This window comes from Uloborus diversus, chromosome 5 (genome assembly GCF_026930045.1).
Source record: "Uloborus diversus isolate 005 chromosome 5, Udiv.v.3.1, whole genome shotgun sequence".
Taxonomy (NCBI): Eukaryota; Metazoa; Arthropoda; class Arachnida; order Araneae; family Uloboridae; genus Uloborus; species Uloborus diversus.
In genome coordinates this window covers 53,920,680-53,983,196 of record NC_072735.1, presented here as the reverse complement: position 1 = coordinate 53,983,196, position 62,517 = coordinate 53,920,680, and the positions used below count along the sequence as shown (strand labels likewise).

The following is a 62,517-nucleotide window of genomic DNA, read 5'->3' as shown; positions in this document are numbered from 1 at the left end:
CATAGCGGATGCAAAGAGATCGCAATTCTCAAAGTGAAGGCATCAAAAGTATAAAAACGGCTTGTAAAAGAAATATTGTTTATAAAATTATTTTAAAATTGCATTTTAGGGTCCTATGATAAACATTTCATTAATATCTGTGGACACAGTTGACGCAAAAAAAAAAAAAAAAAAAAAAAAAAAAACATCTATTCAGCATTTTACTTTTTGACTCATAACAGAAAATGGAATTTTGCTTTAAAAACTTGAAATGAGAGTTCCAACAAAAATAAAGAGACTTTTCATTTATTTGCATCCTAATAAAGCGAAGTTAGCTTGAAAAAAGAACAAAATATGATTCTCATATCGGATGTTAAAAGATTGCATTTTTCAAAATGCAGACATCTAAAGAAAAAAAAAAAACGGTAATTAAAAGAGTTTATTTAAAGTTAATCATCCTTGTTAACATCGAAAAATCAAAACCCATATAATTTTCTTCCAAAATAACAATTAAACATCGCACCGCACCGCAAAAACGCAAATATTGACAAGCTGGTAAAATGATAAGAATATTTTCTAATCAAGTCATTATAAAGGTTTAACGCCAGACGCTGCTAAGTGGTGATAATTTTGAAGTTGGTAACCCTATCTGAAGAGATCATATTTTTTCCCCACCCTTACTATCTATCCCTTTGCAGTTCTAAGTTCATTTCGCAGATATTGCTTTAGCCTTGGCTAATGGGCGGTAACTTGCTGAATATATTATTATTGTTTATTAAATCATGAGCGGGGGGGGGGGAGGGGGAGAGAAAAGTGCTTTCCAATGCCTTTTCAGAAAAGTTTACAACAACACAGCTGCTAATTAGCTGTGATAAAACAAACAACCATTATATTTATTTGGTAGTAGCAATTACTTATCACTTGCAGGAACATGGCAAGAGTGCCGATTTTTTTTTTTCCTCAAAATTAGCTGATTTAGTATAAGCTGATCCCTCTAATTTGACTTCAATAAAGGCTCCAAAAATTATCGGTTGGTTTATACACAGAAATATGCGTTATTTTGTTTTTGCTCTTTCAATAAACAATTTGTGAAAGATCCGATCTTGTTTATCAGTATTTTGTGAAGGGTCTGTTTTGTTTGATCGGGATTTTGTGAAGGGTCCGTTTTGTTTGATCGGGATTTTGTGAAAGGTCCGTTTTGTTTGATCGGGATTTTGTGAAAGGTCCGTTTTGGTTGATCGGATTTTTGTGAAGGGTCCGTTAACGGACCCAAATATCCTCTGACCAGACCCCTGACAAACATCAACAGTGACTACCATGCCCCCCCCCTAAACCGTCGGCAATAGTATCTGTCCACATTGTGTTCAAACACTTTATGAATAAAATATAAACTATTTCAGTAGTAATTTCAATTCATTAATTATTTTTGAAAATAAGTATCTAAAACACTACTTCTCTCTCTCGCTCTCTCTCTTTTCATTGCTTATAAAAATAATTTGCAACATTTATTTAACTTATACATATTAGGTGCCTTATTCCTAGCCGAGTTGGTGCTTTTTATTGACACCCAAGCAGTTTCAGAACTTTTTTGTACCCATAGGATCATTCAGGAAAGGGAAGGGTGAGGGGGGGGGGGTAATTCTTCAGCATGACCCACTGAACATATTACCCTTATGACCCCTTTCCAATTTGTGTTCATATTTTTAGTTTACGAGATAGGGATTAAAAAATCCTAGAAATTTCGGGAAATGAACCCAAATTTTCTGCTGTTTATTTTTATTCATGAAAAATCGGTAATTTTGAAATTTCCGGTTCAAAATTATGTATTCAGAAATTTATAATTTGTTTTTTTTTTTGTGCTTTTTTTTTAATAATTATATTATGTTCAGTAGGTATTCCATATAAAAATACTAAATTGGATAATGGAGACTGTAAGATAATTTAATTTCATTGAGTACACATCAAAGTAAAAACTAAAAGGTCGAATTTCTGTCAAAAAATTGACTTAACAACAGTACAAAAATCACATATCTCAAAATTGACATTTGAACAATGGTTTGACTAATTTAGATAATTTTTGGCATTGTCGGGGCCACATGTTAGCCTAGTGCGAAACTAGGGGCCGGGCCTGGCCGGGACCAGATCTATAAATTTTGGGCCCTACTGCAACAAAATATGCAGGGCCCCTCCCAGATTTTAAGAGTATATTTGCAACCTCTATAAGTCTTAGTGCTAGTTTTATTCAAATTCTTGAGCCATTGAACCCCTTTGCACTGCAGGGGTCTATGGGTAGACAGATTCGGGCCTGTACCTGGTTTGGGATTGGATTAGTATAAGTGTTATGGGGAAGTGGGCCCGGCAATTAAACTGGCAAGTGGCCGATCTGAGCTTTCAGCCCCCCTGGGTGCTTGAACAAAGAAAACTACAGGCAGTTAAGAAATGCTCTTTTTTAGTTGGAAAAGTTTTATGTATATTTCCCTCAAGAAGAAAAGAAATACATTTTAAAACATTTATTATACCTTTTATAATGCACATCATTTGGGTAATTAGGGGTGACACTGTCCCCCCCCCCCCCCCCCCCGTGTTTCAGAAACATAATGATATTAAGCATTTTTGTATCCTTTTTGTTGTTGTTTCCTTATAAATGTATTGAACATAAACCCTTTGTCTCTTCCCAGGGCCGTCCGAAGAGCTGTCAGATCCCGGGGCGAAAGTTTCCTGGCGTCCCCTACCCCCTTTACGCAAAAAAAAAAAAATCAATTTAGTTATGACATCATTGCATAATATGCGTGAATGTGTCATATTTGATTTTTTTACGTATTAGTGAACAGAAAAATCAGCAATCATATGCATAATACAAACTAACACATAAGCAATGAACCTGTTTCTAATGTATGTGAAACATTAATGCCCCAAAAACTTTTCGAAAAATGGAAATATTAAAAATCCAAATATTTATCTTGTAAAATGTTATTCCACTAGACAAAAAGCAAACAATTAAAACTGAATTGGTTATTCATATTGATCAAACTAAGAACACGAACAAATAATTTGCGGATTATAAATGGAAAATGTATTAATCGAAATAAATTACATTCGAAATTTAATTTTGATCTGGACTCATCCAATGATTCTTTTCAAGAGTTTTTTGGTTTTACTTGTACCAACTTAATACCAGCTTTCATATATGTTAAAAACAAAGATGTTATTCTTTTGCATCAAATATTTGTAAATTTTAGGGAGAAGCCCACAAATACTCAACAACATCGTAAATCGCGCAGAGTTTCGTTTTTGGAGCTCTAATTTCGAAAAATCACTGGCCCTAATGTTAAAAATATGGCCCTACAAATTGCGTTTTAAGACTTGAGTATAAGAAAATATTCGTGCTAGGCTCCCCGTGCTGCCTTTCTTTAATATCACAAGCAATGAGTTTTTAAATGACACATATAAAAAAAATTTAAGCGGAAAAGCCCCAGAATGTAAAAAATTGCTTACATTATTTGACCATAATTTTCAGCAATTTTCCTGGGAAAATGCTCCAGATCCTCCTATTTATAAAGTCTTCAAAGTTTGTCTAAAATTTCATTTTTGAAAATTCAATTTCGAAAACTTGCAGGGGGAGAAGGAATTGATTTCAATCTATTTTAAAAAATAATGGATCAGAAACAGTCTCTGAGCTCCCTCCCTTACCCTAACATGGCCTATAATCGCGTTTTTAAGGCTAAAATTGCGTTTTTAAAATTAAAAGTCTTGAAATGTTGACCGCACACCTCTTGACCTTTTTCCTATCGGATCAAAAAAATAATTTTTTTTTTGCTGTTTTTTGTTTTTTCAATGTGCCCCTTAAATCTTTTTTCTGGTTACGTTCCTGCAGCAGGGGTAGAATTCAAGCAAATTTGGTGAGAACTAGACAAAGGAGAATAGCCTTTTGTTTAATTCTAATATTTTCAGAAATTGTATCTGCCTCAATGATACAAATTAAACGAATATTTTGGAGACTTAAAGAGAGGAATATTTTCGTGTCGTAGGAAAAAATAGAGAATCATTGCAATGATTCTCTATTTTGTATATCTATGATACACAAAATGAGAGGGCGCCGTAAGGCGCCCCTAATTTTATACAATTGGGGCATTTTATACAATGAGGGGCGCCGCACCTCACAGCACCCCTCATTTCCTTTGAATGTCTTCGTGTTCCGTCAAAAAGAGGGGCGCCTTACGGCGCCCCCTCATTTCTTAGTGCCCGGGGCGATTGCCCCGCTCGCCCCCCCGTTCGGACGGCCCTGCCTCTTCCCCTGTAAGATTTTGAAATGAGTATCCTGGTTTTTCATGTTTTCTTAGAAAACACTAATGAAACTATATTTTAATTGAAAAGAATTTTTTTTTTTTTTTCAATTTTGCTTGGACCTCTCTTTTTCTCTCCCCCCCTCCCCCCTCATCCCTGAAAAACTTTTTTCTCCTTTACTTCAAAATTTTTGCAAATTCAACATTTCTAGTAATGAGCCTGTTCAAAACCAGAACCTTGATCCATCCTTAGTTAAGATAAAGAAGGGCTGCAGCTTCGCTGGAGATAATCAGCAGATAATCCGAACATTTTAAAACAATAATTGTTGCATTTGTTTGATTTTAAGCTGATTTAATTTTTTTTCTTCACTCATGTTGTAGCATTATTTTGACTTCATAAAAAGTTACTACATTTTGTAGCTTTGATGTAACTGAAAGCTTCTTGAATCCATTTAAATTTTTAGATATTGATGTATTGAAGACACCTATAGTTATTGCTGACGTGCAGGATGCAACATCTATATCAAATATGTGCAAGAGGGCAAAACTTATATTGAACACTGTTGGACCAGTAAGTTTTAGAAATTGTTTATTAATAATTTTATTCTCCACGGTATTTCACATTAGGCTTTTCTTTCTGATTGAGAAACATTTTTTTATAATTCACATACATGAAGTGAAAAAGCGGGCGCTTGAAACAAGCACGAGAACTGACACCACTGGTCTGTTGTACTATCTGCACTCCTGTTTGTGAAAATTGAGACACCACGAAGGACTTATGCAAGTGAGCTGAAAATTGCAGGAGATGTAAAGTAGGGCATGATATGCAAATGATTAGAATTGTAGACCGGTAGCACATGCATATGCTGAACAGTGCCCCTCTGAATGGCGGATCGAACCGAATACAAAATAGACGACTGTAGCGAGGCGTGTATGATTATCGGTGGTTATATGCTAGAGTAAACGTTAACTGAATCTTTACTATGCCTCTTCGACGAAAGAAAGTGAAATTTGAGCACATTTCGGAGTTTGAACTGGGCAGAACATCGCCCTTCGTGAAGTTGGATTGTCTTATCGTGCAGTAGCCGCTCGTGTGCAGCGTAACAGCAGCACAATCATGCGTGTTTGGAAACAGTGGATGGACAAGGGTCAGACAGCTCAGAAATCCAGGAGTGGACCCCGAAATGTGACGTCAGCTCGCGATGACAGACACCTGATGCGTGTGGCGATGACAGACCGCACAGCTTCTTCTAGACGATTGGCAGCACAGTGGTCAACAGCTACAGGTGTTTCATTGTGTGCTTCATCGATTCGAAGATGTCTGCTGCAGCGTGGGCTGCCCGCAAGGATTCCTTTATACAGGATTTCTCTCATGCAAAACCCTCACCGTCTGCGACTACGATGAGCCAATGTGCATAGGAGCTGGCATGCTGATTGGCAGCAGGTCGTCTTTTCTGACGAATCCTGCTTCAATTTGTGGCACCATGATGGCAGAATTCGTGTCAGGCGCTATGCCGGTAAATGGCACATTCCGGAGTGCATTATCGAACGCCACAGTGGACGAACACCTGGATGGGTGCCATAGCATATCATGGACGATCACAATTGCTACAAATTGTGGACAATTTGAACAGTACCCGATACATAAACGAAGTAGCTATTCCTTTCCTGCAAGGATTGCCAGGGGCTGTATTCCAGCAGGATAAGGCACGTCCACATGTCGCCAGGACTGTCTAATCTTGATTCGCAGCAGGTACAGCTACCTCTTTGGCCTGCATATTGCACTGATATGTCACCGATTGAACATGTGTGGGATTTCGTTAGGCGGCGTCTCGCTCGTGATCCTCATCCTGTTGCTTCGACAGATGAACTTTGGTTGCTCATACAAACAATATGGCAAGTAGATATTCAAACTTTGTTTCACTCCATGCCGAGTATTGTAGCAGCTCTTATTGAGGTGCTTGGTGGCCACACAAAATACTAATTTCTATCTCTTTTTATTGTTTGTTTAGTTTGAAAATGTAATCATTTATTTGTACCATTACCACTCAACTGTATTAAATTTCATTCAACTATGATGCTTCCTTCATAGTGTTGCAATTTTTACAAACAGGAGTGTAATTTTTGCAATGAAACATTTTCAAAATTATTTGAGTAATGTAACTTTAAAGCCTCAATAAACATAATTAGGAGTTAGTTACATTGAATATTGATCATTTCTTAATGTACGCACTTTCAAATGAGCTCAAAAAAAGTTTGCTGTTTGGAAATGTATGTTAGTAAAATTTTGGTTAACTGCTTTGGTATAAAGCTGATAGTTAGTATGTCCTTATGATCAGAATGCATTACAATTCATAGTTTGCAATTTTCACAAACAGAAGTGTATAATTCACATATAAATATCGAGTCATCAGTAACAGGTACTCGGTTCAACTAGTCTGCTTATCAACTAGTTATAAAGGCCCTGCTTTCTTTTATTGAAATTAATAATCAAATAATATCTTTGCAAAATTAATAATCAAAAAGTAGAACAAACTTGATCTCACAAGTCATAGTACACTTCAATCTACACATTAGTAAATAATCCAGTTTTTCGTAAAGTTAATGTTTAGTATTATATCATTCAACATCTACAATAGCTTTTAAATGTCTGGGAATAGATTTCTTTAGTTTTTTTTTTTTTTTTTTGCAATTTCTGAATGACTGTTCAACCACACTTCGAGCTAACTGTTTCTAGTTAGCTTTTTGCTTTAATATCATAGCTTTTGTAATCTAATCTCCAGACATCTCCAAATATATTGCATTGGGTTTAAAATTTGTGATTGAGGAGATACTTTAAAAATTTGTGGACAATTTTTGAGGCATCAGACGCAAACCTTGAAAACTATATGCTTCTTATTGTCATCTTGATAAAAAGCAAAGTTATTTCCAATACCAAAATCCAGGGTTCGCCGATATATATCAGTCGAAATATATCATGGTATATATCACGATATATATCCAATATTTATTTTGAAAATATCATGATATTTTAATATTTTTGATATTTATTTTTTGAACTATGATATTTTCAATGTAAAAATTATATCAATCATAGTAATATTGTTCATTTACTATTTAAAATAACCAAAAAGTTATGTACTATATTTTTATGATGCATTAATACGTCATTAATATAACAAAGTATTATAATATTCCTTTTTTATTTCATTTTCATAAAAGTATTAGTAATGTAACAATTTTAATTCATATTACAAGTGCCTAATTAACTATTAAACATTAGTCAGAAAAAAAGAAAGTGACTTACGAGTGTGCACTGACTAATGCCAATTTTTTATGTCTGAATCATGTAACTGTGTGAAAGTAGCTAACAGAAGAAAAATGAGTAAAACATCTAATGCTAAATTAACTCAATTACAATTGATTTGAATTTTAAATGAAATATTAAATATAAATAATGAAGGAAACCGTAATTTTAAGTCTACATATAGTAAAAACAATATAAGAAATTAAATAGTGATTTGAGGATACATTTACTATTTTGAAGACTTTATTTTGTGCGGATTGAAAATATCGGATATATATCAAAATATCGAATATTTTCAATATTTTCGAACCTTGCCAAAATCTTTAATCTTTAGTTTAAGCATGATTCATTATTTCATCAATAAATTCCAAAATACCAGGTCGTGATGCTGATATACAACCTCACACAAGAACACCTTCACCGCCTTGATTAACTGATCCAAGTAAGTTCTTATAATTAAACTAGGGGGCTATCACCCCCTGCTCGCTTAGGCTCGCAAACCAGGGTTGGCCGGATTGGACCCAATAAGTTTTTTGAAAAAACCCATTTAAAAAAACCCATTATTTAACCCACTTTTGGGTTTTTTTAAATGTTCTAAGAAGTTTTTAAAAAAAATAATTAATTTAAATACTTTTACAATTCAAACTTCTATTTTATTTGTTCTTCGCCACAGACAATGTACATTTTAAATAAATATACTTAACTTTTTTCTTTAACTTGTTAAATAAATAACCCAAATTATCTTGACTATGTCCTGTCACCTCTGATTTTATCAATATTTGTAGATTGTACATAGGAAACTACTCTAGTCAAAAGGCTTTCGTGTGAAATATTTTCTGGAAACCAACACGTCACAAATCTCGATTAAACAAGGTATATTTTTTAGAAATTAACAGGTTTTACAAATGGACGGACGGAAAACAGAATAGGATGTACAGTATTTTCATTATCTTACGAAAAAGTTTAATATTTGTTACTCTGTATACAGAAATAGAAAAACAGGCAACATAAAATTCAAAGAAATGTCTTGATTAAGCTGGAATTCAGTAAATAGGGATTTAAACTATTTGAGGTTCTACAGAAGTTTTGCATAACAAAATGAAATATAATAAAGTAAAATGCAAAAAAAAAAAAAAAAAATGTAATTAAAAACGAACAATAGATTTTATTACTCAAGAAGTAGCTTTGCCTTAACTGTTGGTAATCATGGAAACTAAAAAATCTGAAACTTCACCGTTCTTGGGTTTCGTCATCTTTCATACTTTTCTTCAAAAAACGTTGAATTTTAACTAGTTTTCCAGCTTTTTTTACCCCAAGACAATTTTTGCGCTTTGTCCATATACTTACGCTACAATATGCTACAAGTACCCTACATTTTCACTAAAAAAATACAAAAAAAAACCCCACATTTCTTTTAAAAAACCCACTTTTAGTTGGTTTTTTTTGGGTTTTATTTAAAAAAACCCAAAAAACCCTGGGTCCATGGGCTTTTTTAAAAAAACCCGGGTTTTTGCCAACCCTGTCGCAAACCCCCTCCAGGGTTTAGTTCCCAAGCATGGTGCTCCATCGACCCACTGAAGGGATGAACGGCTGAGTCAATCATGCCAGACCCGTAGATCAAACCCGGGTCTGCAGCGTGGAAGTGCTACCACTGAGCCACTGTGCTTTATTTCTGGGTCTTCAGATACAACAGAGACATAATCATATGATCTGACTCTTGAATGACTTATGTAAGACATGTCCATGACTGAAAAATGGTTTTGTCAAATCTAAACAAATTTTATCAAAAGTTTGACCCTGTGCAAGGATACCCATATAGAGGGTCAAGAAGGGGGGGGGGCGGTTCAAGCCCCTCCCCCCTTATAAATTAGAACTTTCTTGCTTTTAGTACTTTTTCTTTGCAAAAATGTAAAAACATCTCTTCTCCAGCCATTAATGAATAATTTATTAAAAATGTCAAACTTTAATAACTAATCTGTACTGAAATCGATGTCTATGGGGAAAATATCCTGCTTAACCATAGGGAAAATATCTGAGCCCCCCCCCCCTGTACATAGGCGCACATGACCCTGTGCATTATTTCTAGTCATTGAGAAGGCTAATCTAATGGAAAATTGTTTATGTTTGAATTTAAAAGGCACGTTACTATCAGATGAAATAAATTGGTGTTTGAGGATAAGTATCAGTGTTATTATTAGCATTTTTCTTTAATACAATAATATTTTTCTCCAGTTTTATTACTATCAGTGTTAGTTCAACTCTTTTCTCCAGTTAAGTGCATGATCATTGCGGAAATATGTTTGGAAACACTTACAGACCTCACTCAATTTGCAATTCATGGTTCAAGGCGTGCATTTGCCTGCCTAAGCCTTTCGGCAGCATTTCTGACCAACCTACCTTCAGATCTTTCATCTAAAGACTCCCAAGCCCACTGCTCTCTTCTTTGTGAATTATATTCAAGTGATCTAAAACATTCATTCCAAAATGAAAATCCTACCGCTAGAGTTTAAAAGCTAGAACTTGAACTACTTCCAATGCTAGAAGCAAATCTGCAGCACATGTAAACAACGATCATACGAAAACAAAGCTGATCGTTGTCAATGGAGAGAAAGAAATAAAGACTCGTTTTGCGCCACGCATAAGCGTTTTATGTATATATTTATAGTTTCCTCTTTTTCTTTCTCCCTACAAATTTAGTTAAAAGTTAAGATAAAGGTCGCTTTTCAACCCTCTAGTTGAGCATTTTTTCGCTAAATGTAAGTCCCTGTTTCTTCCTAAGGACAAATATCAAATCTGTTGAGAGCCATGTGCTGGAATAATTCATGTGCTATTTTTCTTTAAATGGCTGCTTGCCATTTTCCCACACGAATTGTGCTGGTATAATATATTTATTTGCTATACTATGCAGTGTACTGTAGTCTGTCTTAACTTTGCATTGATTTTATTTCATTGCAATTGTAGTATAAATTGTATGGAGAAGCAGTGGTATCAGCTTGTGTTGAAAACGGAACACATCATGTGGATATTAGTGGTGAATTTCATGTAAGTGTATCAACTAATCTTCATGTTTTAACTTGTATTTATAACTTGTTTGTTGTTTTTAACGTGTATTATATATTAGTTCGAGTCTTGGCTCGAAATATTTTAGTTGTCATAGTACATTTTTGTGATTATTTGTTTTTGCATTTGATTTAATTGATCTTGTGACATTATCAGTTGAAATCAATGTGTGAGATATATCGGCAACATAAATTCATTATTAGAAAAGGTTTCAAGGAATCTATTTGTACAAAATAAAATGTTTCAATGAAAAGTTTTTGTAGCACAGAATAGCGATCATGATATGTCTTTGAACAAGCCAACAACTAAAGCAGCCAAAAACTTGGCCTAAGTAGTGACGTGAAATAAAAACAACCAGATGTTTATTTTCAATGGTAAATATCCCAAAAATATGTTTATCTTCACACTCATATTTCCAATGAACTGCATCATGTTCCTTGATTTACTTAGAACTTAAAATACTAGCAATCAAATTCTTGGATTTTGCGGTGTAAAACTGTGTAGGAAAAACAATCCAAAGTTTACATGACTGGGTTATTTCTGTGCTGGAAAGTAAAAATAAAACGTCTTAAAAAGCATGAAATTCTACTTAGTTCATAAAATAGCAAATATATGTAGATGTAGGTAAAAAATTAAATATTTGATTCATTTTACATTAGTATCAAAAAATGTAAGATCCTTAAAAAACACTTCTAAATTACAACTGTCAACACTTCCATAAATTATCCATATTTTTGTAATTATTATTATTATTGCGATGTCACTTTTATCACTCTAGTGTTCTTGGTGTGTTTCTGGTTCACTGATTGTTGAATTAAAAAAGTTCTCTGATCAATATGACTTTAGAAAACTGAAAGTGCCTTGTGTATATGGATACATTTATACTTGCATATGAATAGTCAATTTCTTTTAAAATGGATTGTTATGTTTAAATATTAACCTATCATGTGAGAAAGGATATTGTAATGCATAAAATTGCTGCAGTTGGAACCTACGCTTCAAGGAATCCACTTTTTTAAATGCACATTGAAAAGAGTTCCTTTTAGCTTCAAAACCCTTGCATTCAAATATATTTACTATGTTGTGAGTGGCAATGTCGTTTGCCCTTTTTTTTATTGTCTTTACTACATGTAAAATTATTATTTATATTAATTTTTTATTTCATTTGGAGATATTTATAAAATACGCCCGAACCTTTTTTTATGTGGTGGATAGGAACCGCATAAAAAAAAAAGTCTCACGTAGAAAATAACCCAAAAACTTACAAAATTGTAATCTTTAAACAAAATCAATATAAACCAAGTGATAATTTTTGCCGAGCAGTCGGACAAAACTTCCGAATGAGGACATTTTTGGGAGGTTACAGTGACTTCAACTGAAGGTGTCTATGCTGTCACTTGGAAGATACTTCCTCCCATTCGTTTTAAAAATAATTTTGTCAATTGAATCCCAATCTGATTAAAATTTTAATATATTGTAGAAAAAAAAAATTCACAAATGCAGTTTGCCCTACAGTTTATTTTCTGTAACACTAGTTTTTGTTAAGTACTTTTATGCAATTGTTTAAATAATGTAGCACTAAATTAAGTATTTAACTTACAAAAAATGTGATAATTTTATGCAACTTGTAAATTTATTCAAAAAATGCAATATTTTAGTATTTAGAAACAGTTCAAGCAAAATACTTTAATGCAGCGAGAGAAAAAGGAATATATATTGTGGAAGCATGTGGCTTTGACAGCATTCCTGGTGATTATGGCATCTCATTTTTAAAGAAAAATTTCCCGGGTAAGTCATAAATTTGCATTTATTTGTTTTCATATAAAGGTAGGCAATTAATAATACTTTTTCAAAAAAAAAAAAAAAAAAAGCTTGCAAGTTGTGAAAAGATTTTTGAAAAATGCTATCCTGCCTTAGAAGAACAAATTTTTTAAATACATATATATATATATATATATATATATATATATATATATATATATATATATATATATATATATATATATATATATATATATGAAATTAAGCAAACAAAATTACAAATATTAAACAAATTATAAATAACAAATGATGATAAAAAGGAAAAATGCAAACAGCTATTAAGTAGGAATAGAAAAAGAGTGAATCCAGAGCTCATCAGCCGTGGAGGATTCATTAATTATGGTCAAAAGACCAAAATTTTAACTATAAACTAAAAGAGAATGTTTAAGCTCCAGTACATGTAATATAGAGTAACAATGGGCAAACGCACCACTTGCTAAGCTAAAAACAATAAGCTAGAGCTCAAACCTAAAACTAAAAGCAGGGGGTTTCGCCTCGACTAATTAGGAAAACAAGTTCCAATAATTAGCCTTCCACGGGACAGTACCTGCCAATAACAAAATTGTCTTACCTTGAAATCCGCGTAACCAAATCCAATCCATTGTTCAGCCTGATAAAAAAACAATCCGTTTGTCAACAAAACATAAAAACATATCCAGAAATCGGTCCATAGGCATACCGAGTCGCCTGTTTCGCACGTGTAAAATTCATCCACCACGGTGATTCATAAAAAAATGGTTTGTCACGGTTGTATCATACATTTACACAGTTAAACAGTTTCAAAGGAAGTGAAATGTTCATTGAAGGCAATACTTAAGCAGATGTTTTCAACTAGATTTTTAGGGAAGTTATTATTAAAAAGTAAGTTTTTGAGTACTGAAATTTCTTGCTTAAATGTAGAAATGGTATTGCAAATTCTTTTAATTCTGATAGCTTGCGAAACAATAATGCTAATAAAACCTTTTTACTTAGTAGGCAGGAGGAAAAATCTTGTAAACTGTTGACTGTGAAATTGAATTCACGTCTTTTATCATAGATTGTCGTGGAACAATTTGAGTTAATTTGTATGTTGATATCCAAGAAATTAAAGCTATTTTGATTCGAACTGGTCTTTTTGAGCGTTAATGAACTATGATAAATAGTTTTGCTGAGTTCAGAAAAATTAGGAAAATTTATACACAAAAGGTCATCAATGTATCTGCAACAAAGAGGTGTAGAGGAAGGATTGTCAATTAAATATTTTCGTTCATAATATAAAAGAAAAAGGTTGGCTAATGTAGAGCTAAAATTAGCTCCCATTGCTATGCCATTAATTTGTAGAAAACATGAATTACTATTTTTGAAAAAATTATTGAAAATACAAAATTTAAAAAGACCAAGAAAAAACAATTCATTAAAATCAAGGGAATCCTTGACTGAATTAAAAAGTTCTGAAACAGAGGAAAAAAGTTCAATGAGTGGGATATTGGTGAAGAGGTTTTCAAAATCAAAAGTTTCTAAGTGATTTATATCAAGCTTATTAAGTAAATTGATGACTTCAACACTATTATTAACAATCCAGAACCAATTCATTTGTTGAAGTTTAAGTTGTTCAAGAATTTTTTTGAGAAACTGTTCAAGCTTTACACTCAGATTTTTTCCAATGGTGTTGGTGGCAGAGCAAATAAAGCGAAATCCAACAGGTGTTTTATGAAATTTTGGTATTGCATATAAGTAAGGTAAGTTAACAGAATCGGGACGTGGCAATTTAAAAAGCTCTTGGTGTGGTCTTTTCAATATTTTTCACTTTTATTATATATATATATATATATATATATATATATATATATATAAATATATCCTGTCAACCCTATTTCTTACATCATGAGAGGGCTGCAGTACTTTTCAGTATTCATTGAAATGGCTTTTATTGATGAAAAATTCTAAAAATTGTCAATTAATCATATTTATTGTATCAATTAATTATTAGAATTAATTATTTCTTTAATTCTAATAATTGGCATTAATTCTTCAATTTTGCATTTTTGTATTGACTTTTTAAGTGTATCATTTTGAGCTAGAATGGGGGTTATATGCATTTTGAAGGAGGTTAAGAGTGGTAAAGGGGACAAGTGGATTTCTTGTGACTTATGTCAGATGGTCTGCTTGTTTAAGGGAAGAATGAGTCTGAGAAGAATTTCATTTGCACCAAGTGTGTTGAACTCTCAGAAATCAGAATTAGGACAGGGGTCTGGCCAGGGGAAATTTATGTCCATTAACGGACCCTTCACAAAAATCCGATCAAACCAAAATGGACCTTTCGCAAAATCCCGTTCAACCAAAATGAACCTTCCACAAAATTCAGATAAACAAAACGGATTTTTCACAAATTGTTTATAGAAAGAGCAAATCTCGAATCAAAATAACGCATATTTCCATACATAAAAACGATAATGTTTGATAAATAAATAAATAAAATAAAATAAAAAAAGTGGCACTCTCCTGTAAGCGATAAATTACTACGACCAAATTAATATAATGCTTGTTTTTTTCTTTGAAAGAAATTAACAGCTGAAAGTCAGTTTGGTTTATAATTTTGCTTTATAGTTTTGTGAAGCGGTGTTGTTGTAAACTTCTCTGAAAAAGTGTCAACCTCTGAAAAGGCACTTTTCTCCCTGCTCATGATTTAATAAACAATAATATACAGGGAAATGAACTTCAAAATGCAAACGCAAAGGATAGTAGGGGTGGGGGGAAAATGTGATCTCTTCAGATAGGGTTACCAACTTCGAACTTATTGCCACTTAGCGTCTGGTGGTGCGATGTTTAACTGTTATTTTGGGAGAAAGTTATATGTGTTTGATTTTTCGATGCTAAAAAGGAGAATAAACTTTAAATAAACTTTTTTATTTACCCTTTTTTTCTTTAGATACCTACATTTTGAAAAATGCAATCTTTTTGCATGCCTTATGAGAATTATATTTTGTTCTTTTTTCAAGCTAACTTTGCTTTAATAAGATGCAAATAAATGATAAGTCTCTTTATTTTCGTAACAAAGCTTATTTCGAGTTTTTAAAGCGAAAGTCCATTTTCTTTTATGAGTCAAAAATTAAAATGCTGAATCGATGGTATATTTATTTATTTATTTATTTTTTTGCTTCAGCTGCTTCCAGATATTAGTGATATGTTTATCATAGAACTCTAAACTGCAGTTCTAAAATAATTTCATTAAAAATATTTCTTTTACAAGCCTTTTTTATACTTTTGATGCCTTCACTTTGACAATTGCGATCTCTTTGCATTCGCTATGGGCATCAGATTTTTCAAATTTTCAATGTTTAGTACGCTTTGTTAAAAAGCAAACAAATAAAACTGTTTTTTATTTTTGTAAAAATCATGGAATTTATAAGTTTTAAACGAAATTCCGTGCTTTTCAAGTGTCTTGGGTCAAAAAGTTAAATGCTGAACTCCTGCCTGAATTTTTTTCTTACAACTATTTTAACTACTATACATATAGCATTTCTAGTATTATTTAACATAATGTAGAATGGTAGATAAATATTGATACTTGAGGGGTGCCCATCTCCCCCAGAGAGTGATGCTCCCCCCCCCCCCCCCAAATACTAGAAAAACACTCGAAAATGATATTCTCAACAGAAAAGAGGGAAAACACTCAACTTTAAAAATAAAAGATGCAGTTTGTGCCATCTCAAAACTCTGAAACTTTGTTTTTGCAAAAAAAAAAAAAAAAAAATTTCTCAAAATTATTTGATTTTTTACAAAAAACGGACCTTGTGAAAAATCCTGGACAGTCCCCTGTAGGATGATTGCTTTGGAGGCTGAGTTAGCATTAGGCTGTAGGATTGTAGATGGGTTAAACATTCCAGACGGAAAGGGCGAAGTTAGTAAAAAGGAGGTGGGCATTAGCTGTGTGTTAGAAGGGGGGATATTCCAGAGGAAGGCGGAAGTTATTGCTGAGGAAACAGACTGGAAAACAAAGGGGGGGGGGGGATTTCGCGAGATTCAGAGATGCATGAGGTGGGAAACTCAATAGGCAGAGTTAGACGCAAGGTGGCTAGATTTTGTTTGTCAGAGGCTCGGGTGAGAGATGTAAATATGGTTGCTGAAAAGAAGGGAGTATTTAATAAAGATGATGTAGTTACTTTGTGGGTGGGAAATAACAATGTAGGCCATAGTAACAACAATGAGTTTGCAAAAGAATGGGATACCCTGTTGGACAAAGCAACCAACAGTTCGACAAATGTCCAAGTGGTTAGTTTGCTTCCCAGATATGGAGTGCATAAGAGTTGGTTAAACCAACGGGCTATGTATATGAACATGGTACTCAAGGAAATTTGCGTAAAGTGTAAGATCAGGTTTATTGATGTGTGGAGTAAATGTAAACGCGATTGGATTGCTACTGATGGTCTGCATCTGAGTTCTACAGGAGTCAAAATGGTTAGTGGTTTTAGAGGCTTCAGAATCAAAAAAACTTAGTTGGAATGGGGCGCATGGTTTAAAAACCAGATTTTGAAAGGTACTAACTATTAGGATTTTAGTAGAAATGGAAATAGGGTGGCTAATAAGAGAAAAGATTTTAACAGTTGAGATTCAAATAATCGCACAGCATTAAATGAAAGTAAGATGGGCTTACTTAAGGTTTTTTATACCAATGCTTGTAGTATTAGGAACAAGATGGAAGAATTGAAAAGCATAATAATAGACAAGAGGTTAGATATTATTGGAGTTACCGAGACATCGGCTACCGAAAATGATGCTGATTTATTATCTATTGCTGGCTATAATTTGTTTAGACAAGATAGAGTAGGTAAAAGAGGTGATTTTATGTCAGAGACACTTTAACTTGCAATGAATTGGTAATTAATGATAAACCTAATGAGATTGATATGATTTGATTGGAGTTGATGTGCAATAAGGGCAAAAAACTATATTTAGAGAACATTTATAGGCCACCCAACTTAAGCCGGGGTCAAGAGGAACAGATGTTTAGTGTTATTAGTGACATTTCAAGCAAGGGGTCAGTCATCATAATGGGAAATTTTAATTTTCCAGGAATTGCTTGGAATAATTTTTACCACAGTAGTAGCAGAGAAGAGGTATTTTTGAAAGTAATTGGTGATTGTTTCTTAGATCAAATTGTAACTCAGGATACTCGACAGGGCGCAATTTTGGATCTAGTTTTCTGCGACATGGAAGGTTCTGTTCAAGGGTTATGTGTAGGAGAACACATTGGAGATAGTGACCAGAACAGTATTAGGTTTGGGATTAAATTTGATATGCACAAAGTAGAGAATTTTAGGTTTGTGCCCAATTTCAGAAATACTGATTTTGTGGCACTTAAGCAGAGTTTGAAAGCAGTTTTTACTTCCGAATTGGACAATAGCGATGTGAATCTCCAGTTTGCAGAGTTTAAGGAAGATCTAGCAAAAACGGTTCTGGATCACGTTCCCTTCAGGAGAAAGGGTGTAAACACAAAAATTTGGCCAATGTGGTTCTCCAGGGAAACTAACGATGCTCTAAATTACAAGCAAGCCGCTTTTGATAAGTTTAAAGGAACTGGTCACTGTGCAGATAGGAAGTATTTGGCATAGATTCAAAAAAGAGAGTTGGAGCTAGAGATGTAAAATTTCCGTAAATTTTGAAATGGTGGGAAAAAAAGTTTTTTACCGTTTTTTTTTCGTGAAAAATTGGAAAAAATTTAAAATTTGATTTTTTTTATGAATAAAATTAGGGTTTCTTAATAGCTCTGTGTTTCTTAGAACATATAAAAGGTTAAGCATTAAGAAATATCCACACATCTGTGTAACAGAAATACACATAAAGGTAAGATCAATTAGAACAAAAAAAAAAAAAAAAAAAAACAATTTTTTTGTTTTATAACTGACAGCTTTCATGATCAAACACCAGAAATAAGTAAAGTCGTCATTCAGCAAATAATATTGGGTAATGTGGTGTCTAATCGTAACAATTACGTTTTCTATTTTAGATTGCCTTTGAAACTAGAAGTATTAATTGAAATTTTCGACTTTCAAACATGATTGATTTTTTTTTTTTTTTGAAAGAAAAATAATACAATGTAACTTTACTGTCCGAAAATGAAAGCTATTGAGTTTTGATTTTTTTCAATCCAGTCTCAGATCAAACCAAACTAAACTGGTGTTTCTTAAGCTTAACCAAAACTTAAACTACAGTTTCAGTTTATTCATACGGCCGTGCTAAGCACAGTAGTAAAAGTAGTCACACCAGCACTTTTGAACAAATTTGAGTTATTATAACCAAGTTGTTCTCTGTTTTGAATTTTACTTAATAAATAAAATGTTTTAGGGTCATTTGACCAAGAACTATTGTTTTGAAAAATTCTTTAAAAAAAAAGACATCTGAATCAAATATATGGAAGAGCCACACTTTAAAATACAATATCTCAGCTTGAGCCCAACTGCAAATTCCCCTTTTTTGCTTAGCATGGCAGTATACAGGGTGCGGCAAAAAATATATTGGACAAAAATTGTATCATTGAATGGAAGAAAGGTAATTTCATTTTAATGAGGGCTTAGCTTATTTTTGTTTCTCACTTTATTAGAAAATAATTTACAATATATTACCTAGTTTATGTATTGTTTTTGGTTTTCTTACAATTTTAAGCAAAATACCTGCTATTTTAAGTTGTTTAACCAAGTAGAACGACAGTTCGTTTGCTTGTTGTCCCTCGACAAACAGTATTTGAAACGGCATGCCGTTTCAAGTGGCTTCAAAATGATAGTCGGAATGTGTACAAAAACGTACAGTGAACATTTCAGTTAATTGTCAGGTCTTCCAAAAGGGAGTTCAATGAAATCCTTGGGTTTCCACGAGAGCAATCGTTTGTGGGAATTTGTGACCCATAAGTGCGACTAAGTGAAAAAACACTTCACACAGAAGTTTCACGAGTTCCAAAGAGTTCAGGCATTCGAATGACGCCAAAGATGCCTGAAAACTTTGAGACGGGCCGCAAGTCCACGCTGGAAGAGATACCTTTCACTGATTTACCGTTCAACCGGCTCACATGCCCCAGAACCATAAGATTTGGTCTGTAGACACTCCAAGTACCTTAGAAAGTGTTAGATATCGCCAAAACCCGAAGTCAGGCTTGGTCTGAGATGGAAGCAGCACAAGCGACACAAAATTTCTATTTTTTGTGGATGAGGGCCGTAAAATGAATCAAAAAGTGAACCAGAAGGACATTTTAGAAGTTATTGTACTGTGGGCCTAAGAGCATTTCAGCATTGTAGGCTGGACATTTTCCTTTAACTCCACACCGATTCATATGGCCAAAAAGACAAGAGTGGTGCAAGGAGCATTGTTTTTGACATGATATCATGTTTAGAGTGGACGCTCTACTCGCCCGACCTCAATCCTATTTATTCCACTGTATGGCCTGTTTCAGAGTCAAAGGTCTACCCTAAACTACACATAAGTTTGGACTTTCTAAACCAATTGCTTTGTAGGGAATAGGATTGATTAAAGGACTTGCTGCCCTTGAATGAAAATTTCAATAAGCAGTCACATCTCTGTATTACTGCAAAAGGCTGCTAGTTTGAAACCAATTTAATTTATTGATTGCTAAAGGTCTTCTCATATTACTTTTTGTGTTTTGTTAATTTATTTGTTTTTAATAGAGTTTCTTGGGAAATTGCTTGCCCATTTTTTTTTTCGCCGCACCCTGTACATTTGGTTTGAAGTCCGCAGAAACCTAGTTTAGTGATTAAAGTTATGCTTGTTTGTTTTATGAAGAAGGAAAATAAATTCTTCACTAAAGTTTAAGCTTTTTTTGCAAAAAGTATTATTAAACATTTTTTGATCTATATGCAAATTATATTGTCATACAACAACTTGCATTAATATTAGACAGTATTTTAACATAAAACGGGGGGGGGGGGGGGGGGGGTGGGGGGGGGGGGGGGGGTTGCATCAGAATTTAAGCGTGAGAAATTTCTAATAACTTTTTGTTGAAAATTCCAATTAAAACCCTGAAAAGTTTAAAAAATTATTTTTTTTTCAATTTTTCCGAAGTGGAAATTGACTCTTTCGGAAAAAAAAAGTTTTTTTTTCGGAAATTTTCCGGTTTTTTTTCCTGACTATTTTCATCTCTAGTTGGAGCAAAGACTGGCAGATAACATAGACAGGAATCCTGAGAGTTTTTTTGCGTATGCTAATTCAGGTAAAGTTTGAAATAGTCATATTGGGCCTCTGGTTGATGAGCACGGAATTTTAACTCAGGATGATAGTGATATTGCTAATGTTCTTAATAACTTTTTTTCGAGTGTTTTTAACGATAACTATCTCAGCAGTTGACACCAGCAAGACACAATCTATAGTACAGCTTGAAGACTTTGTATTTTCCAGGGATGATGTTTTACTGCATTTGAAAAAAATGGAAGAGACTAAGGCTCCAAGTCCAGATAATATTTATCCAAAAATTTTAGTTGAATGTGCAGATGAGTTAGTAGATGTAATTTTAAATATTTTCAATGCTTCTTACAACTGGGGGACAGTGCCAGAGAATTGGAAGCTGGCTAACATTACACCGCTCTTCAAGAAAGGGTCTAAAGGTAGTGCGGGAAATTATAGACCTGTGAGTCTAACTTCGGTGGTTTGCAAAATTTTTAAAACAGTGATAAAAATTAAGATAGTAAATTTTTTAGAGACTAATAATCTATTGACTAGTTTGCAGTTTAGGTTCAGGAAAGGTAACTCGTGTGCTACTAATTTGTTGCATTTCTATGTCAAGGTTACCTTGACTTTAGATAACAAAAAGTGTGTTATATTGATTTTCAAAGAGCTTTTGATAAGGTACTGCATGTTGCTCTTCTCAGCAAATTAGCTGATATAGGAATAGGAGGGGAAATTTTCATTTGAGTAAAAAACTGGCTGACCAGAAGAAAATAAAGGGTAGTTGTAAGGGGAAATCATTCTAAATGAAGTGAGGTTTTAAGCAGGGTTCCTCAGGGATCAGTGTTAGGGCTTGTTTTGTTTATTGTTTTTATGAATGATATTCACAAAAATGTTTCTGGGAACATGAATTATTTTGCTGATGATGTCAAAGTTATGGGGATTGCAGAAAATGAAGAACAAGCAAATCAGCTGCAAGAGGATCTAGATCATATTACGGAGTGGGCTGATAAATGGGGTATGGCTGTTAATGTTGTGAAGTGTCAAGTGCTACATTTAGGGCATGGAAATAAGTGTACAATTTATTAAATGCAAGGTTCAGTCGTTAGTCAGGCAGAAAAAGTTACTGATCTGGGCATCTTAATAAGTCAGGATTTAAAGTTTAGTCAACAGTGCAGCGTAGCTAGTAACAAAGCCAATAAGATGCTTGGGTTTATCAATAGATCTATTTCAAACAATTCTAAAGAAGTTCTTCTGCCCTTATATAGAAGTTTGGTAAGACCTCATTTGGAGTATGTTGTTCAGTTTTGGTCTCCTTATCTTAAGAAAGATATTAATATATTGGAAAGGGTTCAAAGGTGGGCTACAAGGCTAATAAATGGACTTTCTCATTTAGACTACGATTCCAGGCTTAGAGTGCTAAAAATGTAGTCTTGAACAAAGAAGAGACCGAGGGGACATGATTCAGTTGTTTAAATTTATTAAAATGAAAGATGTTATGGAGCTAAATTTTAGCACTGAAAACAGGACAAGGGGTTATTGTTTTAAGCTATTTCAATCTCAGGCTAACATGGATATTAGGAAAAATTCAGGGTAGTGGAACCTTGGAACAGCTTATCGGAAGAGGTGGTAATGCGCAAAGTCTTGATTGATAAAATCACATCAATATTTTCCAACATATTCTCACAGCATGTTTTAATACAGAGCAAAGCAAAGTTGTTTGAGAAGAAAATCTTATGTTTTCTTGGATGGCCAACTGCTAATGAGACATTATAATCAAGTTATTGTCTTTTTTAGGGGATTTAAATTCTGTTGAGTATTTTGTTGAAATAGGACAAGGTTCTGAGGTGAGTATTCTAATCTATTTGTTTTTTGTGTATTATTATTATTCTTATTATTGTAATAAAATGGGTTGAAAACTAAAAAGATATTATTTTTCCTCGCCCCAAAAAACATTGCTTCTCAAACAAAAAAAAATCATGTAATTTTTCTTACTTGAACAATGTTTTGTTATTTCATCTTATGCTAATATTTATTATCAATAAAAGTATTTCACTTTCCCAATGTACAATAAACAAAATTTACTTATTGTCAAGGGGAATACTTGAAGTCCTGTAATTTCATGTCATTAATATTATTTTAAACTAGCAGTCCTGTACCCGGCATTGCTCGGGTAATAAAATTAGCATGGGATAACAGTGCTTGTTGCCCTTAATTATGAAAATCCCCTAGAATAATTACTTATTACCTATAATATTTTCTAATTTTGGGAGCCGGGTCCCTGAACTCCTTATATATATGCCCTTGTCTTTAATTGATCCTTTACTCTCATTAACGATCCTATTAAAGTATTGAATTTCTTTGCAAACGCAGGCCATTCAATGGATTAGATTTGTAATGTTGAAAAGGAAAGTGCAATAAATGACAAAAAATATAAGTTTTAAAAGTGCAGTTTTTTATCAGATTTTTACAATCTTTCTTGCAATTTTGGAAAATTTATCCAATTGTATGTAAAAGAAAATTTGATCAAGTTATCTTGAAAAGTTTTGATGTAATTTAAGATTAAAATGAAATTTCGCCTCATCATTGAAAAATTCGCCAAAAATTCAATTTTTTAATGGGGTCGTTTTCAAAATTTTAAAAGTATTTTTTTCTTATAGAGCATACTTAAAACATAGGATCTGACCATTTTTTAAATAATTTGTTTAAGTTTAATATTTGAAAAAAATTACTTTAATCGATATGCATTCATTGTTTAGGTTTTTTCTAATGACATCACAAATGATGAAATGCCATTCACTGTTGCCATTCACAGAGCAAAATATTGAATTTGCATCTTTACTCACGTCTATTGGCAACAATATAGTTGATAGCAAGCGTAGTGCGCAATATTTAACTTGCTTCTTGATTATCATAACATGGAAATGCAGTAGAAAGATGCGCCAAAGTGTGTCATTTGTGATGTCATAAAGACCACGCCTTGTTTGAAAAATTGGACAATTAAAAAAAATTGATTAAAAAATAACTGTTGGGAAAATAAAAGTATTTTCTGGGTTCATTTTATTTTATTTTTATTTATTTATTTATTTTTTTTGCTCATTCTATCAGTTTCAATGACTAAAAGTAGTACTTCTGCCTGAAGGATACAACCCCATAGTCTTACAGCATACTACATCGTATTGTCTTTCAGGAAACATATTTTCCATATTTTTCCAGCTAAGCGTCTGTTTTGCAGTGCCGAAGACAGGAAAATTCACATTCTAAATCAGTACTATGCAAACTAATAATAAACTGCAAAAAAATCCCTCATTTACTTTTACGATGTGAAATAAAACTTAAATGCTTTATATATTTTATCTGTGATGATGTTCTTAAACACTTCATTTTCAGTTTTGAAAAAGTGAAAGCAAAAGACGAACATTTTATTTGACTTGAGAAAAGCCTTGAAGAATCACTTGAGAAACAAAAACAATATCAAATTTAAAATTCGCTATCGGCCAAAAGTTGAGATGAAGTTCTGAATAATGATTTGAATGGTGGAACGCCTTCGAAAATAAGAGATTTGAATTTCAATTACAGGTTTTAATTTCACTGATATTAAAGGGTTTTAATCAATTTCTCCCAAACTAATTGATATTTCCAAAAATCCTTTCTTAGTGGATACTTTCGTAATCATGTGGACATGCCTGCCGAATTTCAAGTCTAAGGCTTCAGCGATATTGGCTGTGCGTTGATATATGTTATCTCAGGACATTGATTTTTAGATATATAGGTGACACCTAATGATTTACTTTAAAATTTTTTTAACTTTTAGCAGGCAAAATTTGCTTTAAAAGCATCCAGTATAATGCTACTGGACTCTTGTCGATCAGAGAAAACTTATAAAACTTGGGCATTATTACAAAGGGTTGGAAAAGGTTAATGAATGTAAAAAAAAATAACAAGCAAAACATAGTCAAATGCTTTGTATAAAAAAGAGCAAAATCAAACTTTTAGTTTGAAGGCTAAATCAGATAAGCATTTGTTTAATTTTAAGCATATGTTATTTTTCAATAAATTAACTTTATAGAAATATACCTTTAAAAATAATCCACACTTCTCCTAATTCTTCTGATTTTTGAGTAAGATTTCTGAATTCTGATCTCAAGACATTGAACAGTATGCTGTATTAGCAGCATCACAAGTGACATTATGCAGTCTTTAAAGGTTTTGATAAAGTTGCTGCATGTTTGATCTCATGGAAGCAAGTTTCAAGAAAGGATTTTAAAATATTTCAGCATGAATCTCCTCACCCTATTGTGCATTTTTGCTCCTGATTCCCTCTTTTTCCTGATCTTGATTCTTTTTAGGGAATAAATAAATTAATCAAACTTTTATTTGTTCCTTCTTACAGTAATCAAATCACTTTAAAGCCTGCTCTGTTAAATGATATTTGTATTTTAAATGATAAAAATTGGAACTTTACATACCTTATCGCAACTTTATTAATTTACTTAAAAATATGGAAAAACATCATTATTATCAAAGAATATATGAAGCAGTGAGAAGCGAAGGGATGTAAATGGCAAAATTAAAAATTTGGAGATAACCAGTACAAAAAGTAGGGGAACCTCTCCTCTGTCTTGGGGCAAGAGATAGTACTAGTAGCCCTGATAGGTACTGCTGTACAGCATGATTTAGAGAAAAAAAATTAATGAAAGCCTCCTACCTAGGATGTTATCTTTAAAGATTTTTTACTCAAAACTTGAAAATATCCACTTACATCCCTTTGCTTCTCACTGCCTCATATATGTCTACCTATGTATATTTATACAGATGTTTCCCCCTTTTTTCCTTTGTGCTTTTTTCTTCTGAAAATTATTCTTTATTGATTTAGGGAAGGAGTACAAACATAGGAACATTTCTGTCTGCAGTTGACTCTGTGAGGGATATACTTAAAGCTAAGAAGTATGACGCAATGCTGAAACAAAGCGTTTTTAAAAAGGACATGGTGAAAAGCAATTATTCTATTCCATGGAGGTTTGTGTTGTTTTTTCAGCATTTTTATCGTATTTTGATAAGATCTGTACAGTGTGCATGATTTTCTGCATAGAAAACAAAATCTTTTCAGGTTATTTTACCTAGTATTAGTGATGATAAAAGTCCAGTGGCTCAGTAGTAGCACTTCCACCGGACAGGTTCGATTTTTGGATTGGCCACTAAACCCTGGGGGATAGGCGTTCCACTGATCACCTAACCGGAACATCTGCCTTTTACCCCAGAGCTCTTGGTCAGGAAAACCGAGATAGGCACAGTGACCTTAGCCCTCAGGGACTGTTAAGCCACTGAGTTTGGTTTCGTTACTTGTGTTGATTAGTTTTTCCTTTGCCATGCTGCACCTACTTTTTCTCCGAACTGTCTACAGTACACCAAGATCCTTAACCATAATATTTTCATAACATTTATGTATTTAACTTGTAATTGCATCCATAGTGTGTGTCAAAGGGTGATATCTCCACATGCAATAAAAACAGAGATTCGTTCAAATCTCTGAGGCAGATGACCAATCCATTAAAGGTTTTAAAATTACAATGGGTGATTTCCCTAAATAAAGTAAGTGATTTGCTTAAATCTAGTAACTTTTAGTGAAGAGAGGGAAAATGAAGAAGTCAGGGACTTGCACAGCTCTATATCTTGGTTGTTACCGTTTCTCTTTAACAATCAAAAGTACAATGTAAAAAAAAAAGATGTGCCTCTTCACACACATTTTCAGAATGATTGGTCAATAACTCTTTGAGTATCCACCAGTTGAAAAAAAAGTTATTTCGAGAAAAATGCGTTTGAAAAAAATGCTATGAACATTTTTGAATCTCCACAGTCACTTTGTGCTCATAGCATCGGAAAGAATCAGAATTTTTCACTGAAATTTTGGCAACATATTCTTGAATAGTTTTACTAACATTTTATGACACAAAAAATGGATTTTTTGACCTGTCTAAACTGGTTTCCCACCTTAACAAAGAACACTTAACATTCTACAAAGGTTGAAAATTAAATAATAATAATAATTACTTGTCCATGTTCTTTGCTTCAAAAAAGTATAATGATTTGTTAAATTTTATGAAGTGCATAAAAAATAATTTTTTATTAGTTGTTTTGTAAAATCAGTTACATTTATACCTTAATTCTACAATCATATTTTTTGTGAAGAATATATATGTAAAGTTATTAAATTTTGAAATGCATTTCATGATGGATATTTTTTACTTTGTCTCAAGCATCGCAATTACTTTTCCCAGGTTTCCCCTATTTTATAGTGGTGAGATGAAAGGCTGGTGTTTTTGGTTTCTCGGGCCAGATGAAAGAGTAATTAAAAGAAGTCAAATGTTTCGTAATGAGTATCTCAATGAGAAACCTGTGAGTTTTTGTTATATTTCCATTAAAATTTTAGTTTGAAAAACATTTGCTTACTTAACAAGTAAAAGGCATTTTTTGAACCATCAAAAATCTTTTAGGTACAAAGTAATGGCTATGTAAAGACTCCTTCATTGACTACTGCTCTTTTTATTCTGCTGTTCGCTGGCCTTTTTGCATTTTTATCAATGTTTTCATTTGGAAGATCCCTTCTATCCAAGGTTAGTATTTTTTGAAGTTTTTTTTTTTTTTTTTTCAAATATTTTTTTCTTTTAAGAGAAAGAGATTCTTATCCTCCTCTGTTACAGATTTAAGATAAGTCAAGTGATGTACATCATAAAAGATTGGGGAAAAGTGATTGTGCTAGAAGATTTGTCTAAATCCCTTGAAGTTTGAGACAAAAATGCTTAGGGAGTGTTTTTCAATCCTCTGCCCATTTATGTCCCAGCAACCCAATAAAAAGTGGGTGTTAAAAAAATCATTAAAGTCTTAACAGTGTTTTTTTGGGCTGTCCAAAACAGAAACAGAACCTTAAGGTAACTCTTGGGGTGGTCATAATTCATGTTCTCTTGTTAGCCGAACTAAAATAATGCTAATTCTTTCATTCTAATGCAATTTAAATGCCTCTGTAGATAATCGTGTCTGGTTAGAAGTCAAGCAGCTGGTCCTGTCCATGTAAAGAACTAGGAACATGGTGTGCATCAAATATTCCTAAGATTTGTCTATAGAAAATTCTCTACAAGTTGAAAGTCTTCTTTTTTTTTTAAATTTCGAAAGTGAAAATAGGCAACATTATAAGGCTTACTACCAAAATGGCACAACCTTGAGGGTCACAGATCTGGATGAAATTCTAGATTTATGTCAGTTCGCACTAGATATGAACCCAGGTAAAGCAGTTTGACTGCATAGGCCCTCTCTTTACCATTTTCTTGATTTGCTTTGCCATATGTGTCAATTAAATGCATTCACAATATCCCCCCCCCCCCTCCTCCCTTGTTGTACCAGCAAGAGATGTCGAATGTCTTCCTATTGTCACAAAATTTTAAATTCAAATAAAGATGCCATTGAAATTCTGGAGTCCTGCAAACCAATGTAGTTCAGACAACAAAAACTTGAGGGTCATAAATTAGGATAAATTTCTGGATTTAGGTCAATTCGTACTAGATATGAACCCAGGTAGGCCTAACATAGTTTGAGTGGACTAGCTACAAGTCATCTTCTCGGATGAGTCCAGATTTAAACTGCACTATAATGATAGACACGTACATGTCAGACGTTGCACATGGAAACAACACCTCCCAGGGTGTGTAATCTGACGCTATGCCGGCATAACGGCCGTCATGGTCTGGAGCGCTATTAAATATCAAGGGCTGTCCCATCTACTCCGAACTACGGGTAATCTCAATAGGGAGCGATACTTCAGGGATGCTGTGACGCTGGAGGTACTATCCTTTCTTCAGAGCAATCCTGGTGCAGTGTTTCAACAGGACAATGCATGTCAACATGTCGCACGCAATGTACCAAGTGCTCTTCTGTGCTCAACAGGTTACGCTACTATATTAGCCTGCCCGTTCTCTGGATACAGGGTGGCGACAGATCAGGGAAATCAGGGAGATCAGGGAAAAGTCAGGGAACTTTATTAATCAGGGAAAAATCAGGGAAATATCAGGGAATTTTGAAAAAATAACAAAAAATCAGGGAAAATTGATTTTATGAAGATTTTTTTTTTTTTTTTTTTGCTTTACAAAATTAAGTACTCTAATTCCCTACGCGTTTTCCGCCAGTTATCTGTTCAAAAAAAAAAGTTAAAATTAATGAAGTGCGATTATACACTGCCGCATATTTGTGCATCTTTTTTCCTTAACATCAAAGTATTGAATCTTACTTATTAACCACAGGATGAATTTCCTGAAATTGTTTCTGTGTCTGTTAGGTTGTTTATTTTACCTAGCTTGAAATTTCCTTTTACGCTTTCAATGCTACGTAAAATAAACAACCATACAGGCAAAGAGGAAGCCTTCCTTAATGCCTTAGCTCCTTTGCCTTTATTCCATTGTCTCGAAGTAATTAAGTACTGTAATCAAGATTTCAAGAAGAAATCTTTGGTTTTGGAATTAATACTATAAAAGTTTAAAAGTTATTACTTCTTCGGGTTTTTAATTTAATTGCTAAAATTGAATTTTCTATAAAAAAAAAACTTTGTTTTTTGCCGTTATACTATTTGTTGTCACCGCAGATTATAAAGGTTTTCTTTTCTTCAGACTTAAGTAATTCTTTAATTTTATAACCAAGTTGTATTCTTCTTTTATATATTTTGATATTAACTAATTGCTTTTTTTTCTTGCATTTCAAAGTTGTTTTTTACAAAAGCAATCTAAGATTTTTTTTCGTTACATACTGAAATCATTTGAAATAGAGTTAACGTGTGTATTTAAGTAAATATCTTTATTTTTTATTGTTAAAATACTGTATTCATTCATTAAAACCTATGTTTTTGATTAGAGAAAAGCTCCCTATGAATGGATGTCAAATGGTTTCATCTGTTTTGCATAAATATGTCAATTAGTTATATAAGAATAACTACATTAATTCTATTCTTTCACTATTATATGTTATTCTTGCAACAAATATTATACTGTTTGAAAACTTAGTTCAAAATAATTTCAATTACTTTTTAGTTCTATCATAAATACACATATGATTTTAAGAGCAATTTTAATAGTTTCTTAAAATTCTTATGCTAAGTGGTTTCTGGAAGTAAAGTTTTTTTTTTTTTTAATTTTCTATAATCTTTCCATTGCATAAAAATTTAATATACTGTTTTGTAGGTCCCCCCCCCCCCCCCCCCCAAAAAAAATTGTCTTGGTTTTTTTTCTTTTTAACCACTTTATTAAAAAAGTAGCATCTTTTTAAAATATATCTTTAGTTCAGCAACTTTACACAAAATGTTTAAAATACTGCATTTTATACATACAAACATACAATGGATTTCAAGTAGAGCAAAGAAAGAAAACCATTATCATTGGTAACGTAAATCAGGGAAATTTGGTGAACTTAATCAGGGAAAAGTCAGGGAACTTTTTTTCACAGTTCCTGTCGCCACCCTGGGATATGACACCCATGGAGTATGTCTCAGATTGCGTTGGCCGGAGACTCGCCCATGTGTCTCGTCCGGCAGTGGGTACGGATGAACTTTGGCTTCAGATTGAAGTCATATGGGATGCTATTCCTAATTGTGGCGTTCAGCACCTCTATGATTTGATGCCAAAATGTGTGCAGGCTCTCACACCTGCAAGGGGTAGCTACATTCAATATTGATTTATGCCTGTTATTTTCATTTCATTGATCTGTAATTTTGATCATTTATTTGTTAAACTATGAGTAATATATGCAATAAATTTTATTCCTTTCCAATGAGTCCTTCATGTTGTTGCAATTTTCACAAACATGAGTGTATTTACGAACAATTAATTTTTGAGTTATAGTAAAACAACTTAGTGAAACCTTGGTTTTTTTTTTTCGCCCTTAGTACCCATCCTTTTTCACTGCTGGAGCATTTACAAAAACTGGACCTACTAGGAAACAAGTATGTATTAAAAATGTTACTATTTTTAAACTTTTTTTCAATATTATTGTCTTTTTTTGTGTTTTATAGCTGTTATCCCAAAAAAATCCTTCATCTGCATTTTTATGTTGGTAGGATTGCACCTGTTTTATGTTTAGATAAATTAATTTTTGGATGGAAGCCAAAATTTAAAAAATGTTTTCTGTATGACAATCATTTCAACCACCAGTATGTAGCTGTTCTTGAAACTTCTCATGCACTTACTGTTTGTTGAGATTTCACTTCTAGTTTTAAAATTTCTTTTAGTTATTGAGTAGTATACAGGGTGTTCTATTTTAACATGCAAGACCTCTATTTTCGCGACCGTTAGTCCTAGATGCATACTTCCAATTGCAAAATTGTTCAAAAGCAGATGTAGAGTTAAGCTATTGAAAATTTGAAGTAAAAATGAAAAATAATAAAAAAATATAAAATTTAACTTTTTATTTCTGCCCCAGGTTTCCTAACTTATGTTTAGGAAAATAATCTCCATTAAAAAACATTTCCAACACAAAAAGTTTGAAATTAGTTCGACCAATATTCACCGAGATATGAAATACTGTGTTTTGAGAATTATACCACTTTACACCTGTGGGTAAGTGTAAATTATGGGTCAATAACACTTTTTGATGGAAAATATATCAGTTAAAAAGTGTTTAAAATTATATGTGTGCAGAGTGTGGTTTTTCAAATTGCTTGAGGCTTTGTAGTGTATTTTTCATATTAAGGCAAAACATTTGCACAAATTTTTGACTAGCAATAAAAAATATGAATGCTTTTTTTTTTTACTTTCACATCTCGCCGTTCTTCTCAAAGAGCAGTAAGTTCCGATCTTATCTTCTGTATGATCCCTTAGAACTTTGAACTGAAATATCCTTTGAGTTTTTGTTGCACAAATGTCAAGTTTTTTGTGTTAGTAATAGTTTTCAATGGAAATAATTTCCCTAAATATAAGTTAGGGGACCTAGGGCCTGTTTAAAATGTTAAATTTTGTATTTTTTGACTTATTTTTATTTTTGCTTCAAACTATCAGTATCTTAACTGCATCTGATTTTAAACATTTTTGCAATTGGAAGTATGCATCTAGGACTAACGGTTGTGAAAATAGAGGTTTTTGCAGGTTAAAACGGAACACCCTGTATGTGATTTGATATTGAGTTCTTATTTAGTAATTGAGTAAATTGGTTGGTTAGTTTATTTAATAAATATATTTCAGTTTTTGCATTTAAATTGCATAATTTGCACAATATGTATTCTGCAAGATAAATTATTTTATTGCGTACCAATGAACGGTTTTGATGTATTCTAAATGACATGTCCTTTTTTGCCCTCAGATTGAGTATGCTGTTATTCAATTATCAATGATGATAACCTTGTATTTTTTTGGAATTTTTTTTTCTTGCTGTTCTCTTCAGAAAGAAAAAATCTTAAAAGAAGCTAATAATATCCTTATTAGTTTTATGTTTTGCTGTAGAAGCTATTCAAATAAATAAAATATTTTAGGTAGAACAAGGTACAACAAAACTCACATTCTTTGCTGAAGGTTGGAAGGAAAAATTGTCTGAACCAACTGATCAACATGCAACAGCCCCCAACACAAAGCTAAAAATGGTCCTTTCTGGTCCAGGTAAGTCATTTATCTAACTTTGAACCATTAATTAAATGTTTTATAACGGAAAGCAGATTAATATATTTTCAATTACAGTTACTCGATTTTTTTTTAATGCAATCAGTTTTTTCTTTTTTATATGACTAATTCAAAAGTATAAACATTTTTATCTTTCAAGTTTCAAAGCAAAATTTACTTATAGCATTATTTTCACTTTGAAAGAAAAAAAATCAATAGCCACATTAGCTCATTATTTTAAATTTTCATCAATGCATATCATTGTCTACAACAATTTAAATTTTATATTCTCCTTAAGCCTTAATGATTTAAAAGGTTATAAAGCAAGAAAGTTCATATACTTTAAAGATGTTTTTTTTCTAATTCAAAATATTTTCTCTTTTCTTATTATATTGCTTAAATTATGCAAATATTTTGAAAATGTGTAGTGTAGTCATAAACAGTTATTGTATTCAGTCTCTTTAAAGTCTAAGAATCTCTAAAATGAATTCTCTCTCTCTCTCTCTCCCCCCAGGAATTACTATTATTTTATAAATTTGAAGTATTCAAACTGAAATTTATGAGAAGAATCAATGCTGTGGTCTCATTTTCAAAATATGTCTGAATTCACAACTTCTTGCTTTGTTTTGCAGTTCTGTAAATAGGGTAAAATTTGTTTTTAAAAGCGTAGATGCAGCATGTGATTGGCATTAATTGGGAGCATGAATCTAAAACAGTAATAAAATGCAAATTGCTCTGAAATTTTCATACACAAAGAGCACAATGCAAAGAAAATAAGAGCCTTTTAAAGATAATGAAGATTATACTTATTACAAATTTTGCTTCATGCTATATCCAGCCCAAGGGTAATCATTTTCTCTGTTTTTATTTATTTTAAAGATCATGCCCTAGCTTTTAAATTTCACGTTATTGTTCTTCATTGTTTAAACACTAATTTTAACTTCATACCTTAGCAAAAATATTAATATTTCTACTTTCTTTCTTATGTTGATTCTATTGTTTTGACTAATGGGATATGTTTCACTGATAAAACATAATTGAGTTTCAAAGAATTTTTTTTTCCTCATGTATTTGTTTAACTTGTAACTTGCATTTTTTATGGTTAGTTTTTTCCTCCTAGAACCCGCCTATGCCCTGACTTCTATGTGTATGGTTCATGCTGGATTAGTAATTCTTGAGGAAAACCATAAGATGCCGTTAAAGTAAGTGTAATTTGTTGTTATTTAAAAATAAACTCAATTTACTATGAAGTTATCATAGGCGATTCGACAAGATTCAAATTCTAAAAGTTTCCTAAATCAAAGTCTTAGCTGTAGAAAATTGGTTATTAATGGAAATAGCCCACTCATATAAGTTTCACTGCATTAAAACTGCTAGATCTGGCTTTCATTGGGTAACTTGAAAGAGAGGGGGGGGGGGGGGCACTGGTTCTGAAATTTTCTTGAAACTGATGTCTTGACAGGTTTAGATTTTCTTTCGTGATGTAAAAGTAAGCAGCGGGCACGATTCTCCCTAAGCAGTTTTTCCAAAACTCATGAAATTCTAAAGAGGCAATTTCAGGTTTATTTTAAGTTGGGGCCATCAACCAGTGACTCTCCAATGATATTTTAGTTGCCCGGGAAGAGTTTACAAATAGGGTTTTTTTTTTTTAAAGGAAAGAAAACGGCAATTTTGTTCAAGAACCTTTGCATCATCACTTCTTTATCCTTTAGCATAAGAGTAAGGAAGTTTGCCTTATTTACAACAAGAAAGAAGCTATAATAAAGGAATACTATACCAAGAGAGGTTATGGTACTAAACAGAGGGAGAAGTAGCCAGCACTGAAAGGAAATTTTCAAAGTGATAAAGTCAATGATTTGAAATCAAAGCTGAATTCTAAACCTTAGGGCCAGACTAATATAATTCCCTTCACGGTGTTTTTCGGATTATTATTCTATTGTACATAGCATCTTACTCTATTTTGAGCTATAGCAACATAATTCTATAGAAACATTTCCTTCATTATTCTTCACAAGTTTTAAGGGAGCGCAAGATCCAACCTTTGTATGCACCTGACAAATTCTCCTACAAAGTAGTGAAAGTGTGAACTCACATTAGTCTGACTTTGAGGAACAGATTTCCCATCAGTCGATTTCAAAAAAAATCTGAAAATGGTTTTTGTGTATGCTTTTGATAGCAGAAAAAATGTTTTGCTTGAGAAAAAATTTCAGTAAGGGAGAGTTGTAAAGATATGCCTTTAATGCGCAGCTGATGTGCTTTTCCATCACAGGCTCAAGATATTTTGAATATTTGTTTGGTGTGATGGTAGCTTTATGAGTGAAGGGTAGAAGAGGTATATCTATTTGTTCCAGTAAAATCCTAATACAAAAATTGGTTTTTTATTCTGTAAAAATTAATGAAATAAGTTATACTGCACAAATAGCAATTTTAATTCTTGGTGTTGATATAAACTTCATACTTGTAGAGAAATTAGTCTGTGTCTATGCACTTAAAGATAGAATACAGGATCAGATTTGTATTTGAGCCTGACAGAAATCTTCGCTGAATTTGAATCAGATGGGAGCAATATATAAGCTATAAGTATAGATGGTGCTCCTTCTATGAAAAATATGAGTAATAACATTATTCAAATTGGGTGCAAAGGCATGTAGAAATACCATTGTGATGGCTTTCCTCTGCCCTGGATCATCCAGCAAGGACACTAGTACAAGAAGTCCTCAAATATTTGGAGGACTTCTTGTACAGACACTAAGGAAACACGTAGTCTTTCTTGTTGAAGATGGGTTTTGTGTCATAGTTATGAACCATGTCATAAAATTCTGTTCATTATTAAAGAAAAAAAAATTAATCTTGAGTCTTTAAAATGTAAATTGAAGCCACCTTTGGTAAACTTATAGGAAGGGGTTTGAGGGTTATCTGCCAGAAATTTTTCAAAGCTGAAGTACTGGAAACACTACTTTAGACTAGCTTTGGGTGACTTATAGGGAGGGAATTCTGGTACTCTTTGTCATATTTTTTTCAGAATTGATGTCTGAAAAGGCAAAAACACAATTTGAGTTTATTTTGCATGTTCAGAATGAAAGTTAGAGGACTTTTTCTTGGGGATTTTTAAAAAATATAAGCCTTAGAGAAGCCTAATTTTAAATTATGTTTTGCAAAGCTAAGTGAAGAGCTGGATAGGGATTTACTGAGACAAAATTTTAAGCACAATATGCTCATATGAACTCATCTGGAGAATTAACTTCAAATTACATTTATTTTTAATGTACATAAGGTAAAAAATAAATAAATAAATAAATAATATCAAAAAAAGAAGAAATTTTAGCAAGTGCTATAAATGTTCTAAGTAAAGTTTAGCCCCCTCTACCTCCCCCCTCCCAGTTTCATTAATATTGTACTTTGTAAAAGATGAAAAACTTAGAAGATGGATAATTTACTCAAGCTGAGGAAAAATACTGACCTTTGAATGCAACTTGTGTTATGTGTGCAGCCTCTGTAGCCATGCTTCAAGATGATCAAAGCATCAATTATTACAATATTCTTGAAATATTTCAAATGTTCCATGTTGATATTTATTTTTTCCTCAATTTTCTACATCAGTGATCTGAAGTTCATTCAAACACCACATCTAATGAATGATGCTTGCATCTTATTTAACAAATGAATTTTTGAATAATGTGCTATTTTTATTTAATTTCTTTAATAGTTCTTTTCTTTGTGTAACATTATTAATTAATTATTTTCCTTTATTTTATTTGTAGAAATAATCATTTTTCATTTGCTTAGTCATTTTTTATTTGTCTATGTTTAATAAAAAAGGGCAAAGTTTTCAACTGAAGCTATTACTTTAAATTTTTAGTGGTGGTGTTTTGACTCCTGGTGTTGCTTTTGAAAACACAACTCTATCTGACCGACTTCAGAAACGTGGCATGGTTTTTAAGATAGAGAAATAACAACATTTGCTTCAGAAATATTTGCTGTTTCTCTTCCCTTTTTGATGAAGGATATGTAACGATGATTTTTTCTGCATGTTTTGTTTCTGTTGAATTTCTGAATTATAAAAATACTGTTTATATTCTAGAATGATCATGTGACTTTTCCTTTAAAAAAATATTAGTATTTAAGATTGATTAAATTTGATCAAAAGATTAATCTTATCTTTAATGAATTACAAATGGTCCAAGTATAATATTTTGAAAATATTTTTGTTATTTGATATAATTCTGAGTGCTCTAGTTTTCTAGTACAACCCTCTACCTTTAAACATGAAACCTTAGGATTGTCATACCACACAAGAGGTAGGGTAAATCCCAACTATGGCAAGGGTCGAACACAGACTATTTTTATATTACTAAAATTTTTCCTTTAAATTGATCTTTATAGAATTGCTTATTTTTATATAACAATTCAGAGGAGCATTTCTTGATTGTTTTCCCCCAAAAATCCCTTTTCAAAACTTTTATTCATTGTTTTAAGTTTAGTTTACCCTGAAATGCTTAGAAATTAGAATGGATTATATTTCATCATAGACAAAAACAATATGGATTTTCCACAATAGTTTATGTTACAAGTGTTGTTTTAAAGTTTATGTTTCAAGGTCATTCCATTTTTAAAGCATAAATATTTACTTGTTTTGCATGTTAATGATAATTTTGTTTTTATTGTGTGTGTGCTATAATCATGTGATGATGGAAAACTTTTAAATAGCTGTTTTCATGTAAGTATTACAATATTTTTATACTTGATATTTCTTTCATTGAATGTTTAAGAATGAAACATGGTGATTAAACAAACATAACAAATGAGTAAATTTACAAAAATTCCATGTATCAATGAATGGTGATATGTCAATGTGATATCTTTAATTCAGCTATTTTTTGTAATACATTTGACCAGTTTTCTCAGGGAATAAGATTTACAATAGATAAAACTTTCACTGGAGTTAAAAATGTGTTGAGGATGAAGCAATGTTTCATAGCTTTCAGTAAAACACCTAGCCAAATTATGAGGAAATTATAGCTTGCACATGGGTCGAAGTGGTCCTATATATCCTATATTTCCTATATTTTCAAAAAAAGCATCAAAATCGTCCTATATTTCCTATATTTTTGAAAAATGTCCTATATTTCCTATATTCCTGTTTTTTTATCCAATTTATTTCTTTAAAACAACAGTAAATAAACTATCTGACTTCGGATTTTTCGTCGAAAGTATGTTTGCAAACGAATTTCAAATTAAAAAACGCAACTGACTAAATCCTGCAACAAGCATCTTCTCTCATTGGAGCAATATGATGTCACTGTAGTGGGTGGAGTTTCGAGAACGAAGTCTGAAGTCGGTATTAGAATTTTGTCTTTGGCAACAGCCGTTTGTTTTGTTTTCCAGCGTGGTTTTTGTTTTTGCTGGTATATTTTTGTGTTCTGTGCATTTTCTGATCAAAATGTTCTAATATTCTTTTTGTAATCTTTTCTTTTTGTGGAATTTTACAGCACAAAATATCTGTACATTTGTGCTACAAAGCATTGGTTATTTCCGGTTAGTTCTCAACACATACCGGTTTTTATTTATTTATTAATATAAATTATATTTGTGTCACTTCTGTCCCTGCAAAACTTGTGAGTTGCTGCATTAATTATCAATAGATTTCACTTTGTTCACATTTTTTTTTTTTTTTGTCTATAAAGTACACTGTTTTTTTCAAAAATTATTTTTTCAACTACAGGAAAGTCGTTTCAGGAGTAAGTTATAATTTTATTTGAGGGTTTCTTTTTAAACAAAATCATTGATAAGAGTAACTAAATAATATATATATATATATATATATATATATATATATATATATATATATTATTTCTTTTATCATTGCGAAACAATTCATATAATGTGTCCTATATTTGTCCTATATTTCCTGTGGAAAATGTCCTATATGCGACAAGTCGATCACTTCTACCCCTGCTTGCAAGTCCGTAGATTTTTTCCTTTTTTTAAAGTCTTTTCCTTGGTCAAAATTAGCTTCTGCTGATATCAACAAAACTTTTCAATAGTGACATTTTAGGCATTTTACGACCCCTAAATCCAGTAACTGAAATGTTGTTGAAAATTTTTAAGGTTTTTATTTTATTCTTTAGCTAATTTGTGTATGTGAATGAACTGGATACTGTTCAATGAATAAAATCAATTGCCTTATCTGTTTAACTTCTTTATTGTATTGTCTAATCTTTTTAACAAATTGATAAACAAAGGTATAGGGGAAGCTGCTGTACCCACGGACGGTTGTACCTACGGACATTGGTCTGTAAATTCTGGATATCGTCGAGAGAGATCCTAATTTAGGTTCAATGTGTGTGTAACAACACTCTCTAGTACCCCAGGAAGTTTCAACGTCATGAAACAAACAGTTAAGATTCTATCATATTTTTCCGGTTTTAGTACTATCTAAGTAAAAAAAAACATAAGCAATATCTTTTTTTTTCATCCGTTGTGGATTGTATTATTCATTTTTGTTGTAGGTATCATGATTTCCTATATTTTGAAGGTTTTGTTTCTGAGTTTTAATGTTGTAAAACTATGGTCCTGTCAATTGACTGGCTTGCAAAACCAAAAAGGGCGTACCTTTGTACCCAAGCACACATAACCATGTGTACTCACGGACGAAATTTTTAGTCTCCTTGGATAACACCTGACTCTTCTTACAATGTGAAGTACCTCAAAATGGTGCCTGCCTTGTCATCAAGGTCCAAAATTTGCTTTCAACAATAATGATGAATTTGAAGTAGGGCTTGAAAATATAGTGTTGAAGTAAACCCCACCTGTTGTAGGATCTACAAACCGTCAATCCCACCTGTTTTCATTTGAAGTGGACTTTTCTAGATTTTTGTTGGTTTAATCTAAACTAAGTTTTTTGAAATGGATTAATTTCGGTTAAAGATTTCAATTTGCATACAAATTGAAGTTATTATGTAGGTACATAGATAGCCATACTATCATGAATCTAGTTATTTTTTTGTTCAAAAGCATATTAATTATTCATAACATCATTAACTCTCTTAAGAGTAATAACTTTTTTAAAGAATTCACTGATGTTAAAATTAAAAAAAGGGAAAAAACCTTCAATTAATTTTAAAGTTTAATTTCTGTTGGATATTTTATTTAATGTTATTTTCAATGGATGTTTGAAGTATTTAAATATAAAATGGCTTATGAAAATGTATTGAGAATAATTGAGTTTCTCAGACCTATTTATATGTTATTTTTTTATATGTCCATGGGTACAAAGGCACCTGTCCGTGGGGTGAACGGGTTGTTGTACCCATAGACAAAAAGGATGGTTTTTAAGAAAAAAATTTTGAAGTTGAAAGCTTTGAGATTTTCACCTGACAAAAATTGCCAAATTAGATAAGTTGTAGATTCTGCCAGAAAAATTTTTCCGATCGATTATCCATTCCCAGAGACCAGCAAAAATTGAAAAGTAAATTGTGTCCGTCGGTACAGCAGCTTCCCCTAATGTTTATCTGTAATTTTTTTTTTATTTGCAGTACTTTTTTTTGGTTAGTGTTTTTCTCCCCCCCCCCTTCTCTCTTTGAGCTTTGACCTGCAGAGTTAATTTATTTGCGGATAATCACAGGTAATTTTTCAGAGCCATCCGCATTGTATACAATAATACTGCTAATTGCACTTTGCACACTTTTTTTTCTTCAATAAAACAATTCTTTCATCAGCATCAAAATGTTTTTCCCCTCTTTCATACTCTTTTATGGAATTATTTCAATTACTTGCTACTACTATTTAATAAAAGCTTGATAATTGTAGGCTTTTAATTACTAATTTTTTCCCCAAGCAATTATCCTGAAATAATTGAAAGTAGGAAATGTCTTGAAATGAAATGTCTTGAAAGTAGTTGTAGTTTGGTTGCCAGAAACATTTGTAAATGATGTTTCAAAAAGATTCTTTAAAATGCATTTGATGTCTCTAAAAATCTTCAAAATTACCAACAATATTTATACAGTAACCTCCCGATCTTCCAAGGAATTGGGTGGCACAAGTGCCGCAGATAATAAAAATCCCGGATAAACTGCAAAAATGCTAAAATGATGGACAAATGAGGTAAAAACTCCTTCATCAAAAACTGAGCTGTCTTGATGCATAATACTTTCTTGAAACAGTGAAAATACATTCAGTACAGTAAAAATGTCTTATACTTTTGCACAATATAACTTATTATTGATAAAGAACAAGTGTATGTACAATGAATAAAGCACAATCTTTATCTTTACTAATAATAAAGCTGAAAGTCTGTCCGGAGGATGCTGGATGTCTGTGACGCGCATAGCGCCTAGACCGTTTGGCCGATTTTCATGAAATTTGGCACAAAATTTGTTTGTAGCGTGGGGTTGTGCACCTCGAAGCGATTTTTCGAAAATTCGATGTGGTTCTTTTTCTATTCCAATTTTAAGAACGAAAATATCATAAGATGGACAAGTAAATTACGAAATTATCGTAACGTGGAACTGTAACATGGGCACAAGCCAATTGGGGAGATACGAAATTATCATAACATGTAACCATAACATGGGTACACGCCAATTGGCGAGAAAATTCACCATACATTATTTGTAAATACAGGCGAACCAAAAGACCTTTTAATTTTTCTATTACGGGCAAAGCCGTGCGGGTACCACTAGTAAGTAAATAAAACACAAACTGAGTTTATCTACAATTTTTCGACAAAAAAGACAGCCGTTGGTATTTGCTTTTAATGCCAAAATCCATGCTCATGATAGGTCATTGACTCGTAGATAGTCTGGAGTTTACTGTAAACATGTCTGTATGTGCAGGATTTATCAAATTCACCTGTAAAAATTATAATAAAATATTTTTTGTTTATTCTGTTTGGTGTTTTTAATAAACTTCAAAACAAAGCAGGTTTACTAGTAGTCCCTGCCCCCCTCTTTTATTTGAAGAGGGGGGGAGTGTCTATAACTTCTCACTTGATGAAACAGAGTTAGATTATTCAATTTCAGTCTAAAAGAGGTGATGGATAAATTGTGTTAATACTCTTTTGACAACACTTGCCTTGATATTTTCTTACCAAATAAATGATTAAAACAGTGGTCGTCCAATCAATGAGCACTCAAAACAGGGGTGTAGCGTGCATGGAATATGCGATAATTTTTGTCTTCAGAATATCGTTAGGGGTAGTTAGTAAGTAAACATACTAAAAGCAGGGCCCGATCAAGCCCAACTGGTGCCCAGGTCCTGAGTAGATATTGGTGCCCCCCCCCCCTCACCTAATATACTAGAAACTACATTTTAAAGGAACATTACTACATTTGAAAGGAAACCTGGCTTTAAAAAGTCTTCTTTCTGGCTTTAACAGAGGCAAATGTGTCGATCAAATAATTGAAATCTATGTTTGATGTCACAGCACTTTCAGTGGTCAATAAGGAAAACACCTGTAAATTATCCTGAGAAACGCAGCTTCTCAAATGATTTTTGATTCTTTTCAAAAATGAAAAGGAACGTTCACTGGAACAGCTGCTGATAGGCAAGGTAAGAAGAAGCTGCAGGGGTGAATCCACATTCGAAAATGTATGTGTAATGTTTAGTGATCTTATCCTTTGAAAACATTCTCCAGGAGAAGGCTTACCTTTTGCAAAAATTTGAAAGTGTGTTAATTCTTCTGGAAAATGCTCATCTATGTCATCCGAGTAATTATTTTGAAATTCCAGAGCTAAGGGACAACGACTTCTTTAAGCGAAATGTTTTTAACTTTATGAGGTTTTGAGCTGATTTTTAAAAAAAAAATGAGCCTCCTCTCCCTTAAAGTTGAGAAAAAGTAAAATGAGCTTTAAAAAAAAGGAAGTAAGTGAATTTAGGCTAGGCTATTTTGGTGCCTCTAAATTTGTGGTGCCCAGGTCCGTGGACCCGCCGGACCGTGCGTTAATCAGGCCCTGACTAAAAGTCCCCGACCCTGGGGGGTGAGCTGAAGATGTGAGGGAAGGGGGAAGAAAATTTTGGATTTTTTGAGATAATGTCGGAAACAGCGGAAAAAATGCGTTTAAAATAAAAATTCAAGCTAAGTAAATTTACTATAAAACTCTTTCTACACATATGTGTCAAATTTCCAATAAGCTTTCTGGGTATACGTCGTGAAAAATTTATGATTTTCGAAAATATTCTCTCTTTTTGTCAAACATTTGCTCCTAGTGCTTCCCAGGATCAGTATTCATGAAAATTATCAATGACAAAGTTGTAGAGCTTTAAATTTCCTTCCATTTGATATGCTTCTTTGTTATATTTTATTCAACCAATCAAAAGTTACAGAATTTCAAACACACATCTTCATGGCAAAAAATGGAACACCTGCCATTCACAAATTTCAAACTGACTCGAAAGGATCGCGCACTTCCTCTTCCTTCAAAGAATTCGACAATCCTGATGGACAATAAAGTATTTGTGGGTTACTACAACACAAATGATGTTTAAGGGTTCGGGAGGGGGGGGGGTCATAAAATTGTGACTTTGTAACAACGGGGAGGGAAAGAGTAAGAAGTGTGACATCAAGCATTTTTTAATAGGAATATATTTATAAAAATTAGCTTATGAAAAGTACTTTGTGACAAATGGGGAGGGTGACAAAATGTTGAGAAAAAGTGTAACATTTATGAACAGCCCCTGACCAAGAAATCGGATGAAGCTTTTAGAACTACGTTTATGCAGCATGAATTAGCTCCATACCCATTGCATTATTTAACGAAAGTGAACTGAGGAAGTGAAGAAAGCCAGCATTTGCTCAGTAAGAAATTTCTTAGACGTCATTAATAAGTAAATATACTGAAAGTCCCCGACGCTGGGGGGGGGGGGAGCTAAAGGTGGGAAGGGGGAGCTAAATTTTGTGGTTTTCGATTATATCTCAGAAACAGCAGGAAAAATGTGTTCCGAATAAAAGTAAAAGTTAACTATATTTATTGTGAAATTGTTAGCATACATTTATGTCACATTTTCAGTGTTATTTTAGGTACGCGTTCTTAAAAACCAATACTTTTCAAAAAAAAAAAAAGGAAATTCGTTTTTTTTTGTCTCAGAGTGTCTGTGCTAAGCAGGCGCTCCAAGGGTGCCCATATAGGGGGCAAGGGGGGGGGGGGAGGGCTCGAGCCGCTCCCTTTGAAATTAGAATTTCCTTGCTTTTAGTAGCTTTCTTTGCAAAAAATGTAAAAACATTACTTCTCCAGCCATTAATAAATAAGTTATTAAAAATTTCAAATTTTGATGACTCTAATCTGTCCTGAAATCAGTTTCCACGGGGAAAATATCCAGTTAAACCTTGGGGAAAATATTTGAGCCCCCCCCCTTGCAACTTTGCATATGGGCGCCCATGAGGCGCTCAAGGGATCTTGTGCAGCAATCATGTGACAAGGACCCTAACGATTTTCTGTGTCTTGAAAATCTACCGGCTAGACACTTGATCTGCAGATTCAAACCTGATACCAAAGAAATACGAAGCCTATGCCCAATCACAGCAACATCCAGCTGACAAGCAATCAAAAACTATGAAGTTCTAGCATGTACTCAATTTCGTTACTCTTATTGAAATGAATATGTGATGCTATAGCAGGATAATGAAAATTTTAATAATAGAAGTAAGGTAATTGTAGTTGAACGACAGCACCTTTTTGCACTTTTAGTTTTTATTACATTATTATTAATCATATTTTGGAAGTGTTTATATGGAATATGGACTGACAGTAATTAGAAAATGAAAATATCATCTTTAAGGTGACATCTTGGTTCTATTCAGAGGCCGAAAGGTCATGTCACCAGCAGTGGAAAAGTTGTTCTTAGAAATTGGTAATGTATTGATGTCATCGTCATCCCCTTCGTCCTGGATAAATATTTTGATTCCGTTGTTGCAACTGCCCTTGCAATGCAAGCTTGCGTCAGAGTAGTCTAACGATGATTTTCTGCAAGTGACTTCCTCGTCACTTGTAGAAAAGCAATCTGTCAAAATCATCTTTCAGATTCCGTCAGGAGCAACGTCCGATTCCGAGAGTTTCAGCACGAGTTAGTCATTCCTCCTTTCCCAAACACCCAATCTGGTACTTCACCATTAAGTTCGTAGCTACAGGTTAACTTGGTGGTACGGCAGAGTTAGAGATCAGTCTTGATGTTTGCAACTACTTTGATAAATGATCTGTAATGGAACTCATTGAGGGACTTTTCTGTGGCTAGAGCACCATGCCATGAGTGATAGATATGACCCCAGCAACCTCAATGGGTTCAGAGGAAGAAGAACTGTTGATATATACCTTAGATACATGTTGTAGATTTCTGGCAGAATGTTGTGATCAGTTGAGGATTTGGCTATCAAGAGGGCAACCAGGAGGACTTCCTCCCAAATGATAGCTAAGGAAGAATTTTCCCATCTGATGATAGCCATCTTTGCAATATCAAAGTCAACATCACTTAAAGCTCGGAGCGTATTTGTCTCATTTTTCAGCAGCTTCATCATTAGCGGATTTGTCAGCTGACTGTTATTATGAAAGTTGGACAGAAACCTTCTTCTTTGAACGTCGTTTCAATTTTCTAACTGACGTTGATGTCCATGTGGTTTATACATTCGTTTCTTTTTGCCTAACAGTTTTTTAGACTAGGTATCCTTAATAACAACAAATTCAAATTTAATTAAATCAATGTTGTTATCAATTTCCTTAAACAGTATGTATAGTGCTGACTTTCTGCACGTCCTCAGTCCACCAATTCATACTGCATATACGTAATTTTGCAAATCTTCGTCCGATTCCTTGGTACAAGGCTGTCCATATAAATGTCACACTTTTTTCAACATTTTTAACCCTCTATCCTTCCTCCATCTTCCCCTTATCAAAAAGTTCGTTTTACAAGCTACTTTTCATAAACATATTCATACTAAAAAATGCTTGATGTCACCCTTCTTACTCTTTCCTTCCCCCTTGTAACTAAGTCGCAATTTCACGACCCCCCCCCCCCTCCACCCCTTAAACATCATTTGTGTTGTAGTAATCCACAAATACTTCTTTATTGTCCATCAGGATTGTCGAATTCATTGAAGAAAGAGGAAGTGCCCAAACCTTTCGAGTTGGTTTGAAATTTGTGAATGGCAAATGTTCCATTTTTAGCCATGAAAGTGCAAAGTTCGTACGCTCCTTCAAAACTTCTTCATTCAGGAAATTTTTTCGAAGGGCCCTTCAAACTCCTTCATTTTAGTTCTAATTCCTTCAAAACTCCTTCTTTTTTAGTTTAAGGCTACATAATTATCCTCTATGACAGTAACATAAAATACTTCGATTGACAACTTAACATCGTCACAAGGGCAAAGGTATAAGGATGATTTTGATGTAGTAATTTCGTATATTTATATTTTTCATAAAGATGTGATTTACAAATTAATCACAGAAGTCATAAAAGATTAAAATGAAAATATTATTAGACGACTAAGATGATTAGATGACTAAGACATTTCATGTGAAGTAAAACATGCTTAAATGGTGCTTGGCTATTTTTTCAAGTTTTATGATTATTGCTTTTTTCTCCACCAACTCTCAGTAGCAAAAGTCAGTTTGTTTAATTTTTTTTAAAAATATTTAAAGATACATAAGTAGAGTACTATATTAAGTGATTGTGTTAAAAAAACAATTGTTAAGTAAATCGCAGTTACGATATTGTAAAAAGGGTCATCCACATCCGCAAGTGATGTTAAGCCTTGAGGGGGAGATGAGCTCATAAAATTGTTACAAGGGAATCAGAGAGGGTGACAAAAAGTGACATAACTTAGTTATTATAATAATATGACATGTGACAAGAGTAGAAAAGTAAGGTGAAGTGTGACACTTTGTGATAAAGGGGAAGAGAGTCAAATATATTGAAAACACAAAGTAACATCACTTAAGGTTAGCCCATTAGTACTCCTTCAAAATCTCATTTTACTCCTTCAAAACTCCTCAAAAACTGCTTCATTTTATTTCTGAAATTGAGTACGAACCCTGAAGTGTGTGTTCGAAATTCTGTAACTTTTGGTCGGTTGAATAAAATGTAGCAAAATAGCATATCAAATTGAAGGAAATTTAAAGCTCTACAACTTTGTCATTGACAATTTTCATGAATACTGATCCTGGGAGGCAAAGGGAGCAAATGTTTGACAAAAAAGGGAGAATTTTTCCGAAAATCATCGATTTTTCATAACATATACTCAGAAAATATTGGAAATTTGACAAACATGTGAAGAAACAGTTTCATAATAACTTTATTTACCTTGAATTTTTATTTTAAAACGCATTTATTACTCCGTTTCCGACATTTTCTCGAAAAACCCAAAATGTTCTTCCCCTCTCCTTCCCACCTTAAGCTCACCCCCCAGGGTCGATGACTTTTAGTATTTTTACGAACTAACTACCCCTAACAATATTTTGAAGTCAAAAATTATCGCATATTCCATGCACGGCATCTGGACTATAGGGGAGACCGGGGCTAGTATGCGAAGGGGTAAGTGTGAGAATGTTAAATAACTTCCTTGTTTTCCTCTGAGTGAGCTGTCACGTAACAACGTAGATGCTTCGCTACTGTCAATGTATTTTCAGTGAAATCTGCAAAACCAAACGTGTTGCACAAGAGAAACTTGTTTTTTTTCGCAGTGTTAAGTAATTTTTTTCATCCTTAGTTATTTTCTTATAAAGCATATAATAGTAGAGTGATTAACTAAAACCTATTTATATTGAATAGCCCATGCTAGTGCAGCTTGATTTCAATACGGCGAGTTGAGGCTAGTAGGCGAACTTTTTTCTGGGTAAGTGAGCGAATTCGCATACTTGCCCCAAGTTAAGTTTTTAAAGTCAAAATATTAAATAATTGGAACTTAAATTATGTAAACTGTCAATTTAATGAAATAGTTGCATTAGTTACATTACTCTTGAGCTCATCATTTCTTATAACATGCTTATACAATTGCCAACGTACGGGCTCTTCTTTCTGGAAATGACAAAATACAAGCAAAAAAACAATGACGGGAAAACCGCACCAGATGTAATGCTGCATGTATGGTGCATTCCCTAGTGGGTAGTATGACAGCTGAAATGTTTCCAGGTTTCTTAAAGGATTTTGATAAAAACACTAGAAGTTCAAAGAAAAAACTCTGATTATCTTACTAGACATTTAAGACTCCCACGTCAACTTGGTGGAACTTGATTTTTGTAAAGAAACTACGACACTACTAAAAATAATAATAATACTACTCTCTTTCCCACCACATTGTAACCATAAGTTGCTACCTCTTCATAAGCATCTACATGGCACATTGAAAATTTTGTTAATTCCGCCTGTGATTCTTGATTGGTGAATAATCCGGGAAAGCCAATGACGATTTACGACGTACCAACGGTGGTAACAGTTGCTTTTCCACAAGAAGCAAGCCCCATAAATATTACGAATGGTTTTAGAAGAACGGGTGTGGTTTCCCTGCAATTCAAATATTTTTCAGGACTGTGACTATATTCCAAGTTTTATCACTAGTCTACCAGACTCCCAATTCCCGGATCTATGAGTGAATCTGTTTGTCCCAGCAGAGCAACCATGCTGGAAGAAAATAATAAAACTGGATGTACCTGTCCTACAGCACATTCAGTTGCTACTTCATTCAACAATTCAGATTTAAAGTTTCTTACTGAAGATAGCGCTATGCCTTAGCTAAACCCACATACGTCTCTGAGCTGCAGATCATATATGGCCTTATTCTAAAGATAGAGAGGGTTGGATCAAAAAAGGATGGAAACGAAAGAGGTCTAGAGGAATACTTTAACACTCCAGTCAAAAAGGTTCTTCAGGAAGAAAGAGTCTCAGCAGAAAAACGAAAATCATCACAAAAAGTCCGCAAAACATACAAGAAATCTGAATCCAAGAAAAAAGGAATGTAACTCAAAAGAAACATAAAAAAGAAGAACGAAGGCAAAAAAAAAAATAGTTCATTTCGAATAATGTTTGCATTTTTCAGCATTTACTTCTAAAAACAGTTAAACCTTTTACATGGTCTAACATAACTAATTTTAAAACAATTACAATACTAATTTCACTTTATTTTATTCATTAGTAAGTTTTACTTCCTTATTTAAAGCATCATTGAGGCTTTATGTGAAAATGTAACATCAAACATTTCATTTAAGCACATTTCAGGCGTACTGGTTCGCCCTCTTCTTTCATTTATTCCCCTTTCACTGGTTCCCGGAAAATAAAAAAAGTCTTCTAATGACCCCCGAAACTCATCTCTCTGATATCACTAAAAGGACGATAAAAATTGAATTTTTAGTATTACAATTTCGAAAAATTTAGGAGGAAGGAATCTCTGAACCTCTTCCGGTACCATCATTGAAGAACGCTCTCTAGGACTTGAATTTTGAAAAGTTTCCAGTGGAGAGCCATATTATCTCCTTTTCCCCTGACATCACTGAAGATTGTCTACAATTGCTTTTTTGGAACTTCAATTTCGAAATGATGTAAGGGAGATATAAATCAAATCAAAAAATCGATCAAATACAATCTTGAGTATTTTCCATAACGGCCACAAATATGGCAAGTAGTCGCGTTTTAAAGACATCAAGTCCGAAAAATTTCCAAGTAGGGTATTCAAACCTTTTCTCCGTTTAATATTACCATAGATCGTCAAAAACTTCGTTTTTATGAGTAGAATATCGAATATGTTTCCCGGGGAGAACCCCCGGACCCTTATTCTACGTGCTCCATCTTCGAGTACTGACCGACCCCTTTCCAAAACCACAAAAGTTTTATCACCTCATTCTCACCATATACAATGTATACATTAGATGTGATTGAAAAAATTGCTGGGAAAGAGAGAGAGATGGAATGATATTGACATCCATTTCAAACGAGAAAATATTTTGCCGTTCCCCCCTAAAATTATTTTCTAATTGTGCCATTGCTTCTGCCTGTTGGGTCCCAGACACTTCCCACTATGAGCCCCAACGCCCTTTTGTTTTACAAAGTTCCTATGCCAATGATTATGACTTGTTTAGAGGTTTTTAAACCCATCCCGCCATTGTTTTAAATAATGATAGGTTTTTATTTAGTTTTAAATGACAAATGGGAGAAAAGCAACACTTTGAAGTTACTTTTAATATACTAGTCTATATCTGGAGTATTTGATCTCGAAAAAGTTTTAAGGCTGGGATATAAGTCAGGATTTTGTTTATTACCGATTTGTATTTGAATAACTTAATTTTGAAAGCAGTGGCGGATCCAGACTATGGATTTGGGAGGGGAACTTTTCAGCAATTTATGTTTATGGGGGGGGGGGGGGGTATATGATATTACTGATTAAAAAAATAACCATTAAAATTGAACCAACTGATCCTCTGCGTCCTAATGCTTCTTATAAAAAAATTGTGCGTTACAAATTCTGCAAGTATAGTTCTCAAAAAATAATTTTAAAAACTGTTTTGCTCATTGCTGTATTTGTATTGTTGTTTTTATATTTTAATCTGAAAATGTTCACCAACTGGTAGGGGGCTCCAGGGCTTCTCCCTGGGAAATCGTCGAAATTTTTGAAATCGTCGCCCTAAGAACAGTTCTAGACGGTCTATGGGGAGGAAAGGTTCGGGGGGGGGGGGGGGTCTTCGGTGAAAATGTTTAGAAATTGAAGTTTTAAAAAGCGATAGTTGTTGACGGTAAGGTAAGAAATGGAACTTTTTGGAGCTTACCCAGATAGATTTTTTTTTTGTAGAATAGATCTAAATCGATCACCTTCCGCCCGATATTTCGAAATTGAAGTCTAAAAAACGCAGTTACAGACACGCTTTGATGATGTTACGAGCAATGGAGTTCTGGGGCTCTTCTCAAAAAATATTTCGAAACTGAAGTCTTAGAAAGCGAAGTTTTAAAGCGATATCAGTGACGAAGGATTTAAACGCCCTCCTCCCCCCTTAGATTTTTTGAAATTGTAATTTTTCTCATTTTTAAATTTTCTACGAGAGCATTCGAGCCCTTGTCCGAAAATTTTTGTAATTGTCTTAAAAACGTGACTATAGACCATATTCGCGGTAACTTAAGGGTTCGGATGTTCTTCAAATTTGAAGCTCCAAAAAAGCAATATTAAACGATTCTCGATGTTTTTGGAATGCGAGGTCTTAGGTAGTCCTCCCCTGGAAATAATTCGCAAATGAAGGCCTGAAAACAAAATTTGAGGACCCTCCTGAAAGGTTTTGGCGGGGGAAAGGATACTTACAAAGCGTAGCATCATGAAGACTTTCTTATTTTTAAACCGAATAGGAAAAAGGAAAAAAAAAAAAGGAAGAAGGATAAAAGAAATAGGAGGCGCGGGATGTAATTAACTGATCAAAAATCTGCCACGACTAAAAATTTTCAAGATTCTTTTCAATAAAAATTCATCATTTTCCCCCTCTTATATATTCTTCTATATATATTCACGTTCTATATATTCTTCTATTTAATTATAATAATTTTTTTTTAAACATTGTAATCTGCCTTCTGGGGCGGTACACCCCCTCCCCTCTGGATGTGCCATTGTGGAAGTTTTACCATATAATGATACTCGACACCAAATAAATACAAAAAACAGTTTAAACAGGTTTGTGTTCAAAAAGACTTATTTTGAAAGATTAGTACTGGAAAACAGCTGAAAAATTTTCCTGCACTCTGTTTTAAAAATTTTTAGGTACACGTGGGATTTTTTGGAGGCAGGGGAACATTTCCCTAGTTCCCCTCCGTGGATCCGCTTCCATTATTGTCTAATCGCTTTTCCTGAAGATTTTCGTCAAGTTCTAAAATACAAAAACAAATTCCTGTACTCTGTTTTCTGAACAGTCTTAGGATCATTTGGGATTTTTTTGAGGGAAAAGGGGAACATTCCCCAGTTCCCCTCCTGGGATCCGCTTTTGCGATTCTCTCTTCACTTTTCCTTGTGCCTTTCTTTAAGTTCACAAGTTCTAAAAAACAGGAGAATTTTGCTGTACTCTGTTGTGAAAATTTTAAGGTACACATGAGATTTTGGGGGGAGGGGAACATTCCTCCAGTTTCCCTCCGTGGAAACTGGATGAATGTTTCTGTTATTTTAATTCGCTTTTCCTGGAGCCTTTCTTCAAATTCTATAAAACAGAAGAATTTCCCTGCACTCTGTTGTGATATTTTTAGGTATTTTTGAGATTTCGAGGGGGAGGGGGGGGTGCATTCCCCCTGTTCCCCTCCGTGGGTCCACTTCTGCTGTTGTCTAATTGCTTTTCCTGGTTCCTTAGTTCTCGTTCTAAAAAACGGAAAATTTTTCCTGAACTCTGTTTTCTGAACAGTTTTAGGTACTCTTGGGATTTTTTTTTTTTTGAGGGGGGGGGGGAGAACTACCCGAAGTTATCCCCTCTCTGGATCCGCTTTTACAGTTCTCTCCTCGCTTTTCCTAGTGCCTTTCTTCAAGTTCAAGTTTTAAAAAACGGAGGAATTTTCCTGTATTCTATTCTGAAAAAGGGGGAACGTTCCCCCAGTTTCCCTCCCGTGGATCCGCGCTTGTTAGAAAGAGCAATGGAGGGGGGGCGGCACATGTCAACCTCGCCTTATAGATTACAGTCCTAAAAACCCAATTGTAGGCCATCTTTCATGCTGTTAGGGGAAGAAATGGAGTTTTATAGTTTGCAACAAAACTTCATTTACGCATCGAAAAAATGTTTAAAGAAAAGAAAAAAAAACGAAGTTTTTAAAAATAAATATTTGAGGAAAAAAGTTCCGAGTACCCCATACTGTAATACTGAAGAAACTATTAATAAAGTTGTGCTTTATTAGTAGTGTATCACGATTTTTCGCTAAAGGTGAAGTAATGAAAAATACCTAGAATAATTTGCAATACTTCTCGTAAGGAGCTAAACACCAGCAGTGAAAAAGAAAAGTAGACAATAGTTCAAAGTTATGATCAGAAATATTATTAGATATCTCAAATGATTGCAAACAATAACAGAACAAAAGAATGAACATGAAAGCATCATACCAATACGAGAAATCAAAATGTAAAAAAAGAAAATCTATAAATCTACAGCTCATGAAATTAATGCAATAAAAATAACTAAATCCTAGCAAACCAAGCATGAAATGTGAAAAAAAAAAACAAAACAAAACAAAACAAAGAATGTCATTAAAAACAGTTTGAAAAGTAATGATTCAGATTAGCTCAGAGGTTCCCAACCGGTGGTTCGCGAACCCCCAGGGGTTCGCGAGGTGCAGGAAGGGGGTTCGCGAAAATTTCGGTGCAATGGCGGATTTTTCCTAGTTTGGTAAAAAATTATAAAATATTCAATTTGCACACATAGTTAGTAAAATTTTTTTTTTAATTTGAAAACGCGCCAGACTCTTGTATTAAGCTCAAAAAAAAAAAAAAAAATCTTTCAGCGGTTTTATAATCTTGGTTAAAAAGAAATTTTCTCATTTTTTTTTTTTTTCGATAGACAACAAAAAGAGATATTCTTCCTTCTTTATTGCGAGGCGCCATGCAGAAACGTTGTATTAAGCTGTGGCGGGGATCACGATGACCTTAAAAAGGCGCCATCGCGCGGAGTCAATAAAACAATATACATAATATACATATGTCGAAAAAAATAAAGAATTCCCAAACAATGCATCATAGGGGTATTATTTCTAATCTGGTTGAAATATAACTCGGGAATTTCCGTCGAATTCAGTCATCGAATAGCAGACATGACAGCAAAAGGCTCCAAACTTAAAATTTATTACTGGATTTTACCCATCTGTTCGTTTTCAAAAATATATAACATCAGCATGCTCATAGTTCTGGGGAAATAGTTGTTAACAGACGTATTTAGAGATACTTTAGAGATGCTTGAAAACAAGTGATTTTGTTTGCAATTGGTTTTGCTACGTCAACTTGCTACTCTGTTTGTGAAGTTATAATCGTGTTGGTAATTTTTATGATTTAATAACTTTCTGCTGTTATGGATCGATGGTTGAAAATTGGTAGTTTGGTTGAGCGACAAATGGACAAGCAGGCAATCGATCAACCCTCAACATCAGCAGTAACTTTCGAATCAACACAGGATATTGAAATAGATAGCTGTAATGAACTGCCGCCTCCCCCGACTAAACAGAAAAGTGAACTAGGGGAGAAAAAAGGAAAAAAGCGAAAATATGACAGTGACTATTTACAAATGGGCTTTTATTTTACTGGAGAAGAGTCTGAACCTACACCGCTTTGTCTTCTCTGCAACGAAGTTCTAGCGAACAGCAGTTTGAAACCGTCACTTCTGAGAAGACACCTCGAAACAAAGCATCCGACACACAAGGACAAACCTATCGAATATTTTAAAAGAAAATTGGAATATAATAAAAAGTGTAGCGTCTCTACGTTCCTGTTAGAATCCAACGAAGATAGTAAAATGGCCCTTGAAGCTTCATATCGAGTCAGTTATAGAATTGCAAGATCTGGACAGTCACATACAATTGCAGAAAATTTAATTGGACCGTGTGCTAAAGATATTGCTAAGTGTATGCTGGGAGAAAAGTCAGCAAAAAAAATTGACCTGGTTCCGCTATCAAACAACACAGTATCACGCAGAATTACTGATTTGGCAAGTAATGTGGAGAAAGAACTTGTGAATAGAATAAAAGAGAATAATTTTGCGATCCAGCTTGATGAGTCGACTGATGTAGCAAACGCTGCAATATTACTTGTCTATGTTAGGTATATTTTTAACGATACAATTAAAGAAGATGTACTATTTGCAAAACCTTTGAAAACCAACACAACTGGAGAAGCAATTTTCGAACTGGTCAACAGTTACTTTGAAGAAAATGGAATAGATTAGTCTTTGTGTGTGGGTGTGTGCTCGGATGGTGCAAAATCAATGACAGGAAAATTTGTTGGCTTTGTGGTGCGAGTAAAGAAGATCAACGAGAAAATTGAATGGACTCATTGCTGCATTCATAGACAAGCATTAGCATGTAAACGTATTCCCGCAGAATTATCCGCTACTTTGAATGATGCGGTAAAAATTGTAAATTTCATAAAATCACGTGCCACAAACTGCCGGCTATTTCACGCGCTTTGTGAGGAATTGGGAAGCCTTCATGTTACTTTACTTCTTCACACAGAAGTTAGATGGCTTTCCCGTGGCAAAATTTTGACACGCTTATTTGAATTGAAGTCAGAAGTCCAAGCATTTTTTGTTGATCATCCATTTCACTTGTCCACTTGCATATTTGATCCTCTTTGGATGCAAAGGCTTGCATATTTAGCTGACATCTTTTCAAAATTAAATGAATTAAATCTATCCTTGCAAGATGTAGTTGTTAATATTTTCGTTGTATATGATAAAATTGAAACTATGGTAAAAAAATTGAATTTCTGGATCCAATGCCTGGAAATGGGTGAGTTTTCTTGTTTCACTTCTCTTAGTAGTTTTTTATCAGAAAACTCAATGAAACTTGATGAAAGCGTTAAAAGAAATGTATGTGAACATATGCAACATCTTTTGAACTAACTTTTGATGAGTATTTTCCTAATAGGCGTAACGTCCCTCTCTCAAACAACTGGATACGCAATCCTTTTGAAGGAAATCCATGCTTAGAGAACACCCTGACATTACCTGAAAAGGAAATGCTCATCGAGTTATCCTGTGATAATTCATTGAAAACTACCTTTAAAGAGCTCTCGTTAATTGACTTCTGGCTCAGTGTAAGAAATGACTATACCGTTTTGTCCAAAAAAGCAATTCGAATTTTATTACCATTTTGTACAACATATCTGTGCGAGAAAGGATTTTCCTCCTATACTTATCTCAAAGATAAATACCGAAGCAGATTGAATGAAGAGCCTGATTTAAGACTCAAACTGTCAGACATTGAACCATACTTTCAGTTTCTTTGTTCCGTCAAACAGCCACAAATATCGCATTAAGGATTTTTTCCCCAATTTAAAGTATGCTTAAAAAATAGTTGGTTTATAAAACTTCTTGTTTATAATTTTTCTTGTAGATGTAGTTTTAACTTTTTATTAATGTTTGCACTTAATGATATTTTACAATTATATTTTTGTTTATTGCAATCAAATGCAGCAAATAATGGAAAGCAAACATGCTGTTTTTTTTATTGTTTCTTACATGTTACTAATTTCAACATCAGGGGGTTCGCGAACTTTTTTGCCTGTTCCAAGGGGTTCGCAAAGATAAAAAGGTTGGGAACCGCTGGATTAGCTGAATAACATTGCAGATTTATCCTATTCACAGCGCTACCTATAGCTACTTTCGTCCCTTAATCGGCAGATAAAAGTGTTATTTTCTGTCAAGAACTTTCGCAACATAATTGGCAACAGCTTAAAATGTAGAAGAAGTAGAAAAAATCAAGAAAATGTAAACTAATAACAACTAGGGACCGAATGATGATCGGTGGTGAAGTGGTATTTAGTTTAATAAAACATTTCTATTGTTACTATTTTTCCCTTGACACTTCTATTTTTTCTTGGAAACTGATTTTTCGTTTGAAAATTCAATATTTGTTGAAAAATGGCCCAACAAAAAGATGAAGTGATCTTCACTGATATGCGGTGAATCTTTTAATATTAAGTTTAATGTTTTTTTAAAGTTGCGTTTGCGAAGATTAAATACGGAATAAATGTTGTAAAGTTATTGTGATTTTCAATGATTTTAAAGTGCTATTTTTGAAAGCACTTTAAAAATAGAACTTTTGTTTTAGGAAGTTTTTTCCAAAGGCTTTTTTTTCCTTTAGGGTAAAAATTGAAAATTTCAAGTTCTCTTGCTCGTAATAATGTAATCAACTATTTATAATATTTACATTCCAGTGTTTTTGTTCTGTTTAAATATTCTTTTCATGTTCTGTGTCTTCATAAAAACACTAACTTTGACTATGCAAGCTGAAAGATTAGTGATTTTCTCTGTGCACCAACCTATTATATGCTACTTTCCCCCTTAAATTACTGTAAATGTAGGAACAGAGGACAAAATTATATCAATAACAATTTGTAATGCTTAAACTTAATTTTTATGCATATTCTTTCAGTGTGTGTATGGGCCATTTTACAGCATTTTGTCTTAATGCAGTTCAAGATGACACTTATTTTGCCATTACTATTTAATTTACAGTTTGATTAGCACAAAATGTTATTTTAAGTGAGTTCTACCAACACATAAACTCAAAACAAAACATTGTGCTAATGAAATAGCAAATTAAATAGTTATGGCAAAAAAGTCATGTTAAAGACTAAATTTGTACGTAAAATGGTCGGACAAAATCATCTCAAATTAAACATTTTCTGAAAAATTCAAATTTGCTGTAAAAACTTGAATGATAACTCATTTTAAAATTGTGAAAACTTGCAGATTTTGAAAATGTGTTGGTAATGCTTATACTTGCAACAGATTTTTAGTTTTGAGTTCATGTTTAGGCATCTATCAATTGGTTAGAAGCAGTGGTTGGAAAAACTACATTTTTTTTTGTAGCGAACTGCAACTACAACTACTTCGTTACAAATGTAGTTAACTACAACTACTTTTTTCAAAATGTAGCAACTACAAACTACTTTTGAAATGTAGTCGCTACTTCGCTACTTTTCAAAAAATAAGTAAATAAAAAGCATACACAATTGGTTGTCCATCAAAAAATGAAAGTCATTTTTTCAAGTCGCATACACTCTTGTATTTTTCTTCTTGTGTCAAAACAATCGTGAGAAAAAGTTTCATATGATTTGCACAACGGCAAACCGTGCCGACTTGCATCTGAAACTGTAAAACAGTACTTGTATGCTAGGCCACATCGGGGGGAAAAAAAAAACTTTTTTAAAAACTCGAAATTTCTGTTGATAAACGTTGCCCCTGTACCCAACACCCCATATGTGCCACAAGAACATTTATTCAAATTAAAAAACATTTAGATATGCCGCACTTGACCTAAAATTTATAATTTTATTTAAAAAAATGATTTTTTTTTTCTAATTATTCAGTTATCTTTTAAAAAATTGCATATAAATTTAAGTTGAATATCAAGTTCAAAAATTACTACCGAACATATTTACAGATCAACAATTACAAACGAATAAAAAAATAATATATTTTAAATGAAAAATTTAACTCAACCTGGAAAAGAACCAGATCTTTGAGTACTATGTGGGAGACTTAAAAATTGCAGGAAAACAAAAATTTCTATTTAACGCTAATTAACTACTTTTCTACTTTACTGTTTATATTTTTCAGCTTGATAATTTCGTAAAATCTTACATTTCTGAAAATATGTATCAAAAACTTAATTTTTTGAAGAAAATTATAAATGTTAGGCACGTGTGGAATATCTAAACGGTTTTTAATTTTGAGTTTATAAAAAAAAACATTTTATTTTAATTTGGCCTAGCATTACACAAGTGCTGGTTCACACTTTCAGACATAATCGGCACTTGCTGCCGTTGTTCAAATTATATGATTTTTTTTTTTTTTTGACGTAAAAGGACAAAATATAAGAGAGTGCAACTTGAAAAATCAACTTTTGATTTTTTTTGGGGGGGGGGGGGGGGGACACCATAATACACACACACACACACCGTATGAGGATTGAGCAAAAAAAGATTGATAAATTAGCTCATCAGAAGACATTAAGAAAACTGTCCGTTATCATACACACTGTAATGCTCGTATTTATTGTTAAGTCCTCCAGAACAGTTCAATTTCATCCTTTTGTATAGCATTTTCAGTAGCTTCTTTTTATTTGGTGAATACTGTCGAAAATTTAAGCCTCGCTAAAATATTTGTTTTTAAATTTTCCATCCTGTTCATATAAAATTCACCAAATTTTCAACTCGCGAAATCACCAACATATTCATTTTCGCGAAAATAAGTGCTTTTTGCAATATGAATATTGGTGAAATATGAAAATTACGACGGCAAAAAGAGTAATGGTGTCAAACAGATAGAACGTATGGCGTCAAAATGAAATGCCTGAGCTCGTATTTTTATGAGTCTTATTTCTTATTGCATCCCCTGATGTACTTGTGTAAAATTTGCGCCAGTCAAATTCGTTTGAACCTTTTTTTTTTCTTTCAGTTTATTTAAAAGTAGTTTCCAGAAATCGCTACAAACTACTATTTTTTGTAGTTAACTACTCACTACACTACTTTTTGAAAAAAGTAGTGCGCTACACTACAAACTACTCAAAAATGTAGCTACTACAGTAGCGTCGCTACTTGTAGCGCGCTACTTCCAACCACTGGTTAGAAGTAGCAGTACGCAAGGGTTATAATTTAGACTATGTATTTAAAAAGGAAAATATCAAATATATTTTTTCTTTCCACCTGTCTTATTTGCACAATGTTCAAAGGTTCTGAATAATTCAAAAACTTTTTTACCAATAGATTTAATATGTCTGAAAATGCTTTAGGAATTTTTTTCTGAATTAGTTTTGTACGACCGTTACTAATTTCGGTTTAAAATGATGCTATTAATTTATTTTTTAGCAGAGAACTCCCAAATCGTAGGTTTACTTTTTGTTTCAGTTGAATACCATCACACACACACATCAACAAACTTTAGTCAGTAAATGATAAATTTAGAATTAAATAATTTCATTCAAGATACATACTGCAGTCTCAATTGGAATAATTTATTTATAAAGTAATAAATGTTGCAGACCGTAAGTTTTGAATGGTTTGCTAAAATGTTGTCCCTTTTTTGACCTCATGTGGATGGATGTGGTCAAAATATTATTTCCTGTTTCATAAAACTTGTTGCAAAAATAGATAAATAAACACTTGTATTGCTGAAATGTCACTAAACTTGTAAATATGGCATATTTCCTTTCTTCCTTCTCTACCTATTTTAAGGAATGGACTTGTTTCTCAAATGATGGACAGATGCTCATTTTTGTGGGCAGGCAATAGTTTGATGTAGCTGACTATCTATGTATTGAAACATTAGTTTTTATCAAGTGGTATCAGTTCAACTTTTTTTAAGATGAAGGGGAAAAGAATCATTCCACATTTGTTATTTTGTATAGACAATTTTATACATATAATATTATGTATACAGGGTTGTTAAATCAATAAAATTTTGCATATGCATCAGAGCTTCTCTCTGAGAACAAGGGACATGCACTGTAATTTTGGGGGCACTTCACCAGGGTTTCGTACGCTCCGGGAATTCCGGGAAAACCGGGAATTGTCAGGGAAAATGACACTGTCAAAAATGTCAGGGAAAAGTCAGGGAGTTTTCCAAATTTTGTCCCCCCAAATTTTTTTTTTTCCATTTTTTTCCCCAAGGAATTAAGTACTATGAGATCTAGTCTTCGTTTTTATTGTGATTTCACGAAAAAAATTGTAAATTTTTATCTAAACCGACGCTGGCACTTAAAAACTGCAATCGAAAAATGAACGTTTTTTTTTTTCACAACGAAAAATGCGCCAAAAAAGTGAAGATTTTCTTGCATGGAGTCAGTGAGGGGAACGCATTTCTTTCTACTCCCTAAAGTTTTAGATGAGTTGCACAACATTCTGTTCGGTTCAGGGTTCGTAAGCTCCGGGAAAACTTGGAATTATCAGGGAAAATGACTTAGTCAAAAATGTCAAGGAAATTTTCAAATGTGTCCCCCAAAGTTTTTCTTTTCCCCAATTTTTTCCTAGGGAATTTCGTTTTATAAGACCTAATCTTCATTTTTATCGATGTATTTAAAAAAAATTGTAACAATTTTAAAACAATGAAAAAAGTGGCGACCCAAAAAAATCTTCAGCAGCCGCCATTTTTGGCTCTCAGTAGTTCCCCAAGGGGAAAAAAAAATCAGGTGAACAGCAATTATGCAACAAACTCAACTGGAGAGAAGACAATTTGCTTCGGAAGCACAACCTGTAGATGGGAGGGTCGATCGGGGGAAAATCGTTTTTTTTTTTTTTATTGATCGGAAAATCATTTCAGCTACGTGTGAAACGTAGTCGCCATCTTTGGTCATTCACAATATGGAAGTAGATACGATCCAAAAATATCTAAGTTTCTAAAAAACAAAGCAGAATTGGATGTTTTCTTTAATTGAAAACTGATGAAAACAACAAAAAATGGCCTGCAAATTGTTTTTTTTATTATTATTTGAAATAATTTTCTTGAGAAATGAAAAATTTTGTTCTTAAAACTTAATCTTATCCTCACTGCCTCGGGACGCAAATGTGATAAAAACTTTTCAATGGAATTGTATTATCATGAAGATTTATTATTTTTTAATTGTCTTCATGCAACAAATTAAAAAAAAAGTTATTTCTTATTTTTGGGCATAGCCGCCATATTTGGTCATTCCCAAGATGGAAGTACACAAGACTTTTTCAAGTGCCTAAGTTCCCGAAAACGGCATTGGATGTTAATTGCAATGCAAACTATTGAAAACAACACAAATTGTGCCCTTTTTTTCCGGATAATTTGTAATTATTTTCTGGAAAAATGCAAAATTTAATCTTCATAACATTTTTTTTGTTTTAATTGATTTAGACTCTTATATGCTAAATACTGACTATTTTGCTTTTTATTGTAGTTTTTTAAGGATTATTAATTATTTATTACTACTTTTATACTACAAATCCAAAAATCTACTTATTATTTTAAATTTTTCACTTTGTCGCCATATTTGATCGTTTGCACAATGGAAGTAGACTTAAACTTCCAGAAACAGAATTGGGCGTTTATATCAATGTGTAATATTGAAAATAACATTAAATGTGCAAAAAGTTATGAATTTTTGAAAATTAACTATTACTTTCTGGAAAAGAAAGTTTGAAATTTTAATGTAAGCGTCCTTTAATATGTGAAAAAAAAAAAAAAAATTATTGGCATTAGCCCTAATGATTGGCGGATGTTGATTTTTGTTACTATGCATTACATGGTATGCCGATTGATGCAACAAGTTAATCATATTTATACTGAAATTTAGCATTGCATTTTGGCTCAATATGTTTCGTGTAACCTACTTATAAGAAAATAAAAAGTATGGTAAACCAAAAGCGGGATGCTAAAAGGTTGCTGCAGGACTACAGCAAAACGCTATAATATTACGCGTGACATCAAAGAAACGCTAAAATAAGTTGCTCTGTTTTCATAGTAAACAAATTAAAACAATTTTGAACAAAATGTTTAAAAAAAAAAACTTAAAATTTTGACAGAGAAAACAAACGAAAAAAAAACAAGTTTTTTTTTTATCTAAGGGGAGAAGTTTCAGTTCTGCATCGCTACTTTAAACAATTTTAATTATTTTGAAAATATTACTATTTAAACTTAAATTTTGAATGAAGCGAGTGACCTGGAATTTTCTAAAAAACAACCTGTAAAACCTGGAAAAGTCAGGGAACTTTTTTTTTAACCAAAAGTGTATGAACCCTGTTCACAAATGACTTTTATGGAGCCCCCTCCATTTTGTTTACCCCCTCATTTCAAAAAACCTTGTGCCCTCTTCAGGCTCGGGCCCAGGCCCGCAGGTATCCCTTCTCTCTCCCCCCCCCCCCACCCCGCCTTGTGCATGCTCCCTGTATATACAGTCGAATCCCGACTTACGCGAGGAATGCCTTCCAAGACCCTTCGCGTAAGCCGAAATTTCACGTTGTAGCAAAGCGTATGTTTACGACTTTTTGACAAACATAAACAATTATTTTAGACACTTGTAAACACCCTTCACACTGCTTTAGAACATTTCTTAAGTATATGTCAATGTTTTCCCCATAAATAACTGATATTATACTGCATTTAATAAAAACCTACATTATTCAATATAAACTACTGTTATGATGCACAAAATCAATGATCAATGGGAGAGTGAGACAAAGTGCAATGCTGTATGTACAGTGCACAATAATAATACCAAAATGCAACACTATACAGTAGATAAAGCAGTAATAATTGCTTTAACTGAAAAACAAAAGATGATGATGGTTGGTGCTGTGAAGCTCATTCTATTCCCGATCGATATCGATGTTCTCTACATATCAAGGATTCACTTTTTCTTTAATTTTACAAAGCTTTCTCTTCCGTAGCTTAAGCTGAAATAGCACACTTAGATACTACTATGTTAAATTAACTTTCACATTTAGAGTGGAAAATACAAGGTGGTTATTTGTATACACTAACAAAGCGATGATTCGACTAGTATGATGTGGGAGCCTTCCCACTCCAATGATTTATCTATTCACGAAAGCAATATTTAGTAGCTAGTATCAAAGACGATATTGAACCTCAGCGATTCCTTAACGAAAAATTTCGTAATGCATGCGAGGAATTCACGT

At 33.2% G+C, this 62,517-nt stretch overlaps 1 protein-coding gene across 1 annotated transcript; it reads left to right on the top strand.

Moving 5' to 3' along the window:
- Positions 1–4,731: 4,731 nt before the first annotated feature.
- Positions 4,732–38,411, top strand: LOC129223407 (saccharopine dehydrogenase-like oxidoreductase). The gene is made up of 11 exons (XM_054858001.1): positions 4,732–4,833; positions 10,531–10,611; positions 12,288–12,417; positions 22,396–22,445; positions 25,475–25,617; positions 26,877–26,994; positions 27,093–27,212; positions 30,521–30,577; positions 32,099–32,222; positions 33,343–33,424; positions 36,082–38,411. Exons 1-11 carry the CDS (start codon positions 4,792–4,794, stop codon positions 36,173–36,175), a joined length of 1,041 nt encoding a protein of 346 aa, XP_054713976.1. The 5' UTR covers positions 4,732–4,791; the 3' UTR covers positions 36,176–38,411.
- The last annotated feature ends 24,106 nt before the right edge of the window (positions 38,412–62,517 follow it).

Excerpts from the sequence above, each read along its gene's own strand:
- LOC129223407 (XM_054858001.1), top strand. The coding sequence starts at position 4,792 with ATGTGCAAGAGGGCAAAACTTATATTGAACACTGTTGGACCA. Across the intron at positions 10,612-12,287 it reads ATATTAGTGGTGAATTTCAT|TATTTAGAAACAGTTCAAGC; the intron begins GTAAGTGTATCA and ends GCAATATTTTAG. Across the intron at positions 25,618-26,876 it reads AATTATTCTATTCCATGGAG|GTTTCCCCTATTTTATAGTG; the intron begins GTTTGTGTTGTT and ends TACTTTTCCCAG.